Source organism: Hibiscus syriacus, unplaced genomic scaffold (genome assembly GCF_006381635.1).
Source record: "Hibiscus syriacus cultivar Baekdansim isolate YM2019G1 unplaced genomic scaffold, ASM638163v2 tig00116970_pilon, whole genome shotgun sequence".
Taxonomy (NCBI): Eukaryota; Viridiplantae; Streptophyta; class Magnoliopsida; order Malvales; family Malvaceae; genus Hibiscus; species Hibiscus syriacus.
Window position 1 is genome coordinate 1,325,723 of NW_024063494.1, and position 72,089 is coordinate 1,397,811.

Below are 72,089 nucleotides of genomic sequence, written 5' to 3' on the forward strand. Positions count from 1 at the left end.
ATGATAGGAGTCACTTAGGAAACTTAAGTCTACTTCTCAGGATGGTCTTACTTCTATGCATTATTTTCCTGACAGAGTTTACTAATGGTGCCCTATGCTATCTCTAGCTAAGGAACTTGACAGGTTCAAGATGCCATGGAAAACCTATTGGCGTTAGCAAGTGCAGGGATCCTATAGGTTTAGATAACAGGATATGTCACAACAATACCTTTTAGCGGTAGCACTAACATCTAACCTCTCGATCAACCACTACTCCTTTTAGTTAATTAAAATCCTAGCCTTATGTCTAAGGTTGGATTAGGCCTAGTTACTACCTAGAACCCCTTTCCTATATGGATCCTCTATAGTTTCTCTCGAACACTAAGGACATGCTACTTAGTCATTCTCTCGAACACTAAGCAATCTCTGAAGGAATGGCTACTCTCATAGCTTCTACAACCTTAAGGCATTAAACATCATAAAGAAAACAAACAACAACATACAAAAACAATCATCCATTAAAGTAAAACTTAAATATCCATAAGGAACTCCCACCAAATAAGACTAGTTCATGGTGGGGTTCAAATGTTCCAAGCAACAAGGCAAGAAATTAATTTGTTCCATACAACCCAAATAAGATAAAAGAGAGAAAACAAAAGAGGGAATGAGGAAAAGCCTTCGATGTGCACTACCGAAGCTCCCCTCGACCACCACGATCTACCCCAACTCACTAGCTCCTCTTGGATGCCTAGCTCGCCACTCTCTCTAGTTTGTTAATGGAGGAATGCCACGGCAAAGACGATTGACAAAAGAAGGAGAGACATTTTTCACTCTGAAAATAAGCTCAAGTTAGTGAGTCTAATGTTTATTTCTTTTGGTAGCTTCATCTCTTATTTATAGGGGAGAATAAACCTAGGAATTTGTGTTAAAATTCCTAGGATACCCTGATCAAGTTCCTTTCACATAAGAGGGTGAGCAGTTGTGGCAGTTGTCCCCTCCTGGGCAGTTGGGCATGGTCCTCTCTTGGGTAGCTTGTAGCTGGGCATGGTCCCGACAGAATCAGATGACCCAAGTGGAAGATGTCCCCTCCTAGGTGATTGGCGGTTGAGGCCACATAAAGACAATGACAGCTGACTCTTAAAAATATCATTTTCATCTTTTTCTTTTCCAAAATGTCATCTGATTTGGCATTTGCATTATTCTCAACAGTCTCAGCATGTCACTACAATTCTCTTTTCTTATCTTGCTCCCAAATTTTGTACATCATCAAACAAAACACCTTCTCTATAACACATCACCTTTTACAAAATAAAATGACACAACAAAAATATATTTCCACCACATGCAACTATATGCTCCTAAATACATCTATATGATCCTATATGAGCTCTTAGACAGTCAATAACTTAAGTGAAAAGGCCCAAAATATGCCTTCTTACGGAGTTATCAATGACTTACAAACAAAGTTGATCGATGGAAGAAGAGCTCAAAGTCGATCAACGACTCCTATTAAATGAACGAAGATCGAGATTGTACTAAATAGTCAGATGCTAGTTGAATCAAGAATGAGAATATCCTTCACAAGATATCAAGGTCGCTTTCCTCGTATAAAGTCTCGCGAAAATGGAGGTCTAGAGATCCAATAATTGCAATAGGTGAATTAAAATGAAACTTGTATGTCTAGTGTAAATGAAGAAAATGAAGCTCATATGTCTAGTGTAAGGAAATCTTATGGTTTGATAAAGATTGTTCTATGGTGGTCGCTTTTGGAATTAACACCTTGTGCATTTGCATTTACATTAGCTCATTAATTAATTAATTAATTAATTATTGTTTTTATAATAATTCCTGTCACTTTGTTGTCTTATTTGTACTAACTTGTTTTTATATTGCTTTTCTTTCTGCTTGCATCGCATGATCATAACATTTTTCATAGGTGTTGATTTGTGAGTGGTTATCAAAGTAAAAGGTTTTCATGATGGACAAAGGGTTTCATGATCAAGTAGACTATAGCACAGCTAGGGAATGGCATTTTGAGGAAGCTCCAGGAATAGTGGAGAGCTATGAACCCAAAGATCGTATATCCAACGAAGAGCAAAAGGAGATAAGAGACATGAAAGATCAAATGTCCAAGATGATGGATAGAATAGTTGTTTTGGCCAAAGGAAAAGAGACTTCTGCAAAAGCAATGAAAAAACTCAATGAAAACAATCTTGTGATGTCAAATACAAAAGGGACTATTTTAGAACAAGTTGTTTCTAGTCGATCTGAGAAATCACGTACAATCATCATTCGTATCAACAAGTTGTCTGGAGACACCAAGGAAATGGTGACAACGGTAAAAGTTCAGAGAGATGAAAAGAAGCCATATAATCAGTACTCTTTGGTATTTGAGAGTATACTTCTAATGTTAGAGGGAATAAACCTGGGGACTCTAATTCAATCCAAATCGAAAGGTGACTCTCATTTTGATTATATCATTATATCATATAATGAGTTGTATGATAAGCTTTTAGAAGCCTGAGAGATAGCCTCACATTATGTGAAACCTTGGAAACCTCCATATCCAAATTGGTATGACGTCAATGTTCATTATGGGTATCATGCAGGAGCTCAAGGACATTCCATTGAGAATTGCACCACCTTCAAGCATCGAGTCCAACACCTTTTGGATCATGGAATATTGGAGTTCGAGATTAAAGGTCGACCTAGTTTGGTAGTTGATAGTCCTGTTAAGATGCCAAAAGTGTTCAAAGGTAAGGGTATCAGTAGGGTCATCAGGAGAAAGAATGTTTGCTAAGGTACGAAGCTCAAGTGTATCATTTGAATATTGAAAATGATAAACTGAATAGAGAGATGGAAGCTATCCATGAGGGTTTTCAAAGGATCATCAAGCCCTTAAAAATACAGGTATAGGAAATTCCCTAGAGGAGTAGGCAAAACGGCCATTAAACTGAAAAACGATGTTGAACAATAGAGGAAGAATTGCAAGGTGCATGAAGGACGAGCCAAGAAGTTTTCTTATGATTTGCAGATTGTAGAAAAAAAAGCAATACAACCGTTAATGATTTGGGAAGATGTCAAGCCGAAAATCATATGTTGAATATGTCAATAGCCAATATAGAAGTTTCATATCAACGCCACAAGCATGAGAAAGATGTTGAGCTAGAAGCTAGTAGAGCCAAGAACAAGACATTGACGAAGATCTTAGATGGTTTGGAGATCTTGTACGAGAACTTCGTAACCAAAAAGACTTTCTTACAAGGAAAATGAAAAAATCGTCTACAGCTCCGAGAATTAACACAGAAGATGAAGGAAAAAGATGACGTCATGCAAGAAGTTGTTTCCCAAGCAAGCAATCTCACAAATTAGTTGATTTAGATGGCTTTGCAAGAGAATTGAAGCAGATTGACAACTCAACACCCGAGCATGAATGGAAGTTAACTTGGATTTTGAGAGAGATAGAGAAGTTAGGAGTGAAAGTTATCCCTTATATGTAAAGTTTGTTTGATGTACTAAAAACTTTTTGTACAATGAAAGTTGTTTTAAGATGGACAATTTGGAATGACACCTTTTGCATATGTGCATTTGCATCGCATTTGTTTATTTAAGAATTTTTACATGCATTAGTTATGAAAATGTGGAAATAACTTATGAAGGGCTATAAACAGTAATACCAAGATCATTCATTCATGCTACTTCCTCATCATCATGAATGAACAAATGGAAACAATGGAGCAATTTCATAAGGAATACAAAATCAGTTGTAAGAGCAGTTAACCGGGTTACAACAAGATATGGGGAATCAAACATCGAATTCTCTACAAGACGAACTGAATCGAATGATCCAGGTGCTAGCAACCAAGGCTGCTGATAGAGGGGAAATAGCTGCTAAAGAATATCAGTGTTATCAGACTAATGCGTCGAGAAGGATAACTTACCCTGGGGCATCCCACTCAAACCTAAAGAATACCCTTATTAATCATGAGCAATTTGAAGATAAATTCAAGCGGTTAAAGGAAGCAATTAGAACTATGAAAGGTGTTAATGCCTCCCACAAAGAACTAAAAGTGATAGAACTCAGCCTGGTCCCTGATTTGGTCATCCCACATTAATTTATGGTGCCAAATTTTGAGAAATATGATGGAACTAGTTGTCCCTAATTCATTTGAAAATATTTGTATAAATATTCAAGGGTATTTAAATGATGATAATCTAATGATTCATTACTTCCATGATAGTCTTACTAACCAGTTGTAATTATACAATTATATGAATATAGAGCAGATCAAGATGTGGGTCGATCTAGCTTATGCCTTTATGGACAATATCGTTATGTTAAAGGCTTAGCCCTAAAATGACAAGATCTTCAAAGAATGAGGATGAAAGCTACTGAAAGCTTTAAAGTATGCCCTAAAATGGAGAGCGGTGGCAGCATAAGTTCAACCTCCCATGTTAGACGAAGAAATATTATGTATGTTTCATAATTCTCATCCAGCTCCCTTTTTCGAGTTAATGCTGGCAAATTCAACAAAATGACTTTAAGGATCTTGTGGCATATGAGGAGTTAATTGAAAATGCAATCAACAAAGGAAACTCGAAAGTCGCTTCCAAAAGCCTAACTGATTAAGAAGTGAAAGTTGATGAGGTGAATGAATGTCATGTCCAGAACCCCCACAACCACAAAAGAAAATGAATAGCTAGATGTTCGAACTGAGAAAAGAAAATCTCTCAATCAAGAAGTACTCTGAAGGTGTTACAAACTTCTATCTCATATCTATACCCCTATTTTATTAAAGGTCAATACCTTACACCGAGGCCAACGAAAGTGCCACCAAACCTTTCTGTCCACAGCTATGATCAAGATAGTGCTTATGATTTCCACTTGGGGGCATCTGGGCATTCTACAGGGAATTGTAGGCCGATGTTAAAAGAGATAGAAATGTTTGTTGAAAAGGGAACGTTGACACAAGAATTGGTGGAGCAATGGATAATGAACTCGAGTGGGGCATCAAAGCATGATATGTAGTCCGATCGAGTCAAGTGACACTGTATTAGATGAATAATATGGGGCATCCTAATTATGAAGAGATCATTTCATCCATCATGAAGATTCATTTCACTTGCATTGTCTTCTTTGAGCTTGTTTTTATTCTATTTTTATTTACCTAAATATTTTGTGAAAATGTTTGGTGATTGAACTTATGCTACTTTTTAAGTATATAAGCAATAAAAAAAGTTTTAATCCTGAAGTTCTTTGATTATCAAATGAATCAAAGATTTTTTTATTTTTCAAGAATTATAGATATTTGACAAGTGAAAAAATTAGACCTTTCATAACCCGTCCAAAGCCAAAGGCATAATTACTCGATTTTTCCCTTAAAATAATTCATGGTCTCTACCAAAACCAAATTTTGATGCTTCATCTATCTGAGTCACCAAAGTCATGCCATTACCTCTCTTTGAGGCACTCAAATCATACCCTTACCTTTATTTGAGGCAATCAAGTCACATCATCGTCTTCTCATACACAAAACCCTTATTTTTATGATAATAAAACCTGAAAGCCTTAAGGGCAACACTTTCATTTGTCCGTAAATCTTCCTGCAATAAGAGATGAGATGGGGAATCATATATCAACTTTCTAAAGATAAGCTCAAATAATTGGAGCATACCATGCTAGAAGCAAGAAGAAGAATAAATAAAGAAAATGATAGAAATAATTACATTGTTTTCATGTAAATAAAAGTTAATCATGAATATCCATCCTCCTGAAAATACCTCCTTTTGCATGGACTTTTGTGTATGAAATGATGAACGACTTTCTTTCAATATCCATTCACAAAATGAGAACATATATATCCCTTGTTATCCCCATTTCAGCCTAAGTTTTTTTTCTTCTGATTCAACCCTAATTAATGATCACCCTCCACACTGGGGGCAAAAGTGAAGAAAATCAACTCGCAGAAGTGAAGACCATCAAGTCATGTCAAGTGAGAGATAATAATGAACCACAAGGTATATCAAATACAGAGTACAAAGATCGGATCAGGTTAAGAACAACAAAAGAGAAAATAAAAAAAGAGAGATAAAAAAGGGGAAAAGATGAAAAAAAAAAAAAAAAAGAAAATAACAAAAAGAAAAAAAAAAGAAAAAAAAAAGAAAAAAAAAAAGAAAAAAAAAAGAGAACAAATCAAGTACTTCAAGATGAGTGACTCATTGAGCCTCAAGCCACAAAGTTGATCAAGTACAAATGGTTTAAAGATCAAGATTCAACAAGAAAAGTGATAAATGTCGAAGATATAGGAAAATGATGATGAACTCTAGGGTGAAAACCCAAAAATTGGCAGTATGGAGGTAAGCATATTCAAATATGATAAAACAAGATTGAAGGCATCAGAATTAATTGTTCCTTGGTTTGATCACCTTTAAGTTGTTTGGGCCAATTATCCTTTTCTTTCGTAGCCGTGAACCGTAGCCTACATTACATGCCTAAAAAGTCTTATCTAATCATACATGGAGTTCTAAGCAGAAGAGACTATCTCATGATTAATTTTTATTGCAAAAGGTTTTTAAAATCTTTAATGCATGATAGGAAAAATGACAAAGGGGTTCAAGATGTAAAATTTTGAAAGACGTCTCGAAGCCAAATGAGGATTCAAGTTTAAAACCTGAAAGGCGACTCGAATATTAAATTGAGCAACTACGACATAAGTGGCGGTCTTACGAATCTCTTGATGAAGCACCCTACATCCCAAATGTGCTCCCGAGAGTTTGGAGCCGATGAGTATCTTTAAAAGATGAACATAAAAACCACTCCTCAAGTAAGTGGTCACCAAAAAACCAGATGTGCTATAATAAAAAGGCTAACCTGAGAGACCATCAGTAAGCCTTTTGAGCATGATGATTAAATCCTTCGGGTTATCTGTCAGTCTTTCGAGCAAGATGTTAAGTCCTTCGGGCCATCTATAAAACCTTCGGGCAGGATGTTTTCACATGATTTTCGAAAAATGAGAAAGACAATTTTCAAAGTTTCTCATTTAATATTTCAGAAAATTAAATCTTTGAAAAGTAAGAAAACAGTTTCCAAAATCTCTTATCCAGTAGACTATTTTCAAATTGGTAAGTCATTCGGGTCATCAATAAGTCTTTCAAGCATAATGATTAAATCCTTCAGGTTATCTGTCAGACTCACTTGAGACATCATCGAGATGGAACCGGAAAAAACGTGTAGTCTTTTTATCTTTGCCCTATTATTGTTAACACGAGCATGGGCAAAAAGGGGTAGTTGTAGACACCGTTTTATTCGGTTATTATTATTATTATTATTATTATTATTATTATTATTATTATATTATTATTATTATTATTATTATTATTATATTGTTATTATTATTATTACAGGTTTTTAGTTACATGCCCAAAACTGGGCCCAATCTATTACAACTCAACAAGCAAGCCCAAGACCCAAAACCCTAGAGTTTCCAACTATAGCTTCCAGTCGCCACCTCATCTCAACCATTGGATCTGCCTAGATCAGATCTAATGGTCATGATCTACCTAGATCAATCCAATGGTCATGATCCTTGGATGTTTAGGGTTTCACCCTAAACCCATCTACCAACGCGCGTTGATTCAGCTCCTCTCCACGATGGCACTAGCAAATCCCCCAATATCTAGGGCACTTAATGTTTAATCACTGTAACCATCTCTGTCTTGCTAGCATCTGACTAGCTGCTCCCCAACAGCGCCATCCACTCTCCAATTGGCAATATACATGAAAAGGCAGAAGAAAACAAAAAAAATATCATACTTTTATTTTTTCCTCTGTTGTAAACTGAAAAAGGAAAAAAATGCAGCCACCAGAAAAAATTTCATTTTTGGTGGGATTTTGTATTCAGATTATAAAACCCACATAAGCAAATGTAATAGGAGGATCTTTTTTTGGATTCGAAAAACGATTATAACAGGGAAGCTTCTTCCTCATTCGAAACAAGCAATACAAGAGAACCTTTGGAAAATATTTTCTTTTTCCTTTTCCCTTTTAGCAAAAAATCAAATAAAAATAAAACATACATTTCCAGCGAAAATAGATATGAATCAAGCAAAAAATAAAGAGTAGAGGTATTTTGGGGGGGCACGTTCTCACGTTTTTTTTGGTTTTTTATGCATACATGGGTCCTTCTTTTGTTTAAAGGGAAGTTGACTGCTAAAAAATAGAGGAAGTTCGATGGTCATAGGGGGTTCATTTTGGTAGCCCGACCACCGATGATGGTGGTTGGAGAGTGGTTACAACCGACTCACGGTGTTTGTGGGGGTTGAAGCTCTCGTTCGAAGGGAAAAAAAGGCTAGGAAAGAGACCTAGTGATTTGGCATCATTTTAGGGGACGATTTATCTCCCCCGATTAGTTAGGCGTTAACCGAAACATAAGGGGGGCCACCAATTTACGGTGGCCAGTGTGGGCGTGTGGTCTTTGTGTCCTTTTTGACCAGTTTCAAAGAGAAGCAAAAGCGAAATAAAAATAAAAGGGGAAAGAGAGTTAACCTTTGGTTTACCTATGAAGACACCTTAGAAGAGTAGGCTTCATAGGTGGGTAGAATTGATCGTGCAAGGCAGTTCCTGGTCGGAGTCCATTTCAGTCGGTTTTGGAGAGGTGACCTAAGGGGGTTTTCTTCGATTCTCAGTTTGTTCTTTCTTTTAGGAAAGGAGGGTTGGGGTTTCGATTAGGTTTAGGATTAGGGGTGTTGGCCACCCTAGGTGGTCATGGGGAGCAAGAACTCCAACGAGCGATTAGGGTAATTTAGGTTTAGTTTTAGGCTTAGAATATATTAGGTTTAAATACAAAGGGTTTTGGATTAATTACTCTTTAGCCACCGAAACTTTAGGGTAAAACTATTATTTAGTCCCCCAATCTTTAGTGCATTTTTAATAATAGTCACCTGTAGGGACCGTTTTCATATTTAGCCTTTTTTATTTGTCCCGATTTTCTTATTTTCCATATTTGTGTTTCAATTTTAATTTTTTGGGTTATTTATGTGTAAGTCCCTGAATGCTTAGCACATATTTACATTTTAATCACTTACTGAGACTTTTTCGTTGTTAGTTTAATTTTGATGTCCTGATTTTGAGATTTTGTAGATTTTTATTGTTAGTTTATTTTAGGTTTATTAATTTGGAATAATTATGCCTCGATCCTCCTAATTTCAACATGTATTTACACTTAGGTCACTGTTTAAATTCTCGAATTGCATTCTATATTTTAATGAGTATTTAATTTAGCCCCTTTCTACTTGTTGTTTTAATTTTTAATGCTTATTTTAATTTGAGTACCCTATTTTAATAATTTTCATTTTAATCTTGAATGTTGATGATGGTTTTATTACAATTTCAATGCCTAGTTTGTATGATACTTTTGTTTATAGCCATGATTTTGTTGCTTTTACAATTTAACCCTTAGAGTTACTATCTTTTTACTCCGGTTATTCATTGACATATTCATCTAATTTCCTATTATTTGCATTTAACTTCCTATATGTTTGGTATTTTGTTTAAGTCTCGTTGTTTCTCTTTATTGTAAAGGAACATCGTATTGAGATAACATGTTGTACAAGGAATTTATGAAAACGTACCTTAACTAATAAGGAGTTCGTTTACGAGAATTTTTCGTACAAAATAATATATGAATATATTTTGACGTACCATTGATTTTTTTTATAGATATTTATTAAATATATGTATTCTCCCTAGAAAAATTAAATAAATATTGTTTTGTATGGAAAATCCATAAAAATGCACCTTAACTGACAATGAGTGTGTTTTTTATGATTGTCCGTACGAAATGATGCGCCTTTTCAAAAAAAAAAATAGGATCACAATATAAAAGTATATTCGAATTTGCTAATTTCAATATTTAGATGACGTATAATCGCTCAGGTACCGATTTTGGGCGTTGTGGGAGTGTTCATCATTCCCCACGCGTAATCGACTTCCGAACCATTTTCAAAATGAGTTTCTAGTTAAACACAATCATTTTTTATCTTTTAAAATTATGTTTCTTAAAATTATTTTAAAGGATATTTTTAGATATTCAACATACTTAATCCAAAGGTCGATGGAGACTACAAATTTATTTATTTATTTATTAAAAACAATATTTTCTAAAATTAAGTTGGATCGTTATGCGCCATAGGCACACAAAAAATTAAGGACCGTTCCGACACCTTTATTACGGAGGCCACTTAAATATTAAATCAATGAATTTCTTCCATTTTCACAGTTTAAAAAATGGGTAAATCCGTTAAACCTGAACCTACCGTCGAGCTAACCAAAACCGCATCTGAAAAAATATTCTGAACTTTCCTTCGATGCCACAAAATTATTTGAAAAAAACAAGGTAAATTACACGTTTACTTACTAAATTTTACTCTCTCTTATTTCACTCACCGTACTTTTAATTTTTCAATTTTCTCATTTAACTTTAAACATTAAATTTTTTTATCACTCTGCGTTAATTATCTAAGGGTGTTATAACATAGATAAAATAAATTATTTTTTAACCACCAAATTCCAGATCAGAAAAAAATAATTAAATTAAATTATTTTTTAAGCTTTTCTCTTTCCCTTTTTCTTTCCTACTCAAAACCCGTTTCCTTCCATTTCTCTCTCATTCACCACCAACCTTATGGGGGTTTCGTTCAGGAGGATAGATAGGCCATATATATTTGACATCTGTCGGGGATGGAGATGAACGCGCCACCCTCTCATCTCGGTTTCCACATACCTGTTGAATGGGAACCCCATTTCCAATGTTAGATGTGTTGGCCTGAACGTCCTGATAATTGACAAGATAATGAAGAGCACGTTCAACATGTGTTTGCAAAGGTCGCAACTGCAATCTCAAAGTTCGAGCAGGTCACCGTCTGTACAAGTGCTTCTCAGTGGGCGAATGCACGAAGTCTGTTGCCACCATATATCAGGGTTCTTGAGATGAGCATGGATTACTGTTGGTTTCGTGATAATAGTCCTACTTTTGTTGTAAAGAAAAGAGAAGTAAATTCTGATAATCCTGAGGACATGGTTGCCGGAATCGATTGGAATTTCAATGGATGGGGAGGGGTTGATGATGGTTGTTATACAGATTGGAATCTTGACTTTCTTGTGGCAAAGAAGATATTGGGAAATGAGAGGCTTCATAGATTTCCATATCCAATGGTTATTGAAGGTGGAAGTATACACGTAGATGGAGAAGGTGATAAACCGATCATTTATTTGCGGAGCCGCTGCTGCCCTCATGTTCTCCGATCTCCTTCGACAAATGACTTGTTTTAAAAAAATTTAAATCCGAGTTCGAAATTAGTGAACTCAGTAAGATTACCCAGAAATGAAGATGGTGAACCGTTGAGGAAATTACAAGCGAGATAGAGAAATTAGAGAGTTCAAATCCAACAAAACTCAAACGAAAACCCGCCGGAGATTCCATACCCATAAAGATCAATCAAAATAACAGTATGATTCTGAGTTTCAGAGCTAATACCGATCCAATTACACGAGCTTTGATCGGGGTTCAAAATAACCCAATCACGGAGCTTCCCATTCGGATCAACGATTTGGGAATTCTTAATCCGACTCAAGATTTGAGAGTCTCCATTAAAAGAGACCACAAAAGGTAGAGCAAAAGAAACCCAGAAAACGTAGAAAAGCAAAGTTTCAAAATTTGGATTTCTCATTTCAAAGCAAAAGCAAGAACAAAAGCATGGCTTGGGTTTTAGGGCATGAATGGTGGAGGGTTTGAAGAAGAGAGGGATAACTCCGAAGAGGGTTGGGGTTGGAAGATGACGGCCAAAACGGGTGGTGAAGTGGATGAAAGTTGTGGTGATATCCATTGAAGCATCGCCATTTATTTGTTTGGTTGATTTTAACAAAGGAAAGAGAAGGAAATGGAGCAGCAAAGAAGGTTTGACTTATCGATGTGGTCAATCTGATGAGGCACTTTTAATATTAAATAATTTCACGTTATATTGTTACTGAGTAACAATCAAGTGAAAAAAATTAATGTCTAAAATTTAATAAAAAATTTAAAAAATAAGTATGATAAATAAAATAAGATATAAAATAAAATTGAGTGAAAAAAAAAAAACAACAAAATCTCACAAAAAATCACGCGCTAACTTCACAAACAAAGTCCCAACGCTCTTTACCTTTGCTCTCTCTCAGTTTCAAATTCATTTCCACTCCCACTCTCCAACATCCCTTCAACATAATGGCTTCTCTCTTACGCGCCAGTCTACGCTCCTCCACTCCTATCCCTTCCCACCACCATAAACCCGCTCTCATCGCCGCACCGAAATTGTTTTACCAAAGAATTAGGAGGAGGGGGACAAGGCTGACGGTTATTAGAGCCGTTGATGGTGGTAGTTCGTACCTCGGTATGTGGAGGAAAGCGAAGGAGAGGGAAAAGAAGGAATCTGAGTTTCAAAAACTAGCTCAGAATTTGGCCGATGATAGAGGCGGCGGCGACGGTGGTGAGAAGAAAGAGGTTTTGGAGAAGAAGAGCGAGGAGTTCCAGAAGATTTTGGAAACTCCCAGGAGGAAAGGGATCGGATCCAGAGAATGCAGGTGATTGATCGTGCTGCTGCGGCGATTGCGGCGGCTCGCTCTTTTATCAAACAAGGATTCTTCGGGAAAGGATGATTCCAAAGACGAAAACCGCAAAGCATTTAAGGTTCAAGAAGACGGTATGAACTAAAATCTTCTGTAGTTGTAATTTTAAATTTTAAGTAGATTGAAAATTATAATAAAATTATCACTGTTATATCTTTCTCAGTGAAGTGAATCTTAATTTAACAGAAAGCAGAGTGGGAGCATTTTCGTTAGTCAACCGGCCAATTCTGGAAATGTAACACCTGGTCCAGATTTTTGGTCCTGGACACCTCCTCAAAGTACTGATCAGATTTCAAAGTAAATGGAAGGGCCGCAGGTTGCTAGACAAACTTCGGAGCTTCCAATTTCTAGCCCTCCGGTTTTAGAGAAAGATCGGTCTCTTGGTTTTCTCCCTATTCCTTTTGAGAGGAAAGCTTATGAGACATCCCACAATCTTCCACCGTTTCAGTCACTGGTAGAGGTTGATAAAAAAAAGTATCTGTAGAAGAGACTTCTTTAAAAGTGGAACATGACCTTGAGGTCGAATTTTCTGCACATGCTGCTGAAGCAGCTGATGCCATTCACAAGGCCAGAGAATTATCACCCCAAGGAATCAATCAAGATGGAACTACATGGTGGATGGAAACAGGAGTTGAGCAAAGACCTGATGGTGTGATTTGCAGGTGGACAATGATTCGGGGTGTTAGTGTTGACCAAGCTGTTGATTGGCAAGAGAAGTATTGGGAGGCCTCCGATGAATTTGGTTACAAAGAACTCGGTTCTGAGAAAGCAGGACGTGATGTTTTTGGGAATGTATGGAGTGAAAAGTGGAGAGAATCGATGTTGCAGGTCAGTAAAATCAGCGATGATACAGTTCTCTTGACACTTTTTTTTTTTGCATTGTACCTTCTAGAGTTCATATCTCCATATTAAATTGTGTTATAATTATGAATTTGGATCATCCATAGAGTATATGATCCATCTAAGCTCCAAGTATGTATGTTGAGAACCCTGCATATCGAGTGGTTGGGACCAGAAACTTGTAGAACTGTAGTAAAATAATCGAATGTGAGATGAATCGCTTGTAGGTTTAACTCACTCGGCTATACACAACTTGATTATAGTACTCGAATTTCTTTATTTTTCGGTGGTTGGTTGTAGTGGATGATAGAAATGTGGGTTTTGGATACGTTCAAGCATAACTTAACAAAAATATGTAAAAAGAGCTGTTGTCACGAGGCTAAGAGAAACTGAAAGTGTTGCCTGGTGCAGGAGAATGGACTTGCGCATCTTGAAAAAACTGCTGATAAGTGGGGAAAGAATGCCGAAGGTGCAGAGTGGCAAGAAAAATGGTGGGAACATTATGATGCATCTGGGAAATCTGAGAAATGGGCTGACAAGTGGTGCAGCATTGTTCCGAACACACCCCTCGAGGCTGGTCATGCTCATGTTTGGCATGAAAGGTATTCAACTACTTATCTAGTTTGATATGGTTTTGCACCTTTTCTATTTTTCTTTATTCAGAATTTGTTCTTGGTTGCAATCTTAAAATGCTTAAATACCTGTCTCGTGTCATTCAAAGTTTGTTTGAGATTTTGTCGAACGATTTGTATGATATCATTCAGGTCCTCTTTTTCCGTTGACAGAACCTTCTATCCTGATGTTTTTGATTTAATCATTCATAACTTGACTTAATAACTGAACCAATGAAAACATTGCCACTTTGTTTTTGCAACATTGGCAGGTGGGGTGAACAATACGATGGATATGGTGGCAGCGTGAAATACACTGACAAATGGGCAGAGAGGTGCGAAGGCGATGGTTGAGCGAAATGGGTTGACAAGTGGGACGAGCATTTTGACCCCAACGGGCATGGTGTAAAGCAAGGGGAAACAGGGTGGCAAGGGAAGCATGGAGATCGATGGAACCGCACGTGGGGAGAGCAACACAACGGCTCCGGATGGGTTCATAAATACGGGAAGAGTAGCAGTGGGGAGCATTGGGACACACATGTGGAACAAGAGACTTGGTATGAAAGATTCCCACACTATGGTTTCTATCACTGCTTCGACAACTCCGTGCAGCTGTGGGAGGTTAAGAAGCCATCTGAGATGTCTGAATAGTAAAAGTTTCGTAGAAAAAAAATAAGTATTGCTGAGTTTGTATATGGATTGCAGCTTCGAGTCAAACACGGAATCGCTTCATCCAACAGGTTTGAGATTCGAATTCTAATACATACACGATTATTTTCAAATCTTATTTGAATGCTGAAATGAGGAGCTTTTATATCCTTTATATGTGGTATTTCATTTATCAAAGTCACCCATTCCAAGCCTCTATTACTTATATATGGTTTTTAAAACCTGAACCCACAGCTTATCTTCATTCCATAATAATTGGAAACTTATTTTCATATGGAAACGCTTTATTATGTCTCCAAATGCTTCAGTAAACAACAAAAAAACAGTCTGCAAAGAAAAGATGAGAGATCATTATGATTCGATCTAATTCTTCTCCAACTTCTCGTATTAATCTGTTCTTAAATAACATAAGCTAATCTTTATATACACAATACAAGTAAATACGGAGATAAATGATCGCCTTATCCATTATCCGATACCCTTTGTTGGGTTGAATATCATTTTCTCATCCTACATCACCTGTACATATATATATAGACTTAAATATAAAATAAGCGTCTAAATTATACCATTTTTTCACGAATATGTGCCAACAATGCTTTTTGAATCGTTCAGGTGTTTGACATTACAAACGTTATCACTTTATGTGCAAACACAATTAATTTTCTCCGCTAAGTGACATGTATCATATTCTAGTAATTTTGATTTTTTTTTAAAATTAAAAAATATTGTTATATTTATAAAAAAAACCCATAATTTCTCTTAAATTACAAAACAAAATTCATAAAATTCTTAAATCCTAACTTTAACCCGCTACCGTCGATTTAGTATCTGTCATCCTCCTAGTCATACGTCATTGTAGTTGTCGCAGATTGACTATCGAAATCGCGTGAGATTGTGATTTTCATCCTAGGGTTCGTGGGGTACAAAAAGTCGATTGGTTTAGGGGTTGAAATGAAAGTGTTCAAAGTTTTAGGGCTATTTCAAATTTTATGTTTTTAAATATATAATTTTAATTTTTAAAATTTGAATATTTTTTTAAAAATTATCAGAATATGACACGTGTCACTTAACGGAGGAAATTAATTGTGTTTACAATCTAGGCACATAAAGTGATAACATTTGTAATGTTAGGCACCGAGATCATTCAAAAAATATTATAGACACCTATTTGTGAAAAACAATATAATTTAGAGGCTTATTTTATATTTCTATAAAAAATTATGATAAAAATAGATAAAAATTATAAAAATATATGGTAATTTAATGCTTTTATAGGACGTCTGCTCTTGTATGTTTCTCTTTAATCTATCACTGCATACTTAGATACAAAAGTTATACACACATGAGTGAATGATATTTTACTTTAGGATGAATTTGTCACGTTCGTTGAACACCATTAACGATGAGTATTATTAACTTAATTTATAAAATTTTAAAATTCTAAAGAACACAACGTATAATTATAAATTAGTTAAAATCATATGGTAAATTATTTAAAATAAAATAGTAATTATATTATTTTTCATAATTTTTTGAGTTAAATATACCACTGACCACCTAACTATTGTCATTTTTCATTTTAACCACTATTTTTTAAATTTTATCAATCGGGTCATCCAACTATAAAAATACATTCGGTCAAGCCACTTGACGTTAACATTTAACGGAAATGTTGATGTGGCAGTTAATAAAATTGATATAGTTACATATTTGATATTTAATATTCATAAATTCTATCAATTTAGTCATAAAATTTAATTTAATAATTTTAATCTCTAATTAGATGATTACTCACCACTTTATTTGATATGCAAAATGCATATAATATAATTTACTTCTAAGGGTATCAAACCAATGACTTGTAACACACCAAAGCACGCTTAAACCACTAAGTTAAACCCTTCACTTGGTAATTGTTTACAATTTTTTATATATGAGTTGTTATAACTAATGTCAGAGAAAAAAAAGAAACTGACATACTTATAAAGGGTTTCAAATCCTATATTTGATTAAAATTTACAATATATATATATATCTAATTGCGTTTTTCTTAGAAAAAATAGATTTTTTATTTTTAAATTATTTATTCTTTATATATATTAATAATTTTAATTAATGATTAATTATAAAGAAATTATATAAATATAATTAATTTGTTAAAAAATTAAAATTATTCTTTAATTATATAAAATAAATATAGTTGGATGACCTGTTTGACAAAATTTAAAAAAACAGTGGTCAAAATGGAAATGGGTAATATTTAGGTGGTCAGTGGTATAATTTAGCCAAAAAATATTATGAAAAATAATGCAATTAATTTTATTTAAATAATCTACCTTTAGATTGTTTACAATTTTTTATATATGAGTTGTTATAACTAATGTCAGAGAAAAAAAAGAAACTGACATACTTATAAAGGGTTTCAAATCCTATATTTGATTAAAATTTACAATATTATATATATAATTATCTAATTGCGTTTTTCTTAGAAAAAATAGATTTTTTTATTTTTAAATTATATTTATTCTTTATATATATTAATAATTTTAATTAATGATTAATTATAAAGAAATTATATATAAATATAATTAATTATGTTAAAAAATTAAAATTATTCTTTAATTATATAAAAATAAATATAGTTGGATGACCTGTTTGACAAAATTTAAAAAAAACAGTGGTCAAAATGGAAATGGGTAATATTTAGGTGGTCAGTGGTATAATTTAGCCAAAAAATATTATGAAAAATAATGCAATTAATATTTTATTTTAAATAATCTACCTTTAGATTTTTAACTAATTTAAAATTATACGTTGAGTTCTTTAAATTTTAAATTTTTATAAATTAAATTAATAGTATCATTGTTAGTGGTGCTCAGCGATGCTCGTCGAGCGTTATAGAATTTTTCTTTACTTTAATAGATAAAATGAAACTTTAAACAAAAAAAAAAGATATTTTCTTAAAAATATAAATATAACATTAATATTTATTATAATTTAGAAATATTTACAACAACAACAACAACAAAATCTTATTCTCATATGCAATAGGGTAAGGGGGAGGTAGGGTAGTAGGTTACCCACAACGTCAAGTTGAGAGCAGCTTCCGTGGAAGACCTCCGGCAGTCTGAAAATTAAAAATAAATATAAAACACAATGCATGTATAAATAAATAAATAACATAGTTGAACAGTCTTCATATGCGCGTCTGTAATGGGAAGTAATCCCTGCAAATAAATCCATGTGTAAAAATCTCTGTATATAGATAGGAATGTAAGTCCCGGCTAAATTTTAAAAGATGAAACATGAAGGATACACAGTAGTCAACGATAGCGAGTTACTAGAAGGAATAAGTCAAATGGGTTACCACCTAAACTAAGGCAACACTACTATGCTACCCTAGTTCTAAGCCCTTATAAATTCCAATGACAGAAACGTATACAAAGTAGAAGTTATGGAAATTACTACAAAGTCAATAAAAAGAAGACAAAGATGCTACACCCTATGACTGTGACCCACACTACTCAGCTACCCTGGTCTTAAGTCTCCATACTTTCCTGTTAGAGGTCATGTCCTCGGTAAGAGCTAAATCCTTCAAATCAGATCTCAAGCAGTCTACCCACTTCTTCCTTGGTCGTCCTCTCCTTCTGGCACCGTCAGCTATAATCGACTCTACCCACCTGACTGGATCCGACTGTTGTCGCCTAAGGACATACCCAACCACCGTAGTATTCCCTCCCTCAATTTTTCGAATATAGGCACCACCCCCAAGGACATCCTAATTGCAGAGTTTGGTGTCATGTCCTATAGAGTCTTACCACATACCCAACGAAGCATTCTCATTTCTGCGGCCTCCATCCTCCTTATGTGATCCTTCTTGATTGCCCAACATTCTGGCCCTCCCTTTTTCAAGCTCTACACATGCTCGAACAAGAAAAACGCTCTAACAAAAAGTGTAGTCAAACTTTTCTGATATAATTAATTATGTTTTATTTAATACCTCATAAATAATTATATTTTTAAAAAAATTGAGAGCATTCTTTAATGGCTAAAATGTACGTTTATTACTTAGTTTTGGTCTATTTTAATATTTAAACTTTTATTTTTTTCAAAAACATACCTAACCTTTATTTTTTGTTTCGTTTTTAGTACCTCACCGTTAAAAACTTAATGAGTGATTTGCATGTAGTATCTTTTTTATGGATAAATTTCACTATTCATCATTCAACTATCTTCTCACTCCTATTTTGGTCATTAAAGTTTAATCTTTTTAATTTAATTACCTAACTTTCAAATTACTCCTAATTTAATCACTCTAACTTTCAAATTTATTTTTTTATTTTTAATTATATATTGATGAAATAATAATAATAAATGTAATTCACAAAAATTATTAATAAAATACATTACAGTGATTAAAATAGGAACAATTTGAAAGTTGAGTCGTTAAATTGAATTGTTTTTAAATTTTAGTACCAAAATAGGAGTTAGAAGATAGTTGAGTGATGAATGATGTAATTTACCCATAAAAATATTACAAAAATGAAAAAAATAGGCATAGTTTTGGAAAAATTGAAAGTTTAAGTATTAAAATAGATCAAAACTGATATGTTAGGTATTAAATTCGTAATTGACTCTTTTTTAATGAATTAGGATTAACAGATAAGATTGAAAATAGATCTAATCTAAAAGGAAAATTAAAAAGAAAAAAAAGAATACAAGGCCGACATGCATTTATTAATTATTTTACTAAAAAGCCAGCAGCTGCCATTTTGTTTCCATTCACAGCGTCAAAATTGGTCAAAGTTAAGTCTTAATGCCCAAGATCTGTAATAACTAATAAGTTTTCATTGGCCCAGTCGCCGCGTTTCCACGTCTTATGTATGTATGCAAATTTGCAACTACTTCTATAAAATATAAATATTGCTGAATTTTTATTTAATCATTTATCGATTCTTAAATTAAATATTTATAAATTTTTTTTAATTATAATATAATGTATATTTTTTATTAAGTAAAAAAATATTAAATTTTAAGGTAAATATCAAGATTCGGACTACATAAAATGTGACAACATGAGCATTCTTAATCATTCGACCAATTAATAGATCTCAATGTAATATTTAATTTTTGATTCGTTGTAATTATACACATAAAACATTAATTTTGATTCAATTATTTGTTTCATCTAAAAGACATTGACTCTATCGAATCAGATCAAAATTCATTAATTTTGGAGGTTTATCCACTAATATAGACTTGTTGATTGAACTATTTGATCAACGGTTGACGTTGTTCATTGTGCAAGGACGGATGACTATGATTCGGATTGAGTTTTTGGTCTAATCGAATCAGAACCTAAAATTAAATTTCTCCACTTATATCGAATCAAAACTTGCATCTAATCCAACTTAAATATATTTAAATAATTTTTATTAGGTAAAATAAGAATCTAATTGAAAAAAAAAACATAAAAATAATATTTTTACAATTATTCCTAAATATATAAGTGAGATATTAGTTCGAACTGAATCAAATTTTTTTCACTTTAAATCTGAACTCACCTTTCACAAAAAAAAATATACAACACAAGTTTGAATTTTTAAAATAGAAAAACAACAAAACGCGTCAAATTCGGATGAAATACTCATCCCTAACCACGAATACCAACTCAAAGAGCAGTGTGTAAAGAATAGACGGTGAAATTAAAATGAACTAAAATTAAGAGTTGTAAGCAGATATTTACCCAATTATGTTTTTTAATAATAAAAAATAGGAATATGCTTCGTCCCTGTCGTTGCGTGGTGAACTAACCGAAGAATTGAGGCAACTTCCGAGAACCATTGTCTTCCTCCGTTGACAAAAACACAGCAAAAAAACAGACATTTACATATCAATTACGCATCATTCACACGGCCCCAGTTTCGTTTCACTATAAAAACTACATGCATTCGCCATTACCACCATATCACCTTCAAGTTCCCATTCTCAACTTAATCTTTGTAAACCAGAATTCACTAAACCTTTGTTTCCTTTTCTATATCATTATCTTCTACCTGCATCCTGTTTCTGTTCCTTTATTTTTCAATGACAACCATTCTTAAATCAAACCTGCCTTGCTTTGATTATGCAGTCCAAGTCCCTGTCACCACCCTCAGTAAACCCAGAAAGAAATGGCACTCCCTTTTCCTCACCATATATTGTTCCAGAAAGTTTTCATCTCTTGTCGTCAAGCCCCCGACACTCAAACACGAAACCGATGTCGTTTATCGATCACCGTCTTATGTTTCACTCGCTGTCATGCCGGAAAACAGTCCTTTCCCAATTGATCAAACGACTCTCGTTGAACTAGTGAAAGAGAAGAAGCTCCAGAGATTGCAGAAACATGGTGGGGTTAACGGTGTGGCTTCTGATCTCGGAACCGACACTCAGTTCGGTATCTCCGGTAGCAGCGAGGATGTCGTTTCTCGACGTGAAGCATTCGGTTCCAATATGTACAAGAAACCACCGATGAAGGGCTTTTTCCATTTTGTGATTGAAGCATTTAAAGACCTTACTATAATGATTCTTTTAGGATGTGCTGCTCTTTCACTTGGGTTTGGAATCAAAGAACATGGCCTCAAAGAAGGTTGGTATGATGGTGGAAGCATCTTCGTTGCTGTGTTTCTTGTTATTGCTGTTTCAGCAATAAGTAACTATAGGCAAAATCGGCAGTTCGATAAGTTGTCGAAAGTCAGCAACAATATTCAGATTGATGTTGTGAGAGAAGGTCGACGTCAACAGATTTCAATATTTGATATCGTTGTTGGAGACATTGTGTGCCTGAAGATCGGAGATCAGGTTCCGGCTGATGGCTTGTTCTTAGATGGCCATTCACTGCAAGTAGATGAATCAAGCATGACAGGGGAAAGTGACCACGTTGAAGTAAATGGAAGCCGAAATCCGTTCTTATTGTCAGGTACCAAGGTGGCTGATGGATATGCTCGGATGCTTGTTACATCGGTTGGCATGAACACAACATGGGGCCAAATGATGTGCCAGATCAGCCGTGACACCGATGAAGAAACACCTTTACAAGCACGTTTAAACAAGCTCACCTCATCGATCGGTAAAGCTGGCTTAGCGGTTGCTTTCCTGGTTCTTGTGGTTTTGTTGGTTCGTTACTTCACAGGAAACACAACAGATGAGAAAGGAAATCGGGAGTTCAATGGAAGCAAGACGAAGACTGATGATATTATCAATGCTGTTGTGGGAATTGTGGCTGCCGCCGTTACTATTGTCGTTGTTGCGATTCCTGAAGGATTGCCATTGGCTGTCACACTGACTCTGGCTTATTCGATGAAGAGAATGATGGCCGATCAAGCAATGGTGAGAAAGCTCTCTGCCTGTGAGACAATGGGATCTGCCACCACAATATGTACCGACAAGACAGGCACTCTTACACTCAATCAAATGAAAGTTACAAAGTTTTGGCTTGGTCAAGAATCTATGAAAGAGGAGGGTGCTTCTTCAGTTTCTCCATTTGTTGTTGATTTGATCCATCAAGGAGTTGCTTTGAACACTACTGGCAGCGTTTATAGAGCTTCAACAGGAGCAGAATTTGAATTCTCTGGTAGTCCTACAGAAAAGGCAATCCTTTCTTGGGCTGTCATGGAAATGAGGATGGATATGGAGAAGATGAAGAAGAGTTGTGCTATACTTCATGTTGAAGCCTTCAATTCTCAGAAAAAACGAAGTGGGGTTTTGATTGGGATGAATGATGATGACACTGTCCATGTTCATTGGAAAGGAGCTGCTGAGATGATTCTAGCAATGTGCTCAACCTACTATGACGCCTCTGGAGTTGTCAAAGATCTCAGTGAAGACGAAAGGACGAAATTCGAGAAAATTATTCAAGGCATGGCAGCCAGCAGCCTCAGGTGCATTGCTTTTGCCCATAAACAAGTTCCGGAAGAAGAGCGCCGAAATCTAGAAGTGCAGAAAAAGCTTAAAGAAGATAGCTTGACCCTGTTAGGGCTGGTGGGTATAAAGGATCCATGCAGACCTGGAGTGAAGAAAGCAGTGGAAGATTGTCAATATGCAGGAGTAAACATCAAAATGATCACTGGTGACAATGTTTTCACTGCGAGAGCCATAGCTACCGAATGTGGGATTCTCAAGCCCGGTGAGGACATGTCTAGTGGCATTGTGGTAGAAGGTGAGGAGTTTAGAAATTATACACCGGCAGAAAGGATGGAGAAAGTTGAGAAAATCCGAGTCATGGCAAGATCCTCTCCCTTTGATAAACTTCTCATGGTGCAATGCTTGAAACAGAAAGGGCATGTAGTTGCAGTCACCGGGGATGGCACAAATGATGCACCAGCACTCAAGGAAGCAGATATAGGTCTATCAATGGGAATTCAAGGCACTGAAGTGGCGAAAGAAAGTTCCGATATCGTCATCTTGGATGATAATTTCGCTTCGGTCGCCACAGTCTTGAGGTGGGGAAGATGTGTTTATACCAACATCCAGAAGTTCATTCAGTTCCAACTTACTGTAAATGTTGCAGCACTATGTATCAACTTCGTAGCAGCCGTGTCAGCAGGTGAAGTCCCTCTAACAGCAGTCCAGTTATTGTGGGTGAACTTAATCATGGACACATTGGGTGCATTGGCTCTTGCCACTGAGCGACCTACAAAGGAGTTGATGGAGAAACCACCCGTCGGTCGAACCGAGCCACTCATCACAAATATCATGTGGAGGAACCTACTAGCTCAAGCCTTATACCAGATAGCTGTGCTTCTTACCTTACAATTCAGCGGAGAATCAATCTTTGGGGTAACAGAGAAGGTAAACGACACATTGATTTTCAACACTTTCGTACTTTGCCAAGTCTTCAACGAATTCAATGCGAGGAAGCTCGAGAAGAAGAACGTATTTGAAGGGATACACAAGAATAAGCTGTTTATAGGAATCATTGGGATAACCATTGTTCTTCAAGTGGTGATGGTAGAGTTTCTGAAACGATTTGCAGATACAGAGAGGTTGAATTGGGGACAATGGGGAGCATGCATAGCAATGGCAGCAGTTTCTTGGCCTCTTGGTTGGGTTGTCAAATGCTTACCTGTTCCAGAGAAACCCATTTTCAGCTATCTCAAATGGAGGAAATAGGACAATCATCATAATTCAGAATTCAGAATCATTGCTATTCAGTTCTTACACATTCATATTCTTTTTGTAATTAACACTGTAATGTTTGTAGTTTCATTACATCATCTTTACATATTACAGATGTAATTATTATTTTCCACATTAATAAGATAACAGTCATTCTTTAAACCTTGGGAAAGCTTCAAATTTTGTTTTTGATATTAACAGTGCTCCTTGTTCTTATTAAACTCGGCAAGCTAATATACGCGGCCGATGCTGCCGACAAATGATAAAAGGGAAGGAAAAGAGATTACTTCTCTGTGTTAAGTCGAGCATTTCAACAAGCAGATTACGTGCAACATTGAAAACGTAATGACGGTGCAAGCAATGAATAAATAGACAAACTGCAAATTAATGTGATTAAGAAAAACAAACCACTTAAAGCTGGACCACAAGCGTGGACGCAATGAAGAAGGAGAAGGTCAAAGAGTTGAAAAAGGTGACGTTATCACCATTGTCACTTGGCCAATTGTTAGTTCCCACTTGGCAGAGAAATTGAGGAAGGGAAATTCTGTTTTTTCTCCCCAATTCTATTTGAAAAATCTTAACCCCAAAATATAATTAGATATGTGTAGGATTGATTCCAATATAAAATTCTTGAGTCTTGATTGATTTGATAAAAATATTTTATACAAGTACGTATTGATAATATAAATGTATATTAATCAATATGATCGTCTCAGACATTTTTTTAGTCCTTAAACTAAAAAAAATGCCCCCAATAAAATGAATGATTATTCTATGGCAAAATGGCTCTAATATTGGTTTGATTTCCCCCCCCCACCCCCAAATAATCCATCCCACTTATTATTTTTCAGATTAGTGTATTTGTTACAATAAATTTAGAAGATGAATAGTTTTCTATGCTACTTAGAGGTGATTTTAAGATTGTTGCACGTTTCCTATCACTTTTTTTTTAAACATGAAGACACTTGGTAATCCATGCATTTTTCAACAGAGAAATAAAGCCGCGTTATGTTTCCGACATATTCCTCTTGGTAATATATCAATGACTATAGTTTAAGAAATAATACGGTGGATGTCTTATATAGAGAAATATTTTTTATCACTACCTTATAAGGGGAGGAAGCCCCTATTCCATTATTCTAAATAATTAATTTAATATTTCATTAATTTGAAGTTGAATAAATTAATAAGCGAGGGAGGAAAATGAAGAGAAATTTAGATTTTTTGAGATTGAGAGACAACTCACGAAATGTCGAGACAATAAAACTATAAAGATAAAAAGTAAAGGCCTAAATTGGAGTGCATGATGCTCTACAAGTGAAAATATATTTAGTAGGCGTACATATATGAGATAAAAGTACATAACATGTGTAGTAATAATTAAGATATTTATAAAATTAAAAGTATCAACTTTACTAATTCGATTATATGTAAATACTTAGTTTATATTTATATGTATATAATATATATAATGCGTGATAGTATTATTATATGATATATAAACTAAAATACATGTTTCAAACACTTTCAATATGAAAGGATGCCTATATGATATTTAGAGTTTAGTTTACTTAGTTTACCCCTTAACTACCACAAAAATGATATTTTTTATTTTTACACATGACATAGCTTGCAAGAAAGCTTATGATAAGAGATGCAATATCAGTTGAGTAATTAGAGATAATTTCAATCATTTTTAAGCAGACGACGTGTTATCAAAACGAATTAATTTTTTAATGTAGATATAAGAATTTTCGAGTCATTTTAATATTCGTCTTGTTATATAAATTTTTTTCTTTTATCTCATTCTTATTTTTCACATTTTATCTTCTAATTTCTCATATTGCTTTACTACGTTTTCTCTCTCTTCAATTAATAAAATCTCAATAAGTTTATATTCAAATAGTAATAATATTTTTCACAAAATATGAAAATTCCAAGCTCTTGATTATTATTGTTTAACCATAGTTAATTTAAGAAAGCATTGTACCCAACCACATACATTAAAAAGCAAATAAATAAACAGAAAATATGTTTGTAAGAGTGACTGAGAGCGTTCAATGCAAATAAATAAACATAAAAAAATAAAATAAAAACAAAAATCCAAAAAATAGCTCTCTCCTATATATATATTTTCTTCCATTTTGCCGATGCTATGAGAGATTCGCCCTTTGATTTTTTGCTACTACGAATTTAGCTTGCAATCGGGTAAGGTCTTTTTCTTTCTAATCATCGAAATCTGATCATGAATCAAGTAAAAGTCTTTCTTGTTACCTGGATTTAATCGATTTTTTCTGGATTTTTTTCAGTGATCTATTAGCTTTTTTATTTTTAATTTTTAGATTATAATATAGGAAATCGATTGATTGAATACAAAATTTTCGATTTTAGCTTGGTGGGTTTTTTGTTAATGCATTGATCGGGCATAGTTTATGTTTCTTTGAATCGATTGAGTTTTTGCTTTTTGCTGCGGAATTTAGGTTTTTTGTGCCGGGAATTTCCATACATGAGGTGTTGAGATATGAGGATACGATCCTTTTAGATTGTAAAATATGATGTCATTCCTACTTTTTTTTTTGTTTGCCAGTGATTGATCTAATGAGCTGATTATGAATTTATTTTCAATTTTTTGATTTTGTATTGTAATTTTATCTCGGTCGATATCTTGATAAACGAATTTACATTGTTCTTGCTTTGGATGCAGCTTAAAAATGGCATCTATGGTTCTTAAAGGTAGCAGTAGTAGTAATCCAGTGTCTCCATTGATATCAATTCAAGAGAAAGGTAGTAGGAATAAGAGGAAGTTCCGGGCGGATCCGCCTTTAGGTGATCCGAATAAGATTATAACTTCACCTCAAGACGGGTGTCCGAGTTATGAATTTTGTGCCGAGAAGTTTGACATCAACCCAAACCATGGTCAGGCTAGTGCATGCGACTTGTGTGGTGTTAGTGACTTGTGTGGTGTTAGCGAAGATCATTGCAGCGGATTAAAACTTGACCTGGGATTGTCTAGCACGGTAAGTTCTTCCGAGGTTTGGCCAAGTCGACCTAGAGAGGAGCTAGAAGCTGATGGGTTCCAGGATGCTGATTGGAGTGATCTCACAGAAACTCATCTGGAAGAACTTGTTTTAAGCAATTTGGATGCGATATTCAAGAGTGCAATAAAGATAATTGTTGCTTGTGGTTACACTGAAGAAATGGCTACTAAGGCAGTCCTGAGGTCCGGCCTATGTTACGGTTCTAAAGACACTGTCTCAAATATAGTGGATAATACGCTAGCATATCTTAGAAGTGGCCAAGATAGTAATCCTTCAAGGGATCACTGTTTCGAGGATCTGAAACAGCTGGAGAAGTATATATTAGCAGAATTGGTTTGTGTTCTTCGAGAGGTTCGTCCTTTCTTCAGCATTGGGGATGCAATGTGGTGCTTGTTAATTTGTGACATGAATGTCTCACATGCTTGTGCTATGGATGGTGATTCAATAAATGGTTTTGTTGGCGATGGAGGTTCAAATGGGAGATCTTTTACTTTCAATCACCCCCCGTTGAAGACAGAAACTAAAACTTCTGAATTGAACCTTCCGACTCCTTGTAAACCTGTTCCATCTATTCCTTGTTCCCATATTTCACTACCGGAGGTACCATCTTTAGGAATCAATAACACAACAAAATCAAAGAATTCACTTGTTCTAAGTGGTATAGTCTCGGAGAAGGAGGGATCAAACTCCATTTCTGACAGTGCTGATAAAACATTCTCTGCAGCAGGAACATCTCAGTCTTCAACAATGGAAGAGAAGTTTGTGGGTAGAAAGATTCACTCTTCCAAGAGAGATTATATGCAAAAGTCACTTCATCCGGATAAAAACTATAGGACATATGGATCTAAAGGGTCATCTAGATCTAAAATGAACGGTTTTGGAGGTTTAATCATGGACAAGAAACTAAAATCAGTCTCTGAATCTGCTGCTGTTAATGTAAAAAATGCATCCTTGAAAATTAAGGCAATGGGAGCTGATGTCCTTCAAGATAATGGGAGTCACAATCTTTCGGTTAATTCAGATCCCTCTTCTTCTGCAACATTTTGCTTAGATAATGGTAATCATACTTCTCCACCAACAAACATGCCACCTGAATTACCACCAAGGAGTAACCCGCATTCACCTGCATTATCAACTGCCAATACGGAGCTTTCCCTCTCATTGCCCTCCAAGAGCAATTCAACTGTTGTGCCTAATGTTTCTCATTCCGAGGCTACTAATTCGATCTTTGCTGGGATGTTGAATGATAAATCCCTGGGGCAATGGGCCCCTCAAGATAAGAAAGATGAGATGATTCTGAAGATGGTCCCAAGAGTGCAGGAACTGCAAAATCAGCTCCAGGAATGGACAGAGTGGGCCAATCAAAAGGTTATGCAGGCTGCTTGTCGACTAAGTAAGGACAAAGCTGAACTCAAGACTTTGAGGCAAGAGAAAGAAGAAGTTGAGCGGCTTAAGAAAGAGAAGTTGAGTTTGGAAGAAAACACTAAGAAGAAGCTCATTGAAATGGATGTTGCTTTGTCTAAGGCTAGTGGGCAGGTGGAACGTGCCAATGCTACTGTCTGCAGGCTTGAGATGGAAAATGCAGCACTACGGCAAGAGATGGAAGCTGCAAAATTACATGCAGTGGAGTCGGCAGCAAGCTGTGAGGAGGTATCAAAGAGGGAGAAAAAAACACTGATGAAAGTTCAGTCTTGGGAGAAGCGGAAAGCTTTGCTCCAGGAAGAGCTCATGACTGAAAAACGCAAAGTTGCCCAGAAACAACAAGAATTACAGCAGGCTAAAGTTCTCGAAGAACAGCTTGAGGTATGTCTTCATGAAAGCTCAATTTCCAAGAATATCTTTACCTCTACTCTCTCCACAAATTCGCTTCGTGAAAATGTGATTTGGTACCATTGACGTAGGTGATTTGGATTTCTGATAATCGACCTGAGTATACTTAGTAAATTTTGTATGTTATATATTTTGAATTGTCAGAAGAAATTGCCAATCTGCTCCGTAAGGTAGTTCATTTATGAGATTGTGAAAAGTTCTATGATGGTTTGACACCATTTATGGAGTCCCCAAAGTGTTGGATCTAAATTTCTTTTGGCATGGCAGTGTCTTGGTGCCCTTTATTTCGTTTAGGTGTTACTTTCACATCATAATAAGTGCAGCGGACAATTGGGAAACTCCTTTGAGATGACAAATGGATATGGTACACACATATATCGTGCACTTACTTGTAATAGGCATATGTTTTTGCTAGTAAAATTTTTAATACAAATCCAAAAGAATAGAAGTCCAGAGATTTTCAGATAATCCATTGTATGACATGCTAAAATAGTATAATTGCCTATATTACTCTTGATTTGCAAGTCAATTCTAAACTTAAAGTTCTTCATGTTAGATTATTTGTTATTACATTTTTTTATTTTGGATTTTGATGTTAAAGTTTTTGGATAAAAATCGGTAGAAACTGATATTTCATACATCCTAGGATTAATTTCTTATTATATCCTAAACATTTGGTGGAGTTATCTTTTAGCATTTTCAATTCACCTTGTACATTTTCCCATAGTTTTCAATTCAAGCTTTTTTTTGAGAATATTCCCCCCCTTTTTCCCCTCGAATTGATTGGATGTAACATATCAAATTACGGTTTCAAGCCACCGCGTTTCAGGAATTTGAGGTATGATGCTTGTTTGTTCAAGAAGATGAACTTTGGCTATTTGTGGGTGATTCTTCATTCTTATGATTATGGCTTATATGTTATTGTCCTACTCATTGAAAAGGGAAACTATCACAGGCTAGATTAAAACAAGAAGAGAAGGCAAAGGAAGAAATACTTACTTGTGCTTGCTTAGTACGAAAGGAAAGAGAAGAAATCGAGGCTTCAACGAAATTGAAGGAGGACATGGTGAAGTCAAAAGCCGAAATTAGTTTGCAGAAGTACAAAGAGGACATTCAGAGACTCGAAAAGAAATCTCTCAATTGAGACTGAAGACAGATTCTTCTAAAATTGCTGCACTTCGAAGGGGCATCGATGGAAGCTATGCCGGAAGGTTTACAAATAACAGGCATGATACGGGTCAAAAGGAACCTCGAACCCCTCTTATGGTGATAGATTTTCATGAGTTCTCGGGGAAAGGAGTTGTGAAACGCGAACGTGAATGTGTGATGTGCCTTTCGGAGGAGATGTCGGTAGTGTTTATACCATGTTCTCATCAGGTCGTTTGCATTGCGTGCAACGAGCTTCACGAGAAGCAGGGAATGAAGGACTGCCCTTCTTGTAGGAGTCCGATCCAGCGGCGTATCAATGTACGTTATGCTCGCACATAAACATTTAATATCGAAAGTTGAGTAATATGAAATAAATGAATGTTTGTGGGACGGGACTCCTTTTGAAATTGAAATAATCCATTTTAGTACCTTTTGAGAGTTTGAGACTATTGAGTTGCATTAAGGTACAAGATGATGCTTCATTTCATTTCTTGTTACTGCTAATTTGAGATTCTCTTTGGATGATGAGTTCTATGGCATCATGTCAAAATTTACCAAATTTCGCCGTTAACGTTTGATAAAATTAAATTTTTTATAGCATTCACCCTATTTCGGAAATAATCTTCGAGTTGGATTATTTTTGGAAAATTTCCCCCAAAATCATTTTCTCAGCCATTTTATTTAACTATAGTTTTACTTAAATGTGATATTTTTTTAGTGTATGTATATAGGGATAAGATCATGTTACACAATGTAATTTTTTTTATGTTTACACATAACCATTAGATGAATGAAAATAAATGACTGATATTAACGATAGGAAATGAGAAGATATTCATTGAAAAAAAACGAGTTAATCTAAGCCATTTATTTTTACTCATCCAACGATTCTAAATTTGTGTAAAACTTAAGTGGATTTTAACCTTATTTATATATATATATATATATATATATATATATATATATATAGTTCAACTTTAATGTGAAACTATTGTTTTTGTTTTTAAATTAATTTAAACGGTTAGAAAATATTAATGAATACATATTTGAATCTAGATTGCCTACATGAGTTAATTTCTATAACCCGTTTTCAAATTTCATTTTTATAATTTTGTATATGTTATTTTTTATTTTAAACTCAAAGGATATAAATAAAATTATTATTATTATATATTATATATATATATATATATATGAGGTGATTACCATACAATTACTATTATAAACCAATTGATTTATACCTTTATAAAGACCACTTGTAGTTTGTGTGTCACATCATAAATCAACTTTATTTATAAATTTTACACATAGAATCATATTATAAAACAATTATAATTGATCTAAATAGACAAATTTAAAGTAAAAATACCAAGTTTTCTCGAAAACAACCAATTAATTTATTAATTAACGACGAAACAAATCCTTTTTAGTTCTCGTCCGACAAGTTATCCGATTCATCACTCGACGAAGTTGAAGGGTAGCCAATACCGTGTCGAGTGTTTGGAAACACCACGAAAACCGATCCCGAAATCGCTCCGATAACAGGCGGCAAAACCATGAGCAGAACCTTCTCGGTGGATTCAAAAGATGGATAAAAACACTGCACGGTGTTGGAATCCAACAGGGACAGAACAGCAAACACAATGACGGAGAAAAACGCATGAACGAAATCTCCAACCCTCAGCTTGTACTTCGATAACTCGGCCGAACCCGAACTCGGCCAGAGACCGTTAAACGTTGCGATACCGTAATGAACCATGCCGTCACCGTCTTTGTAGCTGTCGGTAAAGCAAGAGAAAGCACAAGAGACGCCACAAATGGCAATGAGGATGCTGGTGAGGAACTTGTTCACAGGGCTGCAATGGCCGTAGTTGGTTAAGACAGGGTTAAGGAACTGGAATACGAACACGGTTCCGGTCGGAAGGAGCTTGATAAGGTTCCCAAGACCTGTCAATGTTCTGTCCGAAATCGAAGTTGATGAAGAAGAAGCTATTTTACTGCTGGATTTAGCCATTTTTTCTCCGCAGTTTTTCTCCTGGTTAATGCTTAGCAATGATCGTCTATTGAAGATTAGTATTTATAAGTAGAATTATGACTATTTTTTTGAAATTTTGATTAATCATTTATATACGGGTAAATTACACATTTAGTACCTAAATTATCAGTTTTATTTCGTTTTAGTGCCTAAATTAAAAAATAGTAAACTTTAGATATGATTTTGAAGCAAATAAAAGTGTAGGTACTAAAACGAAATAAAAATGATAGTTTAGATACTAAATGTGTAATTTATACTAAATATATTTATATCATGTTTATATATTTTCTTGAATTATATTTTATATTTATATAGATGATGATATTGTTTATGATTGGTATTATATTATAGGGTAAACTACGTATTTAGTATATAAACTATCGGCTTTAATTCATTTTAGTACTTCAACTTTTAATTTTTTTAATATCATACTTAAAGTTTAGTTTTTGTTTCATTTTAATACTCCACCGTTAAGTTTTGAAAAAAAATAAAAGTCTAGGTACCAAAACACGTTTAGTACCTAAATCATACTTAAGTTAAAAAAATGATAATTTATGTACTAAAATAGATCAAAATTGATAGTTTATGTATTAAACGTGTTAATTTTTTAACGATAGAGTATTAAAATGAAACAAAAAGTAAACTTTAGGTATGATTTTGAAAAAATTAAAAGTTTAGGTACTAAAACAGATCAAAACTAATACTTTAAATACTAAATACAAAATTTACCCTATGTTATATTATATATTTTGAGGCATTTGTGGTATAGTTTCAAAGAGAGTTGCTTGCACGTAAAATTGGTGTAGTAGGGGGATTGGCTTTGCTTTTACTCTTCGTAAGCTTTGCCCACACCTGTGCTTTAAGATTGAAGTTTGTGTTTTAAATTTTAAACCCATATTTTTTTAATTATCGATATTCGATCCGATTAATCGTAATCAAATATTATAAAAGTTATTTTAGATGTGACACTCCTATTTAGGAATGAGTATTTAATCGAGTCAAGTCAAAAAATTTCGAGTTACTCGAGTTGATAAATATTATTCTATAACTTTATTTGAAAATTTTCGAGTCAATTCAAGTTTATGAAATTCGAATGTAGTCAAATTATTTGAGTTTATATTTAAATTTAATTGTAAATATTTGTAATATTATGGTACTAATTGATTCCAATTTAAACGGCTTTCTATAATCACATATATATTTCTTTTTTTTATATGATATTCATATATCATGTAGTGTTGAAGGACTGGACTTGAACTTGAAAATCAATACTAACTATTATAAAATTTTGAGTTATTCGAATTCTGTTTTATAACTCAAACTTTATTTGAAATTTATAGAGTCAAGTCAAGTTTAAGAAATTACAAATCAAATCAAGTTAAAAAATTAAATTTTTTAATCGAATCGACTTTTTTTACCCCTACTCTCAACAACATTTGTTCCACTAACAACACTGAAATTCAAGCTCCTAATTTTGTTTAATGAATTTAATATTCTATTCCACTAGATAAAAAAACACAAAAAGGAAAACAATGAGTTAATTAACTATTTTCATTCATATAATGGTTTCAGAAGAATTTCGGTGTTGTTAGTTGATTAACTCAATGTTAGCCAATTTTGACAACATGCCAAAGCTTCTACAGTTGATGGATGAAGTCTATTACGTTGTGCATTCACCAATCTCCTCCTGTACCAAAAGTAGACTCCGAAGCAACATTAGAAACCAGAATGGCATAAATATCTCTTGCAATAGTTTGCAATATAGGAAATTGTGACCCAATTGTCTTTCACCAAGTCAATATATCAAAGTCTGACGTCCTAAAAATAACATCCACTTCTAAGTAACGATCTAACTCAATCTGATTTTTGTTTTATTTTGTCTCTTCCTTGAAACATAAGCATCAAAATCACCGGGTTATCCAAATCAACTGAAACACTATCCAAAGATGCACCGTTGAAGGGTTGAGGTTCATTCTTTGAGGAGGTCATTCTTTCTTCATACTCTGTGACCAAATCTCGACATAGTTGCACAATTCTTTCAACTTCATGTTCAATAGTAACCCCATAAATATTTTCAAAGTAATACTCCAACAATGTTGTTTTGTACCTTGGGTCTAAAACTGTGGCAACACCCATGATACCATTCATATCATTCCAATATTTTTCAAATTTCTCCAACATTTACTTTTCTATTCTCGAAATAATGATATTACTATGTGTAATCCACCCATTCAATGCCACCCTAATCCTACAAATAATCGGAAAATAAAGATTTTTTTATTGTATATTTTGTACCTGAAAAACCTTCGGTGATCTCGTAGAATAACTTCAGCTTATCACAAATCACCGATGCAAAAGCCCAATCATCATCAGTTGGTAAGTGCTTGTACAAAGGATCATGACGTAACTGCACACAACGAGCAAAAACATCCTTATAAGATAAAGTTGTTTGGAGCATCAAAAAGGTAGAATTTCATCGTGTTCTAACATCAGAACATAACCTTTTTGTAGTTGAAATACATAATTTTCGCCGCCTCTTCAAATCTTGTACAAAAAATAATATAGACATCAATTAATATCTTAGAAAACAATTGAAAATTGAAAATTGTGATGGACATTCATTTCTCGTAAACTTAAATCAAAAGTTGTAACTAATGTATACAAATAATGATAAAGAATATCATAAAGGGTAATTAAATCAAAATCTTGGGCTTATGCATTTAAATTCTAGTTCCATTTTCTTTAAATTTCTAACAGAATTATCAGATGCAGGTCTTATCTTTTTATCAAAATTTCTTTCCTACCACTAAACAATAACATTTACCAAACTAAACATCATCCACCACTTTCCAGCGAATCAATCAGCTGTATTTGTAATGCGAGTCCTCAGCTGATTTCATTTCCATCTAAAACAGCTTTTACATAGCATTTTAGATTTTTCACTGGGGGTGCAAGCAAATTAATAAGGTGCAAGGTTCTCAACATATACAATATAATATAATATAATACTAAAAAGGATAACCCAATGTGTTGAGAGTTAGTAACTAGTATGGGACATTCTTGGGCAAATTAATAAGGTGCAAGGTTCTCAACATATACAATATAATATAATACTGAAATGGATAACCCAATGTATACAAATAATTCTGTTTCTGAAGCCTTAGATGACTCACAATAGAATTCTACTGGAAAATATAGTCCTCGGTTTAAAAGTAACGATGCACCACCGGCGAAGTTCCGACTCACTTCAGGGAATACGATATTGACACTGAAGACAATGTTAACACAATGTCAATTGCAATCATCTAATATGATTCACCTCTCAATATCAACAGATCAAAATTTAATAAAATGATTAAAAGACAATTTAATTATGATTTTAAAGTTTTTCGATCATATAATGCCCCTGAATTGAATTCACTGAATCATTTGTTTTTTTTGGGAGTTGTTCATTAGTTCTCATGTTTTGAAATTTCACAATAAAATAATTTCGTTGAAAGGATACGCCAACATCTTTTTGCTATTGTTAGGGCTCTTTATCTTTAGTCTAAGTTTCTTATTCGTTTTTGAGATGATTGTTTAATCACAGCCACCTATATCATCAACAATTTATTTTCTCTTGTTTTGGATAAACAAATCTTCCTATAAAGTATAATATACTAATATTCCAGATTATAAACATCTTAAGATGTTTAAATGTTTATGTTTTTTCAAGTTCATTAGGATATTTTTCAGAAAGAGCCTTGCATGATATGTTTCTTGGTTATGTTGTTGGGATGAAGAGATACAAAGTCTATGTTTTCAAGGTCAAGTCTACTGCGGTGTCTCGAGATGTTGTGTTTCACGAAATGATCTTTTCATTTCATGCTATTTCTCCCTCAACTCATGTTATTAATCTATTTAAAAAAAATCAAAGAACAACTACAAAATTCTGTAGCTATCAAAGTAATTGAAAACCCTAACACCACAAATCCACGTAATTTAAGATCTAAAACAACGAACTTTTCAGTACTAACTAGGGTTAATATAGATGAAGTTTTGAAGAGGAAATACCCAGCGTATTAACCGACGTTCATTTATACTAACAACATAACAAACTATGAAAGAGGAAATACCCAGAAAAAGTTTTCCGTGTATTGTTCGATTCGAACAAAAATGAAAAGGTGAACAACATATTTGTAGACACTCGTTTTGTCGGGTAAAAAAAATATTATAATAATAATAATATTATTATTATTATTATTAATTATTACCTACCCACTAATCACCTATCCCACTACTACCCACCTAATTACCTAACCCACCACCATCATCTCACCATAAAAAAGGAAGAGTTTGCACTATAAAAAAGGAGAGATTCAGGGGGGATTACCATTTTTTTCGGGGGAAGAGAAAAAAATCAATGTAAGCAGGGGGTTTTTACAAAACAATGTAAACGGGTCCTTTACCCAGGAATTTTCGAAGAAATATAGAGAAATAAACAGCATTTCAGAGGGGTCTTTTACCTTCCATATTCAAGTTTTCCATTTTTTTTAAATAGAGTAAAAAAGGGGTGGTTCAATTTGATTTACCTTGTGTCTTAGAAGGCTTCGCCGGAGTCATGTAGCGGTTCAAAGAAAATTCTATGTAATGGGGCAGAACTTGCAGCGATTCTGGAAGCTTGTGAGATATTCGTTGTTTCAAGTTGGTTCAATATTTAGAATGGCTCCTTTTATATTTTTGGATTAATCATGCTAAGGTCCCTGGACCTTTAGCATGTTTTCGCGTTTTGGTCATTGTGCAGCGGTTTAATTACCCATAGATCCATATATCTTAGGTGTCCTATTACATCTTAATCACTAAATTAAGGTATAATCATGCTTCAGTCCTCAAACTTTATGCATGTATTTACAATTTGGTCATTATTTTAAGGGTGAATCACATTTTAATCCCTCATAGTTAGCCGCATATTTCTTTGGTCATTAATTTCATATTTTATTTATTTTTCATGATTTAAGCTACATGTTTTGTTTTATTTCATTTTGGTCATTTGTCACGTTATTTATTTATTTATTTCGAATAGTTCTAATGGTTTTTAATATTCTTATTTAGGTCACTATTTTTGTCATAATTTGCTTGCTCTTTTTTTTTATTTCAATTTGTCCTTTAAATTTTTAGTTATTCATTTTTTTTAATTTGAGCATTTTTTGTTTTTAATTTTAGCATGTTTTTATTTTATTTATTTTTATTTTTTTACTTCTTATTATTTTTTATTATTTTATTTAACATTTATTATTTTTCCCTTTGATTTATTTAATATTTTTTTATTTTTATATTTTTCCCTTTGATTTATATAATATCTATTTATTATTTTTTGACTTTTTAGGGATACTTTTCAACCAATCAAAGGTAAGTAATTTGAATAGAATGTTTTTAATTTTAATTTGAATTTTCGAAACTAAGACACCAGCAAATAAAATGGTACCGAAAGGGAAATTCAAGGGTGTTAATCATTCCTTGATTGTAATCGACTTCCGAACCCGACACATATCTGGTAAAACGCAGATCAGCCTAAATATTTTTTTAAATGATCGGTGGCGACTCTAACACTTTTATTTCAAGTCGAAGCCCAATTCCAGGCCCACCCGAAATATGCCTGCAATAATTTGGCGGCTCTGCTGAGGAATAAGGTAAGTGAGTTAGGCCATAATTAATTTTTAGTTGTCTTTTTAAGCGAAAATAAAATTTAAGTTTTAATTTATTTATTCGATTCTAATTATCTATCTTTGATTACTTTTCAAATAAATAATTTTACTGACTTTTTTCCCCCAATGGTTTAGCTTATTAAACTTTTTTCCATTTAAGGCTCTATACCTAAGCTCCAAACCCATTTTTAAGTGGGGGTGAAAGCGACACTTTCGTGAAAATTTATTCTCCGTAGGAGCCTAGCAAGTAACCTTCGTGATTCATATACCTTATGTATTCGTTTGAATTTATTCTCCGTTTGGGCATAAGGGAATATATCCTCTTGAGTTTAACTTAGTTCACACAAGCTTGTAATGGGCTTAGGACTAAGGTCTGGCAAGCCCAAGGGGGCAATTTTACTTTCTGTTCAAAGCATGCTAACTAAACAAATATGCGGTTAGAATTAATTTCTTGAAAAATCATTTTGGGTAGATAGTATGTCCGGGTAGGAATGTTATTTAATTAAAGCATGTTCGGTAGATATCATGACGGGGTAGGTGTTATATTCATCTTTGAATGAAATTTTTATCTGTACCAATTGTCTTACTTGTACTAACTAATTTCACTTCTTTTGTTTGTGTACACTAACTTATCTCTCTTCTTTTATTTTTTTAATTTTTCCATTTATTCTTTATATTGTATTTGCATTGGCATAACATAATGCAAGAGGTGTTGATCCACAAAAATGTGTTCGTTAAACATAAATAATTTGCATTAACGGACAAAGGGAGATGAAAAACGCAGAGGACAATCTGCAAGGTAACTATGTGTCACATTCAAGACGTGATGCCCACTATCAAGTACATCAAAAGTCAACTTTCCAAACATGGGTTGACAAAGGTTGCAGGGCAAGATGAGGAAAAAGGTTACTGACCTAGAGAGTCCCTTCAAATACAACAAGAACAAGATGGAGAAATGATAGCTGAAATTGAAAGCCGTTGTTGACAAACAAGAAAATGAACTTTGAATAACTCCTATAGATGGAGGGCTCCAATGGCGTTTTCGTTAGAGGACAGGCTCAACAAAGGATGAAAGCCAGAGATGTAATCATTGATACTTCTGGAAACAAGTACAAAAAATAGCTCATCACTTGCACAGTTTAGCCAGAGAAGCCAGAGCAGTTCAGCAGGGTATTCAGCCAGTGATAGACGAAGGCAGAAGACTAGTCAACCTGTTTCGGGTCTAGAAGACTTAGTCAGAATGTACCTTTAGGATGTTTTTGTCTCTTAATAAATAACACTTTTATCCCAATAAAGATTATTTATAATAACATACATGTTTTCGGATCAACGCTTCGAACATTTCATGCATTTTGCATCTACATTTCATTTTAAACATTTTCATAAACTTGAAATTACTTCATGGAGGATTCTATGAAGTGGTCTTAACCACATGACACCACATGGAAGAAAGATTTTAACAATTAAAGAAAAAAACTAAAATCAGTTGCACTGAGAACTGTAAGATACTCAAGCGCAAGATCCAAAACCTGATGGATTTAGGGGCATGAACAATCGAAGAAGGGGGCATTGCATCTACCATTTGCACTGAGAGCATTGTTTTGTTTGAATACGTTTTTGATCTTTCATGTTTACTTAATCTTTTAAACTACTGAATTTATGCTACATTCTAAAGTGAATAATTGAACGAGTTTTAATCTTTAGTTCTTTGAATATTAAATGAATTGAGGATTCTTTTAGTTATTCAAGAATTATGAATTTTTGTCATATGGAAAGATTAGACATGTCTTACCCCGTCTAAAAACCCCAAAATAAAATCTCTCGATTCTTTACCCAAAATAATTCATGGTCACTACCAAAGAGCCAAATTTTGAAATACCCTCTCTTTGAGACCTTGAAACATTCTTTTCAACCTTGAAACATTGCATTTATCTTTTTGATACAAAAAAAGACATACACATACCTTTCTTCGAGCTAATAAAGTCACATCATTGTCTTCTTAGACGCGAAACAAACATTTTCTTTTGCTAATAAAACCTAAAAGCATTGGGTACAAGATGTTTACTTGAACGTGAACCTTCCTGCAAGAAGACACAATGTGGGACATCTCGTATCAACTTCCTGAAGATGAGCCTGAACATTGAGACATGTTGGGAGCAAGAAGCAGAAAGAAGAATTAATTTATAATTCTATCATGCATTAATTACATTGTTTTCATTTGAATAAAATTAATTCTGAAAATATACCCCCCTCAGGATACCTCTTATGTGAGGACTTTTGTGTATGAGATGCTGAACGGTTTTGTTTCATTTATCCATATATGTATATATATATATACCTTGTTGTCCCCTTTTGAGCCTATAATATTTTTCTTCTGATTCAACCCTAACCAAGGATCACCCTTCACATTGGGGCAAGGTGGAAGAAATCTGCTCACATGAGTGAAGACATCAATCCAAAGGAGATACCAAAAGATGAACCAAATGCAAAGTACGAAGATCTAATCAAGAACAAAAAGAGAAAAGAAGACAAAAAAAACAAAGAAAAAAGCAAAGAGAAAATAAAAAAGAGAAACAAAAATAAAGGAACAAGCGAAGGAAAAAAGAAGGTAAGACGCATATATAAAGATTCGCTCGATTCAAATGACGCATCGGATTCAAATTATAATATTGATCAAGCACAATCATTCCAGAATCACTTCACTCGAAGACCATGGAGCATCCGAAGAAAATCAAGAGAGACATATACGAGCATATTCAAAGTGAGCAAGACAGGATTGAAGGCATCAGAATGAATTGATCCTTGGTTCAATACCCTGAAACACTTGTTTGGGCCTACTTATCCTTTCTTTCATAACATGAACCATTGCCTACATTACGTGCCTTAAAAGTCCCTTATAATCATACATGGATTTCTAAACATAAGAGACTATCTTCAGATTTCATCCAAGCCCATCAGGATTAATTTTTATTTGCAAAAAGTTTTCTAAAATATTTAATGTATGATATAGAAAATAAAAAGGGGGGTTTAAGACGTAAATTCTAAATGACGTCTTAAAACCAAAGGAGGATTCGAGTTGAAAACTTGAAAAGGCGACTCGAATATAAAAATTGTGCAGCTGAGACGATCACACAAATTCCTTGTTAAGGCATCACACAATCCAAGTGTGACCATGAAAGCTATGAGTTAGAGAACACTTCCAGTAGGGGAGCATACAAGCTACCCCTTCAAATCAGTGAGCATCAATGAAACAAGAATGTCAAACTTTTGACCAAACACAATAACTGAGATTTTTTATTCTTTCCTTACTTAACCATTTCCCAAAGATAGCTTTGATCTTGACACTTCTCAAATAATTATAATTTATTGAAGAATTAATAGTGTAATTAATTCTCTGATATCCAATTAACTCTTGTTTTATGATTCGTCAATTGTAAAACCTAAAAAAGGGCAATATTTTCTCAAAATCTTTGATTAAACATTTTTTCTTCAAAACTCTTTTAATTGATATTTTCAGACTTTTGAAAATAAAAGAAGAAGAAAAACGTTTCTTAAACAAGACAATCTCTTTGGAGTAGATCTTGGTAGATGACATGTGGCTCTCAGACATAAAGCTCATGCTTAGAATCAGTGTTGAAGCAAGAAATGACGAGTGATGGGGCATCTTTGGAGATTCAACATCAAATGTTGGGGTATCTTTGGGGATTCAACATACTGATGTGAACGATCAGATCTTCTGAAAGCCTTTCCTCCATATGCAGGAACTAGTAGACAAAGAATGAGGCTCTATCTAAGAGATAAAACAAGAACTAATTCATTTTGCATACATCTTAGACATACTAAAGAGCATCACATTTATCATTTTGTTCGCATACATAATTTTTGTAGCTTTAAAGTCAAGTTTAAACTTCAAGATGAAAGATACTCGATTCAAAAGCAATTTCAGAAATCTATGGTGGTTGCTTAACTCAGCAACGAGGAGCTACACCAACTTGATGTATTGAAAGATCGACAGATCTTAGAATCAAATTCTGACGGGTTCGAGAGCCAATTCAGAACGGATCCAGTGCTTAACTCAACGACGAGTGTCTAGTTTTTCAGTTAACATTTTCAAGCCAGATTTCAGTTCCATGACGGATGATATCCGGTTGACAAATTTACCACTTGGCTCTCCCATGAAGGGGAGTCATCTAAAGAATTATGATTGGCTTAGACCCGCGAAGGGGGGCCATCCTTCATTTAGAGGAAATTTGCAACACATCTTAAGTCGATAAAATTTATCTGTCAACAAACAACTTTCCAATTTCATTCAGAGTCAATTTCAACTTCACAACGAAGGATATTGGACTCGAAACAATGCAACTTATACAAGATTAGATTTCAACTTCATAATGAAGGATATCTAATTCAAAGCTCAATTTCACAGCGAAGGTTCATCCACGATTTAAACTTCACGATGAATGATATCGTGCCCTAATGGATTGACTTAGTTTCACAACAAATGAGTCATCTGTAATAATAGGGGTTATCTCTCAATCCTATTACAGTATAACTCAAGGTGAGAAGGGCTATCTGTCAACCAAAACCTTCGAGTTCGATTACATTCAGCTCAAGGGCATATCAAATTTGCAGCATAGCTCAAGGTGAGAAGGGTTATCTGCCACAAACAAACCTTCGAGTTCGATTACATTCATCTCAAGGGCATATCAAATTTATAGCATAGCTCAAGGTGAGAAGGGATATCTATCAACAAACCTTCGAGTTCGATTCCATTCAGCTCAAGGGCGTATCAAATTTGTAGCAGAGCTCAAGGCGAGAAGGGTTATCTGTCAACCAAAACCTTCGAGTTTGATTACATTCAGCTCAGGGGCATGTCAAATTTACAACATAGCTCAAGGCGAGAAGGGCTATCTGTCAAAAAACCTTCGAGTTCGATTACATTCAACTCAAGGGCATATCAAATTGGCAGCATAGCTCAAGACAAGAAGGGTTATCTACCAGCAACAAACCTTTGAGTTTAATTACATTCAGCTCAAGGGCATATCAAATTCGCAGTATAGCTCAAGGCGAGAAGGGCTATCTATCAATAAAACTTCGAGTTTAATTCCATTCATCATAAGGGCGTATCAAATTTGCAGCATAGCTCAAGGCGAGAAGGGCTATATATCAACAAACCTTTGAGTTCAATTCCATTCAGCTCAAGGGCGTATCAAATTTGTATCATAGCTCAAGGCGTGAAGGGCTATCTATCAACCAAAACCTTCGAGTTTGATTACATTCAGCTCAGGGACATGTCAAATTTTCAGCATAGCTCAAGGCGAGAAGGGCTATCTGTCAACAAAAAACTGTCAAGTTCGATTTCATTCAGCTCGACGACACATCAACCACATGGTAGCATCGAGGAACTACTTTCCAGAAGAATTTTCAAGTCGAAGTCTTTAGATCGAGAAGAAGACCAAGTCCCAATTCCAGGCACAACCCGAAGCCCAATTACAGTTGCTCTCAACACAAACATATCAAGTTTCCAAAACCAAAAAAGAAAAATCAGACACAAACTGATTGCCTTTTTTTATCTTTGCCCTATTTGTGTCAACACAAGAATGCGCAAAGAGGGGAAGCTGTAGACACCCGTTTTTGTCCGGGTCGAAAAAATATTATAATAATATTATTAATTATTAATTATTACCTACCCACTACCCACCTAATCCACCACTACCCACCTAATTACCTAACCTACCTAATTACCTAACCCACCATCATCATTTAACCATAAAAAAGGGGAAGAGTTTGCACTATAAAAAGGGAGGAGAGATTCAGGGTGATTACTATTTTTTTGGGGGAAAGAGAAAAAAATCAATGCAAGCAGGGGTTTTTACGAAACAATGTAAACGTTTCCTTTACCCAGGAATTTTTGAAGCAATATAAAGAAATAAATAGCATTTCAGAGGGATCTTTTACCTTCCATATTCAAGTTTTCCTTTATTTTTTTATTAAAAAATAGACTAAAAAAAGGGGTGGTTCGATTTGATTTACCTTGTTTCTTAGAAGGCTTCACCAGAGTCATGTAGCAATTCAAAGAAAATTCGATGTAATGGGGCAGAACTTGCAGTGATTCTGGAAGCTTGTGAGATATTCGTTGTTTCAAGTTTGTTCAATAATTTAGAATGGCTCCTTTTATATTTTTGGGTTAATCACGCTAAGGTCCCTAGACCTTTAGCATGTTTTTGCATTTTGGTCATTGTGTAGCGGGTTAATTACCCACAGATCCATATACCTTAGGAGTCTATTACATCTTAGTCATTAAATTAAGGTATAATCATGCTTCATTCCTCAAACTTTATGCGCGTATTTACAATTTGGTCATTGTTTTAAGGGTGAATCATATTTTAATCCCTCATAGTTAGCCGCATATTTCTATTTTGGTCATTAATTTCATATTTTATTTATTTGTCATGATTTATGCTACATGTTTTGTTTTATTTCATTTTGGTCATTTGTCACGTTATTTATTTATTTATTTCGAATAGTTCTAATGGTTTTTAATATTCTTATTTAGGTCACTATTTTTGTCATAATTTGCTTGCTCTTTTTTTATTTTAATTTGTCCTTTAAATTTTTAGTTATTCATTTTTTTTAATTTGAGCATTTTTTGTTTTAATTTTAGCATGTTTTATTTTATTTATTTTTATTTTTTTACTTCTTATTATTTTTTATTATTTTATTTAACATTTATTCTTTTTCCCTTTAATTTATTTAATATTTTTTTATTTTTATATTTTTCCTTTGATTTATATAATATCTATTTATTATTTTTCGACTTTTTAGGGATACTTTTCAACCAATCAAAGGTAATTAATTTGAATCGAATGTTTTTAATTTTAATTTTAATTTGAATTTTCGCAACTAAGACAACCAGCAAATAAAATGGTACCGAAAGGGAAATTCAAGGTAAGACAACCATCATTTTTTCTTTTTAATTTTAATATGTTTTTATTTTCTTTATTTTACTTCTTATTATTTTTTTGATTACTTTATTTAACATTTTTTATTTTTGCCTTTGATTTATTTAATATTTAATATTTTTTCTTTTTCTTTTTTTTCCTTTGATTTATATAATATCTATTTATTATTTTTCAACTTTTTAGGGATACTTTTCAACCAATCAAAGGTACGTAATTTGAATCGAATGTTTTAAATTTTAATTTAATTTAAATTTTCGCAACTAAGACAACCGAAAAATTAAATGATACCGAAAGGGCAGTTCAAGGGTGCTAATCCTTCATTGACTGTAACCGACTTCTGAACCCAACACATTTATGGTAAAACGCAAATCAGGTAAGATGGTGTTCGATCAGCCTAAATATTTTTTTAAATGATCGGTGGTGACTTTAATACTTTTATTTCAAGTCAAAGCCAATTCCAGCCCACTTGAAAGACGGCTGCGACAATATTAAAAAACTCTTTTCTGCAAATGAATTAGGAGCCTTGTACATCCAACGTTAGTAATTTGAATGCCTACTTAAAATTTGCAAAATTGGTTTACTATAAGGGGAAAAAAACACCACTTCTTTGACTACTCCATACTAAAAAATTCAAGTTTTAACAACCATGAAAACAATAAAAGAAAGCAATTAACAGTTCATGACAGAGTAAATCTATAAACAGAAGAAAACATGTCTACTTCGCATTATAATATAACATCAGTAGATTAGGTTTTTGCTCCATTTTTCCTAATTACTCATAAACCATCATTAAAGTCCTAACTGAAGCATCCCAAATTATTTTCAATACCATTAAGAAACAAAAGAAGAAGTTCCCAAAAGTTCCAATTTTCTTAATCTTATCCCTCCTTTTCAAGTGGCTACCATTTGAACAAGTAGATAAAACAGAACATGAACCATAAAAAAATAAAAGCTTGTAATAAAATCAATGAGACACACATATACTGAGAGAGAGATACCTGAAGTAGAGAAATGGGTTGATGGAATAATTGATGTGGCTTGTGAAGAAAGAGAAGAGAAAGCAAGGGCAAATAGAATTAAGGTATTGCAGCAATGAGTGTCGCTGTGTCGGTGCCTCGGTGGAGAATTTTACAAAGGGAAAGTAAAAAATTAAAATAATAATAATAATACATTAAGTACTCGGGTCGGGTAGGATATTTTTAATCCTAAACCCAACTCCAACCCGAACTCGAATATTTTAATTTAAAACCCGACCTGACCCGACCGAATCCGAATTTTAAAAAAACATGACCCGATCCAATCGGATCGGAACCCGTCGGGTTCGGGTCCCATTCCTATTCATATGTACATGCATACAAATTTAGAATCATTTTGAAAATTTAGTCACAATATATATATATATGTGTGTGTGTGTGTGTGTGTGATGTACAAATGATTGTTTCCTATATCTTATATACATGAGCGTGTTATATAACATGTAGATATATATGTGTATATATATAATTGTAGTAGTATAAATTGGTATTTCGTATTTCATGAACACTTGCATAGCGAATAGTCATATATATGTATGCAACATACTGGTATACCATAATAAATAATAGTAGTTATATTTGTGGGTTTTCATCTTTTAATTACATTGATTGATTTAATGTGCTTACATTTTGAAGAGTGGATCTGACACCTACTATAGAGGAGTATCGAGCTTTGATTCGTTGTTCGAGGTCTCAAATGGATAGAATATACGATATACTACCAATCACTCCTTCATTAAAAAAGAAATTGCTCCTGATGACTGGAATGAGCGAAGAGTGCGTTGTTAGAAACATCAAGAACAAAGGAGACAATTAGTGCATCTTTTGGACTGCTCTGAAAGAAGTAATTGATCGTCATCCAGACAAGAGAAAGAAGCTCGACTTGTTTTCTTTAGGGATTTATGGACTTTTCATTTTTTCGAAGGTGCTGGGGTATGTAGACATATCAGTTGTTGACTTGTTTGAGAGATTAGACAAACATGTAGACCCTGTTCCAGCCATTCTAGCCGAGACATTTCGTTCTCTGAGTTCTTGTAGACACGAAGGAGAATGCCGCTTTATAGGATGTGCACCCATTCTACAAGTATGGATTCTTAGTCACTTCAAGCATGTTGAAAGAGCATTAGGACGAGTCTTTTTAGATGGGTTTTTGTCTTTGAAGGATTTCCTTTCCAAATAATGGCCCGGGGGTTTCACCGAAGAGAAATGAATGGTTATCTTCAAGGATATAAGGGATGGTGATATATTGTGGTGAGCTTCGTGGAATAACTCTTCAAATATACTTTACAAATGTGGAGAGCGAGTATGGGTTCCTTTTCCAGGTATCTGGGGTTCTGTAGGATATACACTTATGCTAGTTTCTAGGCAATATGGGTCAAGGCAATTCATTCCAGCAACATGGGATTTCCAGGGTCAGTGTTTGCATTAAAAGGAGAACAATATAAAGATAAAGTCAAGGGGGTTGCTGAGGAATGATAATATACTCGTCGTGTGAATCTGTTCACCTTTGATCTCTAGTTATCTCAAGAGTCAAACAGTGGAGAATCAATCGAGTAAATGATAACATCCCGATGGTTAATCCTGAAAATATTCAGTCTATGGAAGAACATTTAAGAGTGGTTCCATCTTCATTAGAGCTAGCTAAGTGCTACTTCGAGGTAGAAAAAGGCAATAGAGAGTGACTTTGCAAAAATTAGAGGATGAAGTATATCAAAAAGAGTTGGAGATTAATATTCAGAAGGGTAGAGCGGATCAAATTGAAAAAAGTTGAGAAGCAACTTCGACTGGACTTTGAAGAGCTTCAATCATCCTACCAATGAATGGTGAAAGCCCATATATCTTCTAGTTTAAGTAAATCATCTGCTGAATGGAGACAAGAAGTGGCGAGCCTAAAGAGAGAAGCCAGAGAAAGTACAGAAGAGCTCAAGCAAAGTAAGTATCAGGTCAAGGTTCTATCGAAAGAAAAAAGTTCTTTAGAGCAAAGATTACAAGCGAATCAAGCCTAAAAATGAGAAACTGAAAGGGAAGATTTCAAGTTTAGAGGATGCATTACGACGATACCGTAGTCGGTAAGGTAGTTCGAGCCATGGAGAGGTTGAAAGTCTGAAGAAATAAGTGAGTGAGCTTGAGGCTATGGTTCAGGATTTTCAGAGGCGAGCAAATGAGCTTCCGATAGTTCCTTACGAGGGGGTATGTAGTGGCATTATCGGTGGGAGTAAGCTCAGGCGAGAGTTAAACAAAGAGATGACCTCATTACTTGCTATTTAGAGCATGCTCAAGGAATAACTCAATATTTGGTCAACTTGTCTCATGAAGCTGCTATTGTAAGTGAAGAAATGGAGCCCGAGGCTGAAGAAAACTAGAAGATTATGGAGTTGCTAGCACATATACAACAAATAAGAGAAATAGTGCAGATTTATCTGTGATATGTTCCAACCTTGTAATTGAACTTCGTTTCTAATATAAAAAGTTGTTCTAAGGAGTCATTCCAAGATTAACACTATACATTTTGCATATGCATTTTTATTTTTTGCAATGCATTTAATTTTTTTGCACCGCATTTTATTCATTCATAATCATATATTTCATATTCATTAATAAAATATCAATATTAACCAAAAGGACTGTGTGACAGAATACTGGAAACTTTCAAGCATCCTTATAATACCAATAAGAAAGGCATAGATGACAAAATCGCTCAAATTAAGAAAACTCAGCTAGAGTTGCAAGAGAATATGAGGAAGATGTAAAAAGACATGTTGAATGCTCAGAAAGAAATATTTGCTAAGTTTGCAAGTCTGCTAGAAGGAAGGAATCCTGAACATGGAAAAAGCCCTGTGCCCGGAACTATAACTGAAGGACCACTATACCTCCCAGGGTTCACCCCAACGCAATCTCAGAATGTTCAAGAAACACCTGTTTATACTAGGAAAGTACACATAAATCTAGTCTGTTCCTTTGTGAATTTTTATCCCTGATCTAGTTCACACCCTGAAGAACATCAATATCCCCAAGTTCCTGATCTTGATGAAGAAGCTAGGAAAGAACAAAACAAGCAATATGAGGAAAAATGAAAACAATTAGAAGGGGAAATAAGAGCTATTAAAGAAGATGCCAGTGTATATAGACTTGATGCTAAAGAATTTAGTCTAGTTCCTGATTTGGTTTTGCCTCCAAAGTTCAAGATTACTAACTTTGAGAAATTTGATGGTACTAGGTATCCCTCTGCTCATACTACGATGTTACAAGGCATAAAAAAGAAGTCTAATGAGAGCTTTAGACAATACACTCAAAGATAGAGGGACATGGTCGTGCAAGTTCACCCACCACTGGAAGAGGATGAGACAAATATTCTTTTCATCAATACCCTAAGGCTCATTTTTTTCACACACCTTATAGGTAATCCTTATCAAAGCTTTCTTGATATGGTTATGGCTGGAGAAATGATTGAAATGGCAGTCAAAAGTTGAAAGCTCGAGGGAGGGGAGTCTAATAAGAGATAACCAATGAGGAAGAAGGAAAATGAAGTTAGTAATGTGAGGAATATGAATTTAATAATATCACCGTGACCCGACCTCAGGGAACATGATTATCAACACAAAATGATAATAGACAAATGGCAAGGGACCAAAGAAGAGAATATAGAGAAAGGTCTTAATTCGATCCAATCTCGATGACTTATAAGGAACTGTTTCAGATATTATATGACCGACATGTGGTTTCACCTTATCATGTGTCACCAATGCAACCTCCTTATCCCAATTGGTACGATGCTAGTGCTCAATGCGAATACCATGCGGGGAATCCTAGACATTCCATCGAGAACTGCACTGTATTTAAGAAGGTTATTCAAAGACTGAGAATGAGGAATATCATCAATTTTGGCGATAGCAAACAACCGAATGTAGCACAAAATCTGTTACCGAACCATGCAGGAGTAGGGATTAATGCAATTATTGAAGAGAAATGAATGAAGATTATAAAAAATGTTAGTGAGGTGGAATCACCCATGCATTGGGTAGTTTCAGATGATTAAGGTCAGATTATTGAAACCTAGTCTATCATGTGAACAAATTATTAGTGAAGAGGTATGCCATTATCATAATTGTGAGGGACACGTCATACAATAGTGTCCTGATTTCCTAGCTCTGGTACAAAAAATAATGGATAATAAAGAAATTGAGTTTTTTAAAGAAGTTGCTGAAGAAGAGGAGGTGGAAATTTGTGCTTCTGAAAGGTCGTCAAAAGGGGTCTACAATGCTAGTTGTCCCCTAATCATTACTCCCAAAACTCGAGTGATAAAAAAGGTAGCTCCAAAGATGGTTATCACACCTCCATCTCTATTTCCATACAAAGATAATAAACAGATACCATAGAGGTATGATTGTCAGATGAGAGAGGTAGCAAAAGAAATTGAGGAAATAGGTGAGGTGGGACATTTAACCAGAATTGGCAGGTGTTATTCTCTTAACCAACCTAAAGTGCCTGAGAAGAAGGTTACTATTAATAAGGGAAAACAGGTTTATTTGTAGATAAAAGAAGATGACCCTGTCATTAATGAACCTGTAACCGAGAACGAAGCAGTGGAATTCTTAAAATTCCTGAAATATAGTGAGTACAATATCATTGAGCAGTTACATAAGCTGTCTGCACGCATCTCTGTCTTATTAATTCTTCTGAGTTCAGAGGCCCATCGAAACACCTTTTTAAAAGTTTTGAACCAGACTTTTGTTTCGAAGGAGTTGCCCATAGAAAAGTTAGACTGATTAGTTGCCAACATACAAGCTGATAACTTTTCTCTTTTTCTAAGGATGCGATCCCTTCTGGGATAATAGGTAGTCATAAAGCTCTACACATTACAGTTAGGTGAAAATGGAACATTCTGTCCTGGGTATTGGTAGATAATGGTTCAGCTTTAAATGTAATGCCCTTGATGACTCTGAAGAAGCTGCCAATGAACAATACCCTTATAAAAATACTTGTCGCAACCGTCTTTTGGTTGGGCCCCGAATTGGGCTTCGACTTGAAAAATGTGGATTGGAGTCGCCACCGATCATTTATTTTATGAAAAATGGGTTGATCGGATACCTTATTTCTTACCTGATCTGCGTCTTACCAAAGATGTGTCGGATTCGGGAGTCGGTTACAGTCAAGGAAGGGTTAGCACCCTTGAACTGCCCTTTCGGTACTATATAATTTCCAGTTGTCTTTAATTAAGAAAGTGGTAAATTTAAATTAAAAGGTAAAAATACGATCCAAGTTGCTTACCTCTGATTGATGAAAATTCCCTTAAGAAGTCACGAAAGGTGTTAGGAAACAAGATAAAGAAAACAAATAAGATAAAGAGAATAAAATAATAAATAAATTAATAAACAAATAAGATAAGAAAAATAATCAAAAAAAGGAAGTAAATAGAGGTATAGAACGCATTAATCATATGTAACTAACTAATTGAAAATTATCAGCTAAAATTATGGCTTAATACATGCATACATATATATGTATGAGCTACAAATTGAACCTACAGATGAGACAAAAATGTTATGCTTGCTTAGATTAAAGAAATAATAAATCTTGAAGAAATTATAATGAAATAATAAACTACAATGTGAACGAGACAAAGTGAAACTAGAAAGTCAAACAAATTACACCATTTTGTCAAGCAAGTTGATGCCTAGATTAAAGAAATAATAAATTATAATGAGGGAAACAAAATTATGGGTTAGTAAGTTTCAACAAAATAATAAAATATAGCTAGTCAAAAAAAAATATATAATAATAATAATATAAAACAAAACAAAACAAAACATATATATATATACATTTTAAAAATAATATATATATATGAATGTAAAAAAATATGTATTAAATAGAGAATAAAAGAAAATAGGGAAAAAATAAATAATATGAGTAATAAAGGAAATATATACACGTATAAATGAAATAAGGTAATAAATGAAATAATAATAATTAAAACCAAAATATAAAGGATTAAATCAAGAATAAAATAAATTAGGTGGCCAAATTTCGAAATAAAAATCAAGATGTAAATTGATTGGGGGTCAAAATCGACCTTTAAAAACAGAGAGGGACCAAAAGGGTGGTTTACCCTATTTTATTCAAAAAACACGCGGGTCTAGCTGCTGATGGGTCGGGTCGGAGGGCTGGAACGGGTTCAGTATAAAGCCTAAAAGCTACTAACACTTCTCATAATTTTCATTTGGTTCAAAATAGATCAAAACAAAATCCTCTGAATCATCTGTCTTATTCATGGCTGTTCTTCATCTTGAAGAACAGTCGCCGCACGAACCCAGGAATCCGGTGGTGGCAACCTCGCCGGCCGTTCATTGGTGGCTAAACATAAAAAAGATTACTTTTTTCGAAAGCTCTCGACCCCATCTTTCATAAAAACCACCTTGTTTTTCAAAATAAGCCTCCTAGGGGTGTAGATCTAAAAAAGAAGTTTTCAAATACCCCCTATTCCGGTCATCGGGTTTTAGCATTCTACATCCAAGAAATAACATGCATACCAAAATAATGAAAGGTGTGCCATTTTACCTTATGTTTCTTCTTTAATTGTCGCAAAAATGCTTTGAATCACTGCTCGTATTTTGCTCGAAATTCCTGCTTTTATTTCGTGTAATCCGAATGACTTTACAATGGTTTGATTACAGTTATTTATAGTAGTAAAATATGCTATTTTGTTTTTGAATCCTAGTCTAACTTGGTTGCTTGGTGTTGATCTTTGCGACGAACGATTCGGAGTGAGTGGCGTGCTACCATGAAACTCGAACGTTGAGAGGCATGTGACTGTGGGGAGTTGAAGAGACGTGTAGGGCGAGAGTCCTCGGCTGGGATGATTGCGGCGCTGGATGGGAGGCTAGGGTTCTGAAAACCCTAGCTTGTTGAATGTTGTGGTCTGTTGTGGACCGTTGGATCACACTTTGATCCAACGGTCAGGATGCTTGGCGGCGCAGAAGAGGATACTGCTAGGGTTAGGGGTACTGCGGGTTGCTTCACTGGGCCACATGTTGGATATATTTTTTCTTTTGTATTTGGGCCTGAAAAGAGAGAAGAGAGAAAAAATGTAAATAAATAATATATGTATATATTATATAATTGAACTTATAATATAAATATATATTATATAATATAATAATGAAGAACAAAAATTTAGTGTCTTTAGCTGCCCCTCTTTGCTCATTATCGTGTAACGGAAATAGAGCAAAGATTAAAAGACACAAATTTTGTCCATATCGAATGCCATCCGTTCTAGAGCTTGAAATCTGACGTAAGACTAGTTTGTCAATATGGATTGAATTGCGAAATGACCCTCTCGTCGTGAGGTTGAGTCTAAATTGAACCATTTTAAGCACGATGTCATTCGTCGTGAAGTTGAAATCGAACTCAAAATATTTGAAAGTGACTTCTGGATCGTCTTTGGCTCAAGGTACTTCGTCGTGAAGGTGAAACTTGACCTGAAGACTTTGGTGTTGTGATGTTACAGATGACCCCTTCGTCATGAAGTTGGGTCAATCTGTTTGTGAAATTGGTACAGGGCCCCTTCGTCGTGAAGTTGAACCTGAGAATTGGATATCCTTCGTCATGAAGTTGAAATCCAAATATTGTTCTGATTCTAATATCCTCGGTCGTGAAGTTGAAATTGACTTTGAAACTGAAAAGTTTGTTGACAGTCAGCTGTCCCTTTGTTGTGAAGTTGAACTTATGCTGTCTTGAGTCCAATATCCTTTGAAATTGGCTCTGAAATTAGGAAAATGTTCGTTGACAACCAGCGGTCCCTTCGTCGTGAAGTTGAACTTGCGTTGTCTGGAGTCCAATATCCTTCGCTGTGAAGTTGAAATTGGCTCTGAAATTGGGAAGTTGTTGTTGACAACCAGAGGTCCCTTCGTCGTGAAGTTGAACTTGCGTTTTTTGGATTCCAATATCCTTCGCTGTGAAGTTGAAATTGGCTCTGAAATTGGGAAGTTGTTGTTGACAACCAGTGGTCCCTTCGTCGTGAAGTTGAACTTGCGTTGTCTGGAGTCCAATATCCTTCGCTGTGAAGTTAAAATTGGCTCTGAAATTAGGAAGTTATTATTGACAACCAGCGGTCCCTTCGTCGTGAAGGTGAACTTGTGTTGTCTTGAGTTCAATATCCTTCGCTGTGAAGTTGAAATTGACTCTGGCTAAAACTTGAAAGAGTTATGGGGATTTGGAGAGAAATCTCGATCTTCAATTGCCTGTATGGAATTTTGAAGATTTGACCCTGGTCTTGAATTCTTCAAATTTCAAATCTGATGTTTGTTTTTTATCCTTGATCCGAGAAATGCCTCTCGACCATCTCAAGTATATGCATGAGCCCTGATCAGCTTTGAGTACCTGTACTTTTCAATGAATCTTTGTGCAGTAATATACAAATATCTTTTGCATGAGTGAATAAAACATTGAGTTTAAGCTCAGTCCAAGATGCTCAAATTAAATTGGTGTAGAGAAAAGGATTGTCTTTTATTCATGAGGGAAAAAGAACAAACAATACATGACAAACATTTTGGAAGATGAAGACATGATGAGGTGTAAATGAATGTCTTAGATTTCAATAGTGTGGGCACTTCTGAGATGAAAAGCCGTTGAATGACCTTGAATACAGCCTTTGCCAAAGGATATTCGAAAAACTTCAGGAGAGTGCAACCTTTCTCCGACTTGTTGAGCCTGTGGAAAATTCAGATGCTGGGGAGTTTCAACCGTCTGGATTTCTTGAACTATCCAAATTTGTCTTTTTGGGTTTTCAATTCGGATCCATCCTTGGTTGCAAGACGCCCTTTGCGGGTTTTCATCTTGAACCCACCTTTTTGATCTTTTTTTTTTCTTTTTTCTTTTTTTAATTTAGGGCGCCCTTTCGGGTTTTCACCCTAAGCGAAGTATTTCTTGATTGTGTCTGTATTAATGAGATGTGGCAAGTCAGGTCCGTCCATTTCAGCTAGGACAAGGGCCCCTCCGGAAAAGGTCTTTTTCACGCATAAGGTCCTTCCCAATTTGGCATCCATTTTCCTCAGAAATCTTTCTGGACTGGAAAAATTCTCTTTAGCACCAGATCTCCTTCATGGAATATTCTCGGGCGTACCTTCTTGTCATGTGCTCGAATCATTCGTTTCTGATAGATTTGACCATGGTGAATGGCTTTCAGTCTCTTTTCATCTATCAGATTAAGCTGATCATATCTGGATTGCACCCATTCTGCGTCATCTAGTTTGACTTCTGTCAATACCCGTAATGACAGAATTTCTACTTCAATGGGCAGTACTGCTTCCATTCCATAAGCTAGTGAAAATGGAGTTGCCCCAGTCGAGGTTTGTACTGAGGTTCAGTAAGCGAACAAAGCGAAATGTAACTTCTCATGCCAGTCCTTGTAGGTCTCGGTCGTTTTCTCCACTATCTTTTTAATGTTTTTGTTTGCTGCTTCTACTGCACCATTCTTCTTTGGTCTGTAAGTAGTAGAATTGTGATGCTTTATGTTGAATTGCTCACAAGCAGCTTTTATCATTTTATTGTTCAAATTTGTAGCATTATCGGTAATGATCCTTTCAGGCAAACCATACCGACATATGATCTCTTTCTTCAAAAACTTACAGATAACAGATTGAGTGACACTGACATAGGAAACAACCTCTACCCACTTAGTGAAATAATCAATAGCTACAAGGATGAAACGATGACCATTCGAAGCCTTCGGATGGATTTGCCCAATTACATCCATGCCCCACATAGAGAAAGGCCATGGTGACGTCATGACATAAAGCGGATGTGGTGGAACATTTATTTTATCTCCGTAAATCTGACATTTATGACACTTTCTAGCATAGTTGATGCAATCACTTTCCAGTGTGGACCAAAATATCTGCATCTCATTATCTGTCTCGACATCATATGTCTATTTGCATGTTCTCCACAAACTCCGTCATGTACTTCTTCCACTATCATTTTTGCCTCTTCAGAATCGACGCACCTTAACAAAACTTGATTATGGCTTTTCTTGTACAAGATCTCTCCGTCAAGGACGTATCCAGCTGCCATCCTTCTAATGGTTCTTTTATCGGTTTCAGTGGCCTCCTCTGGATAGCTTCGATGCTTGATATACTACAAAATGTTGTTGTACCAAGGCTTAGTGTCTTTTACTTCTTCAATCTGGTAGCAATGAGCCGGGTACTCATACGACTGCATGTCAATTGGCATCATCTCAGACTCCTTGCCAACTTTGAATGCAACTGCCAAGGTAGCCAAAGCATCACCATTTGATTCTCTTCTCTTAGCACACAGTGGAAAGTGACTTCATCGAAATCTTCGAGCAGATCCAGTATTAGCTTCCGGTACTCCATTAGTTTTTATCTTTGGTTTCATATTCTCTACGGAGTTGATAGATTACTAATGCTGAATCTCCGTATACCGCAAGGTCTTTACATTTTGCCCCAGTGCAGCTCGAATTCCCAAGACACAAGCTTCGTATTCTGCCATGTTGTTGGTGCAATCGAAGTTTAGTCTGCTGGTAAATGGGTAGTGACTCCCTCATGGAGAGATCAATATTGCCCCGATACCATGTCCTACTGCATTGGATGCCCCATCGAAGTACATTTTCCATACACTATCTGTTGAAGTACCTGTTTCTTCTAAGGATAAAGCCATCAAGTCTTCGTCTGGGAAATCAAAGTCTAATGGCTCATAATTCTCATTGGTTCTACTTGCTAAGAAATCCGATATGACACTTCCTTTTATGGCTTTCTGGCTCACGTACTCAATGTCGAATTCAGACAATAGCATCTGCCATCGGGCTAACCTTCCAGATAGAGCAGGTATACCCATCATGTACTTTAAAGGATTTAATTTGGAAATCAACCACGTGGTGTGATACAACATGTATTGTCTAAGTCTTTTTGTAGCCCATACTAGGGCACAATAAACCTTCTCAATAGGAGGATATCTGACCTCGCAATCAGTGAACTTCTTGCTCAGATAGTAGATGCCCCTTTCCTTTCTCCCTGATTCGTCATGTTGGCCCAAAACACACCCCATTGAGTTCTCAAATATGGATAAATACAAGAACAGAGGTTTGCCAGGGATGGGGGACATTAAGATAGGAGTATTAGACAGATACTCTTCACCTTCTCGAATGCAATTTGACAGTTCTCATCCCATGCTCCAGAGTTGTTCTTTCGGAGGAGGCAAACAATTGGATCACACTTATCGGTTAATTGAGATATGAACCGAGCTATGTAATTCAATCTGCCCAGAAAACCTCGGACCTCTTTTTGTGTTCGAGATGGAGGTAGATTCTAGATAGCCTTAACTTTGTCAGGATCAACCTCAATGCCTTTTCTGCTGACCACGAAGCCTAACAGTTTCCTAGATGTAACCCCAAAAGTTCACTTGCTAGGAATCAGTTGAAGCTGCAACTTCCTCAATCTCTGGAAAAGCTTTCTCAAGTGCTCGACATGTTCATTTTCGGTCTGTGCTTTGATAATCATGTCGTCGACATAAACCCCAATTTTTTATGCATCATGTCGTGGAACAGGGTCACCATGGCTCTCTGATATGTTACCCCATCATTCTTTAATCCAAAAGGCATCACTTTGTAATAGAAAGTTCCCCACATTGTGACAAAAGTGGTCTTCTCCATGTCTTCAGGATACATCTTGATCTGATTGTACCCCGAAAATCCATCCATGAATGAAAAATAGTTGTTCCCGGTTGTATTGTCCACCAGAGTGTCTATGTGTGGCAGAGGAAAGTTGTCCTTGGGACTTGCCCTGTTAAGGTCCCGGTAATCGACACACATGCGTACTTTCCCGTCCTTTTTCGGCACAGGCACTATGTTGGCCACCCACTCCAGATATTTGGCCACTTGAAGAAAACCAGCATCAAATTGCTTCTTAACTTCTTCCTTGATCTTAAGGAGCATTTCTGGTCGCATCCTTCTCAGTTTCTGCTGCACTGGTTTGCATTCTGGTTTAATTGGCAGTTTGTGGACTACCATATCTGTGTCTAATCCAGGCATGTCTTGATACGACTAGGCGAACACCTCTCTGTACTCCTGAAGTAAGACTATCAGGTTGTGTCTTGCTTCCGTCGAAAGAGTCGTGCTGATTTTAACCTCCTTTCGATATTCCTCAGTACCCAGATTCAAGATTTCGATTGTCTCTTTATGGGGCAGTATTTGTTTATCTTCTCTTTCTACCATTCTCAACAATTCAGTAGGCAAGTTGCACTCCTCTTCAGTGTCGCAATCATCAAATTTCCCGAGGCAAATGGCCGATTCAAAATCCACCTTCAGATCAGGATCATTAGTGCCTACATTTTTGTTATCTGGGGATCTGAAAGAAGGGAAAATGTGCATGTGTGAGAGGAAAATATCCCACACGAAATAATCAAGAATTAAATTCGAGGGAAAGTGGAAATGACGTATCGAAATGAAGAAGATAGACAATGAATTCAAAAAAGAACAAAGGAAAATTTGTTTGCCATGGGAAAAGAAAAAATGCATCTTTTATTGAACTTAAACATAATGTTTATTAACCCTTACAAAAGATCACCTATTGCCCTGGGTATAGGCGAATAGGGATAGTTCAAATATTACTCTGAAAGACTCTTATAAACCACAGGTAGTTCTTCGACCGACCAACGGCTAGGCACGAACCCAGGTGGCAGAGGGCATATCCCATATCTAACTGTGTCATCAGCATTTCCAGTGGATAAAACATTGATGCTCAAATCTTCCAAATCCGCTTCTAAGTCTGACAATGTGGTCTCAAACACATAACCACTTGAATTGAATGTATGTCAAAGAGGCGGGAATGCCATGGGCTCCCATTTTAGTTCACTTCCAGTCAACCTGGCTAGTCTTCTCTTTCGATTCTTCTGAACTTATTTTCTCTTCTCATGGTAACTGGGCTGAAAGCCGAGCCTAAACCGGTTTGAAATAGGAAGAACTGGACCAATCCTCCCCTGCAGAAACTTTCCAAGCCCTCTTATAGTCTTGGCACCTCGTCCCAATGTTTGCATGATCTCCATCCTGGTACACTTGGAAAGCCGGGGTTTAGGAATCCTTCTTCCTTCTGCCAAAAAGGTGGCATTCACAAATTCTAAAGAGCGGAACGAACACTCTACTTTTTCCTCGTCCACCTTGATGTATGGGGCCTCCGTGGTCACACTTGCCACAATATCTTCCTCAGCATTGATAATTACTAAGGCCCCGTCAATAACAAATTTAACCTTTTGGTGCAGTGTGGATGATACTGCACCAACTTGATGAATCCATGGCCTTCCCAGAAGATAGTTGTAGGAAGGCATGATATCCATTACCAGAAACTCGATATCATAGGTAGCAGGTCCGATAGTCAGTGGCACCTCTATCTTGCCAATAACCTCTCTTTTGGTCCCATCAAATGCTCAGACCACGTTCTGGCAGGCTCTCATATGCGAGCTATCTATTGGCAGCCTTTTCAATGTTACTAAAGGCATCAAGTTCAGAGCTGAGCCGTTTCAATCAATACACTTGGCAAAGCATGCCCCTTGCAGTAAGTAGTGATGTGTAATGCCTTCGTTCAGCCTCTTCCTCTGATGGAATCTCATCATCTGAAAATGAGATGAGATTATCAGCTTGAATATTATTTACCAGTCGATCCATCTTGCTGACTGTTATGTCTTGTGGGACGAATGTTTGATTGAACTTTCAGTAGTGCCTCCCGATGTGCTTCTGAGTTTAATAAAAGTGCCAACATTGAAGAGCGTGTTGGCAAGTTGTGGAGCTGTTCTACAACACTGTACTCACTATGCTTCAGAAATTTGAGGAATTCTTTTGCTTGTTCCTCCTTTATAGGCTCATTGATAGCCAATACGTCTTCCTTGAAGGGCTCTAGTTGTCTTTGCCCCACATTGTTGTCACATCCTTTGGAAGTACTCACCTGGCATCCGTACTTCCATGGCACTTGTCGATTGTCCTTGTACTGAAAAGGTCGATGTGCTGTAATCACCACCTTTGCTTGTGGAGTTGTCGTCTTTGCCTGAGGGGTGATGATTAAAGGACTACCCCTTCCGAGTCTTTTTTCTGATGATTCTCCGGTAGCGCAAATGTCTGCTTCTGGGGAATCCTGAACTTCTTCATAAAACTCCACCTCTTTCTGGTCCATCATGAGCTGGACTAATGTCTTGAATTCGGGGCATTCTTGCACTTTATGCCCCTTTTCGTTATGGTAACAACAATATCTACCACCTTCATTTTTTACTGCATATGACTGGGTACAAGAAGCCCTACCTTTACCATTTGGCTCCATACCCAAGCCAAAGGAGCTTTGACTTCTGAAACATTGGTTTTGATTCTCCTACCATTTTTGGTGATGACTGCTTTAATTTCGGCCTCCGGATGATTAGCAAGGGATTCTGGGTAACGTTTGGTGTTTCAGAGTTGAAGGTGATCCAGTTCTTGTTCCGCATTCGTTGTACAAACCTCTTGAATGCGAGACAACCTTTAATCGAATGCCCCTGCACACCACCATGATATTGCAGTGAGCGTTTTTGTCATACCATCTCGGATATGGGGGCTTTATCAGATCCATTGGGTAAGGTGAAACTACGTGAGTATCGAGGAGTTATTGATATAACTCTTTATATGTCATGGGAATGGGATTGAACTGCTCCCTTTCCCTTTTCCTCCTTGGTTCCCTTTGAGTTTGGGTAGAAGTACCAGATGGTACAGTTACAGTGGTTTTTGAGCTTGAGACCGTAACACCCTTGTTGACGTTATAAGTGTTGACATTGTTGATCTCTCGGTCTTTGTTTTTCACAGGAAGCTTCTTACTGGAGTCTCCTCCCTCGATTTTTCCTTGTTTAATGGCCAACTCAATCATTTCACCAGCCATGACTAAATCTGAGAAACCTCCATATGTAATTACCACCAGGTGTCCGAAGTAAGGTGCCTTCAGGGTTTGTACAAACAACTTTCTAGTCTCTTTTGCATCCAAGGGTGGATGAACCTGCATAGACAAATCCCTCCATCGCTGCGCGTATTGTCAGAAACTCTCGTTGTGCTTCTTCTTCAGGCTTTATAGCATAACTCAGTCTGGTCTCATATCATTGATATGCTTATACTGTTCCAGGAAAGACTTGACTAAGTCTTTCCATGTCTTGATGTGAGCTCAGCTGAGTTGGTTGTACCACCGGATAGCTGAACCGGACAAGCTCTCTTGAAAGCAGTGGATCAGGAGTTGGTCATTCGCTCCATATCCTGTCATCTTCCGACAGAACATAGTGACATGGGCTGATGGGCAGCTGTTCCCATCGAACTTCTCAAACTCAGGAATTTTAAACTTTGGCGAAGCACCAAATTAGGAACTAGACTCAGCTCTCTTGCGTCCATTCCATAATAATCATGGTCCCCTTGAACCATCTTCATTCGATCTTCTAACATCCTGATCTTCTCTTCCATCTTTCTTACTTTGTCATCTTCATTGAAATGGGATATTGTAATCATCTGGATGGTTATCAGGATTAGTTGCGAAAGTTTGCACCTTCATAGAAGATGATGCTTTTCCTTTGACAGCAGAAGAATTTTCTTGTGTTTTGGGTAAGACCCCGGGTGAAATAACCACCTGTGGAGTTGGTGATATAGTTATCCCCTCGGAGGGACTTCCCCCTACTACACTAGCTTGTTGTAATCCCGATAACTTGGCCATAATTTGGTCAACCAAGGATTCTTGGTTTTTCTTGATGGATTCCAAAGTGCTATGACTATTTTGAGCCATCTTATCTTCTAGTTCTTTTTGTAGTCTTGCATTGTTCTCCTTGAGTTTTTCCATTATGGCTTCCATTAGTCTCTTTTTTGCCCGAGTTTTGTGTGGATGATGCGTATTTAATGCTTGCGGTGGTAAACTTGGTGTTTGCTCTTTCTCTTTCTGAGACATGTTCTGTTTGTTAATACGAATGTAAAAACATGGAAAATATGAAAATAAAAATGCAAAGTATGTAATGCATGATGTATGTAATTTAGAGGCATTGATCTAGAAAAGTGTCCATTATTATAAATAATCCTTATTTAGACAAAAATGTTTTATCTTGTAAGAGACATAAAAGACAATCAAAGGTACGTTCGGACTGAATCCTCTAGACCCCGAATAGCTTCTAGTAGGTTGACAAGTCTTCTGCCTTCATCTGTCACTGGTTGAATGCCTTGTCGAACCACTCCGGCTTCCCTTGCCAGGCTGTGAAGATGACGGGCTACCTTCTGTACTTGATCTAGGAAATCTCAGATAACTGCGTCTCTAGCCTTTACTCTTTGTTGCGCTTGCTCCCAACGGAAACGCCACTGCAGACCTCCGTCAAAGGGTACTATCTGAAGCTCGGCTGCTTGCTTCTTGAATCCATCTACGATAGCTTCCAACTCAGCTATTTTTTTTCCATCTCTCTCATATTGTTTTTCTAAGTCAGCCATATGGATTCTCAAGCATTGGTTTTGATGTTAACTGTCTGCTAAGCGCCTCTGAGCATTTTTCAACTGTTCCTTCCGAGCTCTTTCATCAGACCTCTCAAACTTCCTTTTTAGGCAATGAGCTTCGTCTTTCCAGTATTCAGAGGCCACTTTCAACTTGGAGTTATCCTTGACTTTATCTTGATACCCATTTCTCAAGTCTTCAAGCTCAAAACAAACTCTTTTCTGTTCCTTTTCCAGTTTGTCTGCTTTATCTTTCTGAGAGTCGGCATCCAGCTTCCATTGATAATGTTCAGCTTCAAGTTCCTTAACTCTCTGCTTCAGCTCGTTATTCACAGCTTCAAACTCTGCCTTGACTATCTCAAGTTCAGAAGGGACATGCTTGAGATGTTCCTCCATGGTCCGTGTGTCTTCACAGTCTGGCACCGGGATGTTATCATTCTTTCTTAATATTCGCCACTCCATATAATCCAGAGTAAGCATATCTCTGCAGCCACGACATCTATCCGGGATACTTTCTTCCATGACTCGACTGCTTCTTTGATTATTTCTTATAACTGTCACCGTGATACATAAACTCTGATGTAGATAATCCATATGTTGATGGGACAAACTAGCGTGCCCTATACTGTCTAAGTGCCAACAACGGAGCATACCCAACTGTACCCCAAAGTCCAAGCAAGGTCATAGTGTTAGAATCCCCACACTTGAAAAGAACATCACTGAGAAACAACTAGGGGGCTCTCCAGGTAATATCCCGGTCTTGAAGATGCGTGAAGACCTTCATCCATTTTCCTTCGAAGCACCTTCATGCCATTTCATAATGATGAACCCTCCCAATGGTGAATAGGTAGTGCTGAATCGGCGGTAGGCAACCCTGTTAGTTTTCCAGAAGTGGTTGTGAATCCATACTTGAAGGAGCTGAACACACCCAATGAACCTTCCTCCACCAGTTTTTCTGCAATGGTTGAGAGACCGAAAGGTCTCAGCTAAGATGGCCGGTGCTGGGTTGACTCGTTTCGGAAGTTGTTCAAATAGTTCCACCACGCTGCGTCAATGCATCCCAAAACCTTCGGAAAGAAGATCAAGCCATACAAACCTAGTGCAAAATGGTCTATAGTATTCCATTCATCAGGGTGGTCCTTAATTAGTTGCCTTATGTGGATCCACTCATTTCCTTACCCGTTACCTTTGTGTCGGAGTCGATCAGTCACCCACTTTTCATCAACCCCTGCAATCTTGGCCAGTCCGTTCTTGAAAGGCTGACTCTTGATGTGTTTGATATATGCCCTCTCTAGTCTGATGCTTTCGCAGTGAATTAGTGTAGTATACTCTTAGATAGTGGGCACCATGTCCTCCCGGTTAAAGATGAAGCAACTGTATCCCGGGTTCCAGAATTGAACCAATGCTCTGATTAAGGGCTCATCGGTCTTAACATGAAGCAAAAGTGCAATGTCACCATACCGCTGACTGAACTTCTGTTTCGATCATTCTTCCAACTGTCCCAAATGTCTCGAAGTTCTTGCACATTATTCTGTTTTAGGCTGATAGAGGCGTAGTTAACCAGTTCTGACACATAGTTTCCTTGAAGACTGTCTCCCTTTTCCTTCTGAGTCTTCTCGAACCATAGTCGTACCTCGGGGTTCTTAATCTCTTGTATTACAACACATTTGTCCATTAATTCAATTATTTTGTGTGTAATAAATGTTTTTTAAGTATCAATAGCCTCTTATTATGATGCAAATGCTAGAAAAAACAAACACAAAAGCAAAAAGGTTAGTAAAATAAAAATAAGTAAATAAATACATAAATAAATAAATGACGGGAAAAAAAAGGAAAAAAAGACATGGTCAAGGTAAAAAACATCCTAGGTTTTAGAATGTGGTTTTGGGGTAGGCTCTATTTCTCCATGGTCTCCCGGTTTAGGTTTTAAAAATGGTACCCGAGTTCTCCTTCCTGGTGCCCCCTTGGGCTTGCCAGACCCTTAGTCCTAAACCCATCACAGGCTTGTGTGGACTAAGTTAAACTCGAGAGGACACATTCCCTTATGCCCACACGGTGAATAAATTAACACGAAGACATAAGGTATATGAATCCCGAAGGCTACTTGCTAGGCCCGCATGGTGAATAAATTCACACGAAGGCGTCGCTTTCACCCCCACTTAAAATAGGGTTTAGAGCTCGGGTTTAGAGCCTTAGATGAAAAATCTTTAAGAGCTGAAATCATTAGAAAACGGTTAGTGCGACTATTTACTCGAAAAATATAATCAAAAGTAAGCAATAAGGATCGAATGTTACCTAAAAATTTAAACTTACCCTTTTCGTTAAAAAGACAACTGAAAATTACCTTAGCCTGACTCACTTACCTGTCCCCAGCGGCGTCGCCAAGCTGTCGCAACCGTCTTTTGGTTGGGCCCCGGAATTGGGCTTCGACATGAAAAATATGGACTGGAGTCGCCACCGATCATTTATTTTATGAAATATGGTTGACCATATACCTTATTTCTTACCTGATCTGCGTCTTACCAAAATGTGTCGGATTCGGGAGTCGGTTACAGTCAAGGAAGGGTTAGCACCCTTGAACTGCCCTTTCTGTATTATATAATTTCCAGTTGTCTTTAATTAAGAAAGTGATAAATTTAAATTAAAAGGTAAAAATACGATCCAAGTTGCTTACCTCTAATTGATGAAAATTCCCTTAAGAAGTCACGAAAGGTGTTAGAAAAAAGATAAAGAAAACAAATAAGATAAAGAGAATAAAATAATAAATAAATTAATAAACAAATAAGATAAGAAAAATAATCAAAAATAATCAAAAAAAGAAGTAAATAGAGGTATAGAACGCATTAATCATATGTAACTAACTAATTGAAAATTATCAGCTAAAATTATGGCTTAATACATGCATACATATATATGTATGAGCTACAAATTGAACCTACAGATGAGACAAAAATGTTATGCTTGCTTAGATTAAAGAAATAATAAATCTTGAAGAAATTATAATGAAATAATAAACTACAATGTGAACGAGACAAAGTGAAACTAGAAAGTCAAACAAATTACACCATTTTGTCAAGCAAGTTGATGCCTAGATTAAAGAAATAATAAATTATAATGAGGGAAACAAAATTATGGGTTAGTAAGTTTCAACAAAATAATAAAATATAGCTAGCAAAAAAAAATCTATATATAATAATAATAATAATATAAAACAAAACAAAACAAAACATATATATATATACATTCTAAAAATAATATATATATATATATATATATTAATGTAAAAAATATATGTATTAAATAGAGAATAAAAGAAAATAGGGAAAAAATAAATAATATGAGTAATAAAGGAAATATATACACGTATAAATGAAATAAGGTAATAAATGAAATAATAATAATTAAAACCAAAATATAAAGGATTAAATCGAGAATAAAATAAATTAGGTGGCCAAATTTCGAAATAAAAATCAAGATGTAAATTGATTGGGGGTCAAAATCTCCTTTAAAAATAGAGAGGGACCAAAAGGGTGGTTTACCCTATTTTATTCAAAAAACACGTGGGTCTAGCTGCTGATGGGTCGGGTCGGAGGGCTGGAACGGGTTCAGTATAAAGCCTAAAAGCTACTAACACTTCTCATAATTTTCATTTGGTTCAAAATAGATCAAAACAAAATCCTCTGAATCGTCTGTCTTATTCATGGTTATTCTTCATCTTGAAGAACAGCCGCCGCACGAACCCAGGAATCCGGTGGTGGCCACCTCACCGGCCGCCGTTGATCGGCGCCGGTCGCCGTTCATCGGTGGCTAAACACAAAAAAGATTGCTTTTTTTGAAGCTCTCGACCCCATCTTTCATAAAAACCACATTATTTTTCAGAATAAGCCTCTTAGGGGTGTAGATCTAAAAAAGAAGTTTTCGAATACCCCTATTCCAGTCATAGACTTGTAGCGTTCTACATCCAACAAATAACATGCATACCAAAATAATGAATGGTGAGCCATTTTACCTTATGTTTCTTCTTTAATTGTCGCAAAAATGCTTTGAATCACTGCTCGTATTTTGCTCGAAATTCCTGCTTTTATTTCGTGTAATCCGAATGACTTTACAATGGTTTGATTACAGTTATTTATAGTAGTCAAATATATTGTTTTGTTTTTGAATCCTAGTCTAACTTGGTTGCTTGGTGTTGATCTTTGCGACGAACGATTCAGAGTGAGTGACGTGCTACCATGAAACTTGAACATTGAGAGGCATGTGACCGTGGGGAGTTGAAGAGACGTGCGGGGCGAGAGTCCTCGGCTGGGATGATTACGGCGCTGGATGGGAGGCTAGGGTTTTGAAAACCCTAGATTATTGAATGTTCGTGGTCTGTTATGGACCGTTGGATCACACCTTGATCCAACGGTCAGGATGCTTGGCGACGCAGAAGAGGATACTGCTAGGGTTAGGGGTACTGCGGGTTGCTTCACTGGGCCACATGTTGGATATGTTTTTTCATTTGTATTTGGGCCTGAAAAGAGAGAAGAGAGACAAAATGTAAATAAATAATATATGTATATATTATATAATTGAACTTATAATATAAATATATATTATATAATATAATAATGAAGAACAAAAATTTAGTGTCTTCAATACTGTCAGACTGTGATTTGAGTTTTTGATGGGACTAAAAGAGAAGTATTAGGCAAGATGGAATTTCTTTAACCATTGGTCCAGCAACCTATAAAGTGGAGTTTATCGTGATGGACATTATGCCTACTTATAACTGCTTGTTGGGAAGACCTTGGATTCAACATGCCGATGTAGTTCCATCGATATTACACCAAAGGCTGAAATTTGTAATTGATGGAAGGCTAAATGTATTCATGTTAAACATTACATCATCGTATCTATTTCTACTATTGCCCCGTATATTGAAGTGGAGGAGCAAGCTGTTGAATATTCTTTTAGATCATTAGAGTTTGTCAATGACACATTTATGGATGAAGGCAAAAGGATACCAAAGTATAGATTGTCAAACTACACTAAAATGGAACTCAAACTGACCCTCGGAAGAGGATCAAAGGTTAGAAAAGGGTTAGGAAGTCAGTTGCAAGGACATGTGCATCCAATTTACTCCATTGCTAAAAGGGATCGATTTGGGTTTGGGTATCAGTCGAATTTAAGAGAAAAGTTGGGAGGCATTAAAAAGAGTCAGGAAATGAGAAAGGCAAGATTTGTTGGTGAAGACCTTAGCTGGGAACCTATGACATTCCTTCCGTTAAGCAGTATTTTCGTAACAGGAGGATATATGTTCCAAAGGAATCCAAGAAACAAGGAAATGATGATTGAGAATGCCTTGGGAGATCTAGGCATTAATGTTATAAATATGATGAATTTAAAGAAATGAGAGCTACAACATTTACCCTACACCACGGGCTTCGTGTTGAACAATTGGACCACGGAGGAACTGCCTGTAGTTTACAAGCCTTTTACAGAGTAATGCACTAGAACATTTCCCTATTGTTCATACCTAGGGAAATAGGTGATTTTATTTAAAGGGTTAAGCTGGCTTTTTTGCTTACTTTCAATAAAAGATGTATTCTTATTAATTCAAAATGACAAACGTCCTCCCATGCATTTTTTTCATTCTTTGTTATATATATGTATTATTTATTTCTATTTATTTATATGGAAAAGATTCTCCCATATGTATATATATCTTCTCTTTCGTTATTCTTTCAGGAACTCAGATATTAATAATATGAATGATGATGACCCTGACCTGGAGATTGATTTCAAGATACTTATATGTCAAGGGGACATCGAAGATTGTGATGATGATGAGGGATGTGAACTACCTTCTGAATTGCTACAAATGGTGGAAAAGGAAGATAAACAGATTCTTCCTCATGAGGAGCTTACTGAGATCTTGAATTAGGGGACAGATAAAGATAGGAAAGAAGTAAAGATTGGTACCATTTTGTCTGTTGGAGGATGATAGAATTTGATATAATTGCTTCAATAATACAAGGATGTATTTTATTGGTCATACGAGGATATGTCAGGTTTAGATACATAATTGGTTGTCCATAAACTGTCGATAAAACCCGAGTGTAAGCTTGTAAAGTAAAAGCTGATAAGGATGAGACCCGAGATGCTGCTTAAAATTAAGGAAGAAGTAAAGAATTTGATGTCGCGTTTCTTAAGGTGGCCAAATATCCTGCGTGGGTGGAAAATATTGTTCCAGTACCAAATAAGGATGGGAAAGTTCGAATGTGTGTCGACTACAGAGATCTCAATAGAGCCAGTCCAAAGGATAATTTTCCTTTGCCACATATAGACACTTTAGTGGATAATACTGCTGAAAATTCTTTGTTTTTATTTATGGATGGTTTCTCTGGCTATAATCAAATTAAAATGAACCTAAAGATATGGAAAAACAACGTTTATCAAAATGTGGGGAACATTTTGTTATAAAGCAATGTTGTTTGGATTGAAGAATGTCAGGGCAACATATCAAGGGGCTATGGTAACATTGTTTCACGACATGATCAATAAAGAAATAGAAGTTTATGTCGATAATATGATTGTCAAAGCCAAGACAGAGGAAGAACACATTTATAATTTAAGAAAGCTTTTTTCAAAGGCTAAGAAAATGTCAACTAAAGATCAACCCAAATAAGTGTACTTTTGGGGTGACATCTGGAAAGCTTTTGGGATTCATAATAAGCCAAAAAGGAATTGAAATAGATATAGATAAAGTAAAAGTATTCAGGATTTACCACCCCAAGATATAAAAAGAGGTTCGAGGGTTCTTGGGGAGATTGAATTATATAGCTCGATTTATCTCGCAGTTGACTGAAGAATGTGATCCCATATTTCACCTTCTTTGCAATAATAACTAAGGGGAATGAAGTGAGAATTGTCAAGAATTTTTTGAAGCAGTGAAGTGATATACGTCGAATACTCCAATCTTAACGCCACCCCTCTCAGGCAAACCCCTAATTCTTTATTTATCAATCTGTGAAGATTCAATGGGGTGTGTACTAGGGCAACATGACCAAACTGAGAAGAAGGAGAGGGCTATCTATTATCTCAGTAAGAAGTTCACTGAATGTGAGACTAGATACTCACCAATAGAAAATTTGTGATGTGCTTTAGTATGGGCTGTTGGGACCATCGGTGCACCCTACGCGCATCAGAAACAAAACTCGACGATCTTACCAGCGATCTAAGTACTTAAAACCGAAATTGAGAGGAAAGTATGTGAATACTTACATTGGGTTCCTTGAAAAACAACAAAGACAGCAACGAGAAGTGGGATCACGAATGGTTCAAATCGTAGCCTCCACGAAAACACGTCGTGGCCTCTACTTAGTTCACCCGATTGAGAGCAAAATTTTTCTTTTCCCAAAATTAGTTTTGAGAAAAACGGATGAAGTAAAATTGCTGCTAGACCTTACCTCCTTTAAATATATCAATTACCCTAACATCTTAGGATTTTTTAAAGTTATTTTGAATTAATAAATAAAATATTATTTAATTAATTCAAATTAAATATACATCAAAAACTTATAATCTAAATTACAATCTTTAATGTTTATTTTAAAACTTATTTAATTATTCCGAATTATATATCAATTAAAAGAGTGTAATCTAAATTACATTCTTATAATGTTTACTTACTATATTCGAGATAATTAAAATCATATGTACATCAAATATACATATCTTAACTCTAGATATATTTTAGTAACATACAACAAATTGTACATCTTTGCTTATTTCAATCCTAGGGTATGACCCTGTAGGTTCTGTAACGTTAGTAGTAATTATTAGAACAATTCTAATATTACATACAATGAGTGACATCTAGCAATATATCATTGTCACCTAAGTTACAAGAAATTATGATTTGATATATCATCTTTATGATTAACTCTTTTATGTATTACATTCTTTTGTCCTTTATATCTAGAATAGGAACAAGTCTTAGAATAGTGACACTTGTATAACCCATTTATTGTTTCTTGATATCTAGAGTATACTATAATTAACAAATAATTTTTGATATCACATATCAACTTATTCGAGCATGGTCATGCATTTCTAGTCTCATTCAATCAAGTGGTCTATGATATAATTCCTATTATGTAGGAAGGACAAATCATATCTTAACCATATACACCCCACTACATATATCGAGATATATTCAATAACAGTCTTTATAGTGCAACCAGTTACGGAGCATGTTTAACTGTATCAAAACATACACCAATATATGTTGGGATGACATTGATCTCAAGTCTGAGGATCATGCATATAGTCATCACCATGAGCAATGTTATGACCGTTACATAATAATCCAAGACATATGCTCGTGATGGGTTAATCCAATACATTATTATCTAACAATATAATCATGTATCAATTATGACATCTCTATGTCAATGACAATTTCTTGTCATCAATCAATAACATGCTAGTCTTAAGCATATTATTTTTGTCAATGCCCATAATAATACTTGACTATGGATCTTTTAATAATGTTATTATAAGGACTTTATTATCTTTCAGTTTATGTTAAACACAAACATATAACTGAAAATAATATTAACAATGCCTTTATTCAATAAAATTGGTAAATAAATGTATTATTACAATCATCATATGATTGTTCTTTGGGCATACTCTAACATGGGCTACTAGAAGGCTTATGCAATATATGTTATATCATACTATTGGGCTTATATCCAAGCTTGATCCTTTGAAGTATCTAATGGGTGTGCCTGTATTATCTGGAAGATTAGGTCGTTGGAAAATCCTATTGTCTGAATTTGATATCTAATATGTAAGCCAGAAAGCGGTTAAAATGAGCGCTATAGTTGAATTCATCGCACGTAGGGCTTCTGAAGAATATGAGCCATTGAGCTTTGATTTCCCAGATGAGGATTTAATGGATATTTCAGTGGAAGAAGTAGTTATATCCACTAGTAAACATTGGAAGTTGAACTTTGACGGTGCTTCAAATGCCATGGGACATGTAATTGGGGCAATTTTGGTCTCATCAGATGGAGAACCTTATCCTTTTACTAGTCGACTCAAACTTGATTGTACAAACAATATGGTTGAATATGAAGCTTGTGTTCTGGTCTTAGAGCTGTCATTGAACGTAAGATAAAAATGCTAAAGATATATGGGGATTCAACTCTAGTAATTTACCAACTTAGGGGAGAATAGGAGACAAAAGATCCCAAGTTTATAGAATACCATAAACTGGTTATGGAATTTGTTGAAAAATTTGAATAAGTAACTTTCAATTACCTCCCCATAGAAGAGAATCAAATGGCAGATGCCTTAGTCACTATGGCATCAATATTTAAGATGAATGAGCACTCAAATATGATGCCCATTAAAATGAAAGCTTATGAGTATCCAACCCATTGCTTTAATATTGAAGAAGAAGAAGATGAAACCCCTTGTATTATGATATCTTGCAATATATAAAATATCAAAGTTATCCAAAAACAAGCAACTAAGAATGACAAGAGAACCATTAGAAGAATGGCATAAGGATATATGGTCGGTGGTAAGACTGTAATACCCAAAATATCATGCCAATGACTTTATTGAAAAGATTTAAAATTTTAAGGATTTAATTAATAAATGATAAAGTATAAGAAAATAAATTAGAAATTTATTTGGTTAAGACTAATTTCTAAGAATGAAAGAATAAAAGGGGTATTTTGGCCCTTTAAAGGGGAAATGAATTATGGTATTAAAGTAAGGTAAAGGGGAATTGTGAGAGTGTTAATACCTTAGCTATATTTCTTCTCCTTTCCCCTATTCACGTAGCCTTATCATAGATAAGGTAAGTTTCATCAAATTAGTTTCTCCTTTCGAGTCTGATTTGTTATTGCAACCTTAAGTGATATGTAAGCTTAAGGAAGAGTTAAATAAGATTTAAACTAGCAGA

At 35.4% G+C, this 72,089-nt stretch overlaps 3 protein-coding genes, 2 long non-coding RNA genes and 2 pseudogenes across 5 annotated transcripts; 5 read left to right on the top strand and 2 right to left on the bottom strand.

Annotated features, from left to right (window-relative positions):
- Positions 1-10,717: 10,717 nt before the first annotated feature.
- Positions 10,718-11,308, top strand: LOC120191610 (agmatine deiminase-like). The gene is made up of 2 exons (XM_039194530.1): positions 10,718-10,748; positions 10,827-11,308. The coding sequence occupies exons 1-2, from the start codon at positions 10,718-10,720 to the stop codon at positions 11,306-11,308; spliced, it is 513 nt and encodes a 170-aa protein (XP_039050461.1).
- Positions 11,309-12,159: 851 nt separating this feature from the next.
- LOC120191491 lies at positions 12,160-14,779 on the top strand (annotated as a pseudogene).
- A 6,009-nt stretch (positions 14,780-20,788) lies between these two features.
- LOC120191489 (putative calcium-transporting ATPase 13, plasma membrane-type) lies at positions 20,789-23,936 on the top strand. The gene has a single exon (XM_039194428.1). It carries the CDS (start codon positions 20,851-20,853, stop codon positions 23,911-23,913), a length of 3,063 nt encoding a protein of 1,020 aa, XP_039050359.1. The 5' UTR covers positions 20,789-20,850; the 3' UTR covers positions 23,914-23,936.
- A 2,033-nt stretch (positions 23,937-25,969) lies between these two features.
- Positions 25,970-30,291, top strand: LOC120191571 (annotated as a pseudogene).
- A 1,018-nt stretch (positions 30,292-31,309) lies between these two features.
- On the bottom strand, positions 31,310-32,005 carry LOC120191502 (protein DMP2-like). The gene has a single exon (XM_039194440.1). It carries the CDS (start codon positions 31,948-31,950, stop codon positions 31,363-31,365), a length of 588 nt encoding a protein of 195 aa, XP_039050371.1. The 5' UTR covers positions 31,951-32,005; the 3' UTR covers positions 31,310-31,362.
- A 1,795-nt stretch (positions 32,006-33,800) lies between these two features.
- Positions 33,801-45,421, top strand: LOC120191516. Its single transcript, XR_005522702.1, has 3 exons — positions 33,801-33,812; positions 38,834-38,836; positions 45,284-45,421. It is a non-coding gene; the product is annotated as an uncharacterized LOC120191516 (long non-coding RNA).
- On the bottom strand, positions 33,888-36,634 carry LOC120191515. Its single transcript, XR_005522701.1, has 4 exons — positions 36,543-36,634; positions 35,145-35,239; positions 34,473-34,515; positions 33,888-34,378 (listed from the first exon to the last, which is right to left on the bottom strand). It is a non-coding gene; the product is annotated as an uncharacterized LOC120191515 (long non-coding RNA).
- Positions 45,422-72,089: the final 26,668 nt, after the last annotated feature.

What these genes read in the sequence shown, in the direction of transcription:
- LOC120191610 (XM_039194530.1), top strand. Translation starts at nt 10,718, where the DNA reads ATGGAGATGAACGCGCCACCCTCTCATCTCG. An exon ending in CGCGCCACCCTCTCATCTCG is followed by an intron (nt 10,749 to 10,826) that starts GTTTCCACATAC and finishes ATAATTGACAAG; the next exon opens with ATAATGAAGAGCACGTTCAA.
- LOC120191489 (XM_039194428.1), top strand. Translation starts at nt 20,851, where the DNA reads ATGACAACCATTCTTAAATCAAACCTGCCTTGCTTTGATTATGCAGTC.
- LOC120191502 (XM_039194440.1), bottom strand. Translation starts at nt 31,950, where the DNA reads ATGGCTAAATCCAGCAGTAAAATAGCTTCTTCTTCATCAACTTCGATT.